The sequence below is a fragment of the Cupressus sempervirens genome, chromosome 9, assembly GCF_028749045.1.
Source record: "Cupressus sempervirens isolate cs-2001-9-10 chromosome 9, ASM2874904v1, whole genome shotgun sequence".
NCBI classification, from domain to species: Eukaryota; Viridiplantae; Streptophyta; class Pinopsida; order Cupressales; family Cupressaceae; genus Cupressus; species Cupressus sempervirens.
Genome location: NC_143126.1, coordinates 193,983,104 through 194,055,192, shown reverse-complemented (window position 1 = coordinate 194,055,192; position 72,089 = coordinate 193,983,104). Strand labels below are relative to the sequence as shown.

At 36.6% G+C, this 72,089-nt stretch overlaps 1 protein-coding gene across 6 annotated transcripts; it reads left to right on the top strand.

The window, feature by feature from the left end:
* Positions 1-35,160: 35,160 nt before the first annotated feature.
* Positions 35,161-62,878, top strand: LOC149538138 (Peptidyl-tRNA hydrolase II (PTH2) family protein). Of its 6 annotated transcripts, none has more exons than XM_089799522.1 (3): positions 35,165-35,574; positions 61,981-62,041; positions 62,304-62,878. In XM_089799522.1, exons 1-3 carry the CDS (start codon positions 35,218-35,220, stop codon positions 62,393-62,395), a joined length of 510 nt encoding a protein of 169 aa, XP_089655648.1. In that variant the 5' UTR covers positions 35,165-35,217; the 3' UTR covers positions 62,396-62,878. The 6 variants fall into 6 exon arrangements, with proteins under 6 accessions (XP_089655649.1, XP_089655648.1, XP_089655644.1 ...); XM_089799518.1 differs by having other exon boundaries at positions 35,166-35,574; positions 61,981-62,155; XM_089799524.1 differs by having other exon boundaries at positions 35,167-35,574; positions 62,358-62,878.
* The last annotated feature ends 9,211 nt before the right edge of the window (positions 62,879-72,089 follow it).

Genomic DNA, 72,089 nt, shown 5'->3' with positions numbered 1-72,089 from the left:
CCCAAGGGCCCTACTAATAGCAATGCTAGTCATGTCATCAGTAGGATTAAGAATCCTATTCCAACACTCAAGTTTTATAGAACCCTTGAATGCCATAGTATTAGCCTTAGTCATGTGAAATAGAGAAATGACAAACTCCATATTGCCAACTGAGAACCCAACAAATGAAAATGATAGATGAGTGAACAAGGATCCTTAAATAGACCAATGAAAAACTCATCGTGTGACAAGGGCAAAGATTATTCTATTAAGAGATCATGAGTACACCTTGTTCCTATAACCATAATATTTCATGATGACACTATAGTAAGGACAAAAGGTTTTAAATTTTTTTTTAAAAGACTCATCTTTATACACTAAAATCTTAATTCAAAATATAATATTGGAGGGGACACAAAGAATAACAAATATAAAAGGGAACATAGCGAGAATTTGGATTACTAAGATTAATTTGGAGTGAAGAAACTAAGTGTTAGAAGCCAAAATAGTTACATCTTCACCATCCGTACACCTGTTAGCTAAGTGGTCTTCTATTTTGTTTCCTTCTTGATAAATATGAAGAAATATTTAAAATATTTAAAACTTATCTATAATATTTAAAACTATCTCTAATTTAGAGTTAATGATAAAATTCAGTATCAACCTTTTTATAAGTGCATTAATTATAATTTGAGAGTCCCCTTCTATGATTAGTTTCCTAATTCCTAATTTTAGACTTTGAAGGAGTCCTTCCTAAAGCGCATCTAATTTTGTTATATTATTTGTTTGCTTTCCCTATTGGTTTAGGTCTCTTAAGTATCCAATCTCTTGTCTCTGAGTTTATGATACATTATATCCCTACTACTCCTAGATTTCCTCTTGATGCTCCATTAAAGTTTAATTTTTTCCATCCAATTGGTGGCAGAACCCATCTACAGTCATTTCTAGCTTGTCTATTTTTCTTGGGATAAATTTTTAAGTGGGTTGATTAAATTTTTCCAATTCTTTTTCATTTCAGCGTCCCATTTTGAAAAATATCCTTCTTCTTTTACAACTTTTCTTAGATGGCTATTCATAGCCTCTATTATGAAAGTTTCTATTTTATTGAGAAGGGAGTGGATGTTGAGTTCCTAATTTACAAAAATATGTCTATTTCGTTCTTTCCAAATTTCCCAGAAGAGGATAGAAGGAGAGATGTGTTTCTGAGTTTTCTTTACATAGTAGACATTTAGATGGTCCCTCAAAGACCATCTTCCTAAACTTGTCCGATGTAAGTATCCTCTTTTGAGATGTTGACCAAACGAATAATCCTTCTTTTAATAAAAATGATGAATCCCAACATAGCTTAAGGGGGATGCATACTTTCTCTCATCTTTGTGATGAGGTTATAATTTCATATCCTCTCTTTACCCTATACTTCCCATCTTTAGATGTACCCCATATTAGCCTATCCTCTCTATTTATGTGATTGCTTTGTCTTTGATTGAAGGTCTCTTCAAATATTATTTTTTCTTCATTTGTTCCATCTATTTGTTCCAATTTTCTTCATTTCACAAATCCTCCTCATTTACCCTTTCTTGAATCTGGTTGGCTAGTTGCTTATCCCATAGGTTTATTAGAGATTTTTTGATATTAATAGGGAGGTTGAGAGAGTCTAGGGGTTTCCTATATCCCAGGTTAAGAATAATTCAGATCTTTTGGGTGGATTATGAACTCTAAATAAAGATGTAAGATCAATACAATTTAAGTATTTATGATACAAGATCATAGCCCATTTATTGTTTCTTTCATGGTACATTTGCCAAATTAATTTTGCACCTAATGCTTGATTCTGCCAATTAATGTTCTTGATTCCCAACCCTACCACATCTTTGGGTTTACATATATTATCCCACTTTATGAGTACAAATTTATTTTTCTCTTCCAATCCTTTCCAAAAGAAATTTTTAATTTTTCCTTGAAAAAAAATTTCACACCCTTGGGTAAGGGTAGACATGACATTCAATATGTAGGAATGCCAGAAAGAACGACTTTGATTTTTAGAGTTCTTCCTGCCTTGGTTAGCCATCTCCCTTTCCAATTTTCTATTTTCTTATCTTTTTTTTCTAATATGTTATTCCATGTTTTTGTACTTTTTGTATATCTTTCTAAATATATCCCTAGATACTTACATGGCAATACACCTTTTTTGAATCTCATTTCTCTACATATGTCTTCCTCCATTTCCTGTTCTGTATCAATGAAAAAAAATCTATTTTTTTGCATTTACCTTTTGCCCAGATGCTTCTGTGTATTTTAGAATAATTTTTTTGAATTTCTATGCTTCTATTAATGTACTTTATCTTGATATAATAGTGTCATCTATGAATTGTTGATGTGAGACATTCAGGGTATTTTTTGCTACTACCACTCCTTGAATTTTCCCTTCTGTTTGTACTTTATTTATTGATCTACCAAATGCTTCTACCATAATGATAAACATGAAGGGTTAAATAGGATCACCTTGCCTAATACCTCTTGAAATGTTAAATAAACCTTTTGGAGAACCATTAATCAACAATGAGATCTTTGGAGTTGATATACATTTTAAAATGATATTTGTCCATTGTCTTGAGAACCCAAAGGCTTCTAATTTTTTACAAAGAAACCACCAATCTACCATGTCATACGATTTTTATATGTCTAGTTACATGAGTATACATATTTTTTTGTTAAGTTTTGTTGAGTGTATAGTTTCCTAAATGATTGTAATTTCATCTAGAATAGATCTACCTGGTACAAATCTAGTTTTTTCTTCTGAAATGAGCTTAGGTAGGATACTCTATAGTCTAAGAGCTAGTTTTTTGGATAATATTTTATATATTGTATTACATAATGCTATCGATCTGAAATCTCTGAGTCCTTTAGGATACATTTTCTTAGGAATAAGTGCTAAGAAGGTATGATTAATCTCTGACAGTATTGACCCAAAATTCCTTATTGCTTGAACTACTTTCAGAAGATCTACTCCTATGATATCCCAACATTTTTTAAAGAAAAATGCTTGAAATTAATTAGGTTGTGGTGATTTTTCTAGATTCATACTAAATAAATATCATTTTATTTCCGCTTATGTATAAGGTTTGTTTAAAAATTGGCCAGTTGGGGGATATTTTCCAACATAGCTTCTTGAACTTTCAGATTAGAGAAATTGAAGTTGTTAAGAATAGACTTATAGTTTCTACAAAAATCTCGGCTATCTTAGTGGGCTCCTCTTTTTCAATTCCATCATTATTTTTTATTTTTTGGATTCTATTTATTGATATGTTATTAATGGTGCTATTGTGAAAAAAAAAAAAAATTTGGTCCCCTACTTATAGCCAATTTTCTCTTGATTTTTGTTTCCAATATATTTCCTCTTTTGCTAATATATACTCTTGTTTTGTTAATAATTCTTTTTCTTTATAATATTTCTCATTATCCATACATCTTTTGATGATCTCCTCATTTAGTTTTTTAATCTCCTCTTCATTTTCTAGTTTTTCTTTGAAAATATTATTTAAATGGGTCTTGTTCCATTTTAGAATTTGTTCTTTAATAATTTAAGTTTAGAAGAAAAGCAAAACATTTTTGATCCTTTAAAGTTTCCTTCTTGCCACCATCTTTTGATGTTATCCATGAAGTTGTCATCCATAAACAATATTTTTCACATTTAAATGGGTTCCTTGTTGGTTTAACATGCTCTAAAACTTCAATACTGGTTGCAAGGGTAGAATGCAGGCTTGTAATGTCACTTCCAAGTCATTGAGATCTCCTTTGATAAAAAATAACCTGTCTAAGCTTTCTACTATATAAAAAAACCCTTTTCTTCTATTGTTCAACGTGTACACCCCAACAATGGTGGATATATCCAATAAATTGTTGTTCTGTACTCATTCTCTAAAATATGTCATTACCTAATTTAGTGTTTATATTCCACCAAATTTTTCTTGTAGTTTTAGGATAGCATTGACATTTCCATCAATAATAACACACTCATTACTGATATCTTCCATAAAATGACTAATATCATTCCATAACTCTTTTTTCTCTATTTTTTGGGTTGGCCCATTAACATTATTGAGAGTAAATTGTATATTATGTATGAAATTTTAATTCTTCTCCCCATCCAATTTTTTTTAGTGGTTATCTTGGTATATGCTACTTTCTGAGGGTTTGAGATTATTCCTATGCCTCCTAAAGTTCCATTGGATTCTATTAGGTCCATATTCCAATTGCCTAGTTTCTTTTCTAATTTATTGTCTTCTTCTTTGTTTAGTTTAGTTTCCTAAATTAGAATTATATTTGATTCAAATAAAATAAAATTCCACTTTAGCAAGTGTTTCTTGGTAGAGGCATTTAGTCCTCTAGCATTCCATGTTGTTATCCTCATTGGTATGTGGCAAGGTCCCTCCCCTTCCCTACTTTCATGATTTCACTTATCTTTTTCTGATCCTAAGCTTGTCTTGTTGCAAATCTTAGCTCCTGAAGGTATTTTCTCCCCCTCCTCTTTCTTCTTATTGAGACCAACAAAATCTACTTAGTAGCATTAACTAGTAGCATTAACTTCTTTTGAATCTTTTTATTCTTCTTCTATTTCCTTCCAAATCCTTTCTTCTATCTCAATTTCAACCAAGTCTTGGTCCCTATCTCTTTCTTGTCCTTTCTCTGTGTTTAATTCTGGCTTTTCCATACACTAATCTCTTATTGAGACACCAAATTCTTCCCAAGCTTGGTTGTTGATTATTTGTCCGCTCATGTCCATTCTCTGCTCCTCCCCTTCATTCTAGTCTTCTATACTGACAACCTCTATTCTTTCAAGGAAGGTTGCTACTTCAATAGGCATTCAAATATCCTTTTTTTGATTGGTTATTCTTTGGTCTTGTTGTTTTTTGTTTTCTTTGCTTACCTAGGGGTCCTCTCCATTTTCTAGCATTTGCTAGAATTTGTGAGATCTATTCTTTTTCTTCTCTCTAATAGTCGCATTACTCCAATGATTTAAAGAATCTAGTTGAATTGTAACTTCCTTAGAGCATTGTTCTTTATTGTATATTTTCTTTAGAACATCTTCTTTGTTTCTTTTTTCTATGATTTCTATTTACATTGAGTGTTATTTCCCTGCTCTTTGTATGTTGTTAACTTCTATATTATTTGTCTTACTAGTCTTGCTTTTCTCTGCTCTATCTTGCTTCTCTATTAAGGCCAGTTCCTCTATCTCTGGTTAAGAAAAGAGATCCTTTTCCTTTTCTTCTTGAATGGATATTCTAATTTTTTTCTTGTCTTTTGTTATTAGTGCCTGATTAGAGTCCTTATGTTCTAAATGTGTCATCTCACATACTTTTATCTGACCCTTTATATCAATTTCTGTTAGTAATAGGTTGTGTATCAATTTTTTGAATTCTCTTAGACTTGTCTCTATTTTTGCTAATTGTGTTTGACATAATTCACAATCCTGTAAACTTCTCATTTTTTGATAAATCTTAGAGATGTTTGTGGCTAAGATCCATTTTGTTTCATCATCTACATAGTTTCCTATGTTCCCTTTTTCTACTCTGTCTATAAATTCTTCCTCTTCTCTTCCTCTTCTCTTCCTCTTGTTATGGTCTCTCCTCCAATTAGTTCTTCTTTAGATTCCATACTCCCTATTAAATTTCCATCATTTTTCCAGATTTTAAGTTCATTTTAGATTCTCCTATTGATTTTTTGAGTCCATATTATTTATTTTCTTAATTTTACCTTCATATTTTGTAAATGTCAGATTATATATAGATCTATTTGTTATAATCTTTTTGTTTCTTTCCTTAGGTCCCACTTCTAGATTTAGTAAAGCTTTGATGTCACTTGATAGATGATCTCCTACTTCTAATCATGTGATATTTCCCAGATCTCTTCCTATTTTTTCTATAATTTGAGATTGGATTAATTCTGGAGGCATGGATTTGTATCAAAGCCATGTTGGAACTATATTCTGTTTTACTTTTTGTTCACTTAGGTTTGGTTATCATGGAAAGAAAATTAATGCACGTCCTCTAAAGAACCACTGAGAAATGGAAATCATCTTGTTTCTAACATTAATATTTTTACAATGAAAGTAAATCAAATTACTCAAAATGATTGAAATACTTACCTGGTCATTGCACACTCTCTATATCTAGCTTGTTAATTTGTAAATTTTCCTACTTGGGCCACTGCAATATCCATATATCCCAACTCTCTAACATTTATTTCATCTTTGTTTTGAATGTTGGTTAATGATAATTTGGATTTGAGAGCAACCTAAACATGTGCAAGTAGTTTAAATATTTTTGTTTCCTATAAATTTATTGACTCTATTATAAAGGGGTTTTTGAAAAGGTTTAGCCATTTTATCCTCTAATATTTTTTCTCTAAAGGAACCAAATTTAAACTAAGCTGATTTCTAAGATGAGGTTTTCCTATGTGGTGGAATATATGGGCCTAAGTTTAAGGGAGGATTCAAAAGAGGTAAATGAGAGCGAGGTAATTTGGATCCTAAAGGTACCTTATTGGTCATTGATATCTTGGACAACTTTGGAATAGTGATGTATGTGTGATGTTAAGCTTTGCCCTAGCTAAGCTTTGAGATCCTATTGTAGTTGTTGTGATCTTCTTGGCTGCTTAGTCTGCATATTTTGTTTTTGCAAAGAAAGCATTTTTTTTATCTATCCTTGTTTTTACTTCTATGACTCTATTTGTTAGTGGCTCTCTTGCCCTAAGATTGCCTCCTCCCATATTTCTGACTTATGAAAGTTTTCATTTTCTAATTTTTCTATGGTTTTTGATCATTTTCCACCCATTGTCCTTAGCCATTCCATTTGGATCTATTTTTTCTATGAATAATGTTTTTGTAATCCTTTGATTGGAGGTCTTTGGGATCAAATATTGATTTTTTATTTTTGCATTGTGTTCTTCATGGAGTTTAATTAAGGCTTCGAAACTATTTTTACATATCACTCTATCATAATGCGATAATTTCAAATTCCTATCTTTGAATGAGATGCTTTTATTATTTATACAACATATTTTTTTGTATGTCTAACTACTTTTTTGCATGTGAAGGTGCTTTTTGCTATTTCATTTTTTTTAATATATTAATTTAATTAATTTGAACTGCTTTTACTTATTTATTCATTTTTATTAAATATTTAATTTGAATTTAAAATCTTAAATATGATGATCATAAAATAATAATATTGAAAAATATATTATACAAAAAATTTGAGCAAAACATTAAGATTTAGACAAAGCAAGAAAAGTTTAAAAACTTCCATTATATGTAGCTAGACATTTCTATCATTAGTGTGTTCTAGATGCTATTTTAGATTGGTTGTGGCTATCCAACAATGAAATTGGTTTCCTTCATATAAATTTTTATTATAACTTACAAGAAAAAAAACTTTAGTGTTTCCCCTTCGTTTCATAAGCGTAAAGTTTCTACCCACAAAATCTGTTTCCTTTATATAACTTTTTTTTAATGAATAGACCTTCCCATTAATTAAAATTTAAAGATACATATTCACAAGAAAGGGGTCAAGGGATACAAGATCACCCCATGAGTTTATATGGCCTAAGGTCAGATTAACAACTATTCATCAAAAAAACATAGCAAAAAGCAGAAAGCCCTCAAGCTCCAAGAGTAGTGCCAACCAAGGGTGGGTCTTTATCATCAAAACCCTAGAAGTCCTTGGGGTTGGTGGTTGGCTTAGGGGGATCCCAACCATCATCAGTAGTAGCATCAACATTTTTATCTCCCTCATGTCTGGGCAGAGAAATGGCTAAGTCCACCTAAGGGAAAGCCCATTTGGGGTCATGTTGTGCAAACAACCAATCCACATTAGGGGTAGCAAGAGGAACCACCGGAGACCAACCCGAGCCCAACCTCCATGGAGGCTAGGTCAAGCGGTGACGACTACCAAAACTACCACTAAGAGAGCAATAATGAGGCTGAGACTAGTGAGTGTGTGAGTGACATGTAGATCTTCTCTGGCCTCGCTAGCAACCACAAGGAGTGTAGTCATTAGATAAAGCATCTGGAGGCATGCATGCAACCATACAGGGTGCATTTCCCTAATGAGCTAATAACTCCTGTAGGTGAGCCACCTCCAGTGTGAATTTATCAAATTGTACTTAAATCTGCATGATGACATTATTACAAATACGTGCTTTAGAGTACATAGAAATATTTATATCAAAAAAGTTGTGAGAGAATAAAACAACATTGTGGTCCTTCCAAACAATAAACAAAATCTCCATTCTAAAAGCATGTCAAATCTAGGCATATCTAAAAGGAAGCCTAGGTAGATCTCCTAGCACAACCATATGCCAAGTGAAATCTTCAGATGAAAAGGCTTGAAAAATTCATGGATCCAAAGCCAATACTTTTGGGCTCTTTTGTAGAACCAAAAAATGTGTAGGGGGCTAGCCACAAAAAGGGCATCTAGGATCTAAGACTCCCAAATGTCAGAGTCAAGGGCCCAAAGGCAAGCTCTAGAAGAGGAGGCACTAGGTAAAGTGATTAATATTTGACTTTGTAATGTAATGTCAGACAGTGGTAAATCTATTACTCCAAGTCTTATAGGAAGAACACAAATGCCTTGACTGATTGAGAGTATCAACCATCAGAAGATGGGGCACTAGCCACTGATACCCTAGCTTGGACTTGTAACTAGTCATAGGAGTGGTGGGATACCACTTCCAATCTTTCTTCCATGGGTGAGATGAGTAAATACCAAGCTTGTGTAGCAAATTGGGAGGCACCACAAAAACTAAAAGATTAATTGTCTGCCAATCTGCATGGATAAGCTTGAATTGCACCTGTAGGTCCTCCAATGAGTAAAGGCTCATAGTAACCTAGGAAAATAAATCCTTGGGAGTTTTGATGTCCGTTCAAAACAAGCGTAGAGCATTGGCTCCTTGTATCTTAGTTAAAGGAACACCTTGAGCAGGAAATAAGGGATACCACCAAAAGTTTTGCTAGTTCATTGAGAGGCCATCTTTGAACCCATTACTTACCCAATGAAGCCAAGGTTTGAGGGCTTCCTAGGCCTTCCAAATGCTCTTAACAACAAAAGTTCCCTAAATCTGAACAGGTTTAGGCATCACAAGAAAGGTTTGAAAGCCAATCCCCTTCTAGGCAGGGCGATTAACCAAAAAGTCTAAAGAAATGCAATGTCATAATAAAAATTTTTAGGCCTCATCTCTTGTGAGGGCCCAAATGATCCATTTTTCAAAAAGGGAAATCCCTTTCTTATGAGTGGAAAGCAACCCAAGCCCACCATAATCTTTGGGCAAGCAACAATAATCCCAAGCCACTCTATGAAAGTGGTGATGTACAATATTAGAGGCCCAGAGAAAGTCTTGAAGGAGACACTTGAGCTTGAGGTATGAAGCTTTGGAAGGGACCTAATAGGAAGAGTAATAGACATGTGTAGTAGCAAGTACTATAGAACAGATTTGAAAATTTCCCATAAGGGAGAGTGGCTTAGTGATCCAATATTCCATCCTCTTCTTAATCCATGCAAGAACAATATTCCACAACTCCACGAGGGAGGCTTGAAAAGTAAAGGGAATGTTGAAATACTTTTAAAAAATTCCATGTTGAACCCATTTCCACCCATACTATTGCAAAAATGGAGGGCCTGGCAAGAAAGATTGTCTATAACATAGGGTTTTTTGCCATTGAATGGTAGACCTAGAGGCAAGGAAAAAAGTATCCAAGCATTGCAAGGTGTTGGCAATATTGACTTCATCTTCCACCAAAGTAAGGAAGGAATCATCTACAAAATGGCCATTAACAAGTTGTCTGGAGGACTTTGGAAGAGAGGTGTCATACACCAAACCTTGAGAAATGGCATTGGCAAGAAGATAGCCAAAACCTTTAGCCCCCAACACATAGAGTGAATGTGTAAGAGGGAAACCTTGATGAATAGATCTAAAAAGCCCAAAAGCTTTAGATTGTCTCCCATTAATGGTGATGGAATTAGAGGCATCACCAAAAAGAATCTGCATAGACTGCAAAAAGACTTGACCAAATCCTAGAGCTTGAAGCATGGTCTAGATGAAAGGTCACTCAATCAAGTCATAAGCTTTGGCAAAATCAATCTTGAAAAGTAAAGATTGTTTCTTGGATTGTCAGACTCATTTTGTACCTTCCCAAACAACAATTATAGCCATGTCAAGTCTCTTTAAGACTCTATCAGACCCAACTCAAAAATTGGACCATGTATGTTGAAGCCCATCTGGGCAACGACGACTAGCATTGGGATAAAAAAGACCTAGCTTGTTTTGCATGTAAAACTAGGCCTCTCTTTCACCAGTTGCCCATCAAAAAGGAAAAAGACCTTCCTTGTCAATGGCTAGCTCAACCATGTTGAAGTCCCTACAAAAAAACTAGGTCCTAGGTGGAAAATGATCTACCAACCAATACCACGGGTGTGATCACTCAACAACATCATTAGGGGCATAAATGTTAACAATACCAAAAGAATGATTCTGAAAAGATAGCAAAATCAAAACCACCCTATGTAGAGGGTCAGATCCATGCAAAATAACAAAAGAAAGTAAATGAGGGGAGAGAAGTGTAACAACTCCACCTTAGCCAGTTGAGAAGTGAATATGGCATTGTTTGGCCAAATAACCTTACAAGCTGAGGTGAGGAGGAACCCATCAACTTTAACTTCTTGGAGACAAAGCACATCAAGATTACTAAGTTGAGGCTTGGTGTCATGAACAAAATATTTTCTAGAGAAGTTCGTCAACCCTTGCACATTCCATGAGAGACAATTCATGGTAAACCAGCTTGTGTGTCATCCTCATCTCCAAGAGAGGAGAAATTGTTGTGCAAAATTGTGTGAGCATCAAACAAGAAGTCATCTAGAGAGATGTGTTGACATTAAGGTCAAGTTTTTTTGTTATTAACTTACACTTAGTCAATTGGTTAAGCTGCTACCAAGCTTATCTTTTAGTTTGCAGTGTTAACTGAGTGCTACAGGTACTGCCAAGTAATATAGTAGTTACCAAGTTCTACAATTGCTATTGAGTTTTAGAATCTATATTTAGTTCACACCAAGTAGTATCTATTGAGTTGATTAGTGGCAGTGCTAACCAAGCTTCATAGTATTAACCAAGTTGCATAGTGTCAATTGTGTTCTCTAGTGTCTACCGAGCTCACAATGTCAATGATGTGAATCTAGTGTTGACTGAGCCAAGGCGTGTTAACCAAGTGATTTAGTTTATATCGAGCTCATAGTGTTAGTCTTGACCGACCCATGAAGTGTCAACCAAGTGATTTAGTTTATATGCTAAGTTACATAGTGTTCACTAAGTCACAAAAGTGTTGACCGAGTTCAAACTACTCAAAGGTGATTAGTATGAACCAAGCTTCTACATCTACCGAGTGCATGATGATGTCGAGTGTTGATAATAGTTGTTGAGTATCAGAACCACATAGAGTTTATCTTCTAAACCCAAGCACTAGTAGTTGGGCCAACTTTGTCTTCTTAATGGAAATCTATGTTGTAGCTGACTTTGATGAATTGTAATTTGGATTGGTATATATGTAATGAATTGTATCATATCCAAGTAAGTAAGCATGTACGTATGAAACGAATATCATGAGTAGAAGTGCAAATTGAGAAGGATATAAGCAATATAAGGGACAACAAAGATTTATCTATTGCAACAAGGTGATCTTCATATTTAAAAGGAATCTCAACCAGGAAATCAGAGTTGTAGATCAGAGATCAACCACTAGTTCATCCTAACAAGTGTATCAACTAAATCCTTTAACAGGGTAGACTTAACAGTCTGTAGACACTTAAAATCATCCCTAAAGACTATATTAATTTATTAATATTGCCTGTGACATTGTAATTAATTATTGATTAATTAATTACATTGCTCACATTCTTCTACTTATTTAATTTAATTAATTAATTAAATGAGTTCATTCTCTTAAGTATTTAAATCTAATTTAAATACTCCTAGTCTTAATGTGTTAAATTAATTTAACACATGATCCTCCATGTTTCCCCCTTTTTAAATAAATTTTGTTTATTTAATCCTCACATCCCATTAATTCCTCTAAACTCATGATTAAATTAAATCTCATTTAATTTAATCTTAAGCCGAGCCTAGAGCCTAGCCTATAACCATCATTTTCATCCTCTTAAGCCTACTTCTTCTCTAATCCCACTTAATCATTCCTAATCATCTCCCTAATCCCCCTCATTAGCCTAAGAGTGTGCTCACACATGTGTGAGATAGCATGCCCACACACTCTTATCTCCCACTCTTCTTCTCAAGTTTGCTCACACATGTGTGAGAAAACTTTGAATTCTTGACCATTTTCATGGCTTGCATGTCACCTTATGTGGCACCTACTTGGATGCCACCTCACCAAGCCCTCCCTCAAGCTTATAAATAGAGGGCTTGTCTCAAGCATTTGCATATCATTTTTCATTGCATTTTTATCATGTTGGTTTGAGATTTGAGTTTTCATTCATAGTTTGAGCTTTCATGGTAGTTTGAGCTTGCATTAGTAGAGTTCTCATAGTGATTTTGTAGGTTCATGCTAATCTTTTGGTAGCTGATTTAGTTTGCATCTTACAAGGTTCATTTAGTTTTCTTCATGCATTTGCATTTCCATTCCATAGCTTACATTCTTAGTTAGTTTCCTTTATTGCATATCATCTTCATTCTTGAATGCTTTTAAGAATGGCTTTCTCCATAGCCATTTCTTGAAGTGTTCTTCATTCCACATAGCTTAGGATCTTAGTGCATTTTCATTCACATTTGCATTGACACTTGCACTCACACACTCAAGAGATTCGTTTATTGTTGTGCTTGGGAGGGCACACCAAACATACCCCCATCTTAACACACCAACAAGGCCTCTTATGGGTGCCTTTGTTGAGTTGTAGAGGTGGCTGGAAGGTTGGATTTGTTGGTTGCTTAGGGTTGCAAAACCCAAGAAAGCATTAGTTGATATTTATTCCTTGCATTTTGATGAATGCTTGATGCATTTTGAAAGTTTTTAAACTAGTGTTTGTTTGTTAACCCATGCTTCTTGTAGGTCACATTTTCTAGCACACACACAGTCTTTGTAAAATCTCTTTACTGAGTGCACCCTTCATTATATGTTTTGTAAATCATTTAACAAGGTGGACCTAGTAGTCCTTATTGCTCCTAAAAGGACAAATCATCAAAAGTGATCAATTGTAAGCCTTAACCAACCAACTTTATACTGAAGTAGTAAAGTTTGTGGGTATCATCCCCACCCAAGTTTTGCTTTCTAATTGGAAGGTTTCTAGGACACCATATCTTGTGTCAAATTTCTATGAATGTTTATTTTCTTTAATTCTTATGCATGCAATTAGATCATAATATTAATGAAGCACTAGGGGAAAGTTTTATTGGTTCTTGATTCACCCCTCCCCTCTCAGTAACCTTGCCTATCTAATATTTCCAACAATTGATATCACATCTTTGTGGTTCTCAAAGAAGAAGTTTAATAATTTGAGCAAAGATCAGAGGTAATGGAGGCTAGATAAGGCTATTGACAATAAAAATTGGATTTGGAACTAGCCATTGGTCAACTAAAGAAAGAAAGGGAGAAACTCTCCCAATCATTGAAAAGAAGGAAAGATCTTGCAGTACAAATGAATGACAATATCTACACTGAAGAAATAATAGAAGATATATGTTCTAGAAGAAATTTAGAAGAAGCTAATGAAGCAATGAAAGACCTATTAGAAAATAATTACAATCTATCCCTTCAGTAGGAAGACTTCATTAATTAGCTTACTAATGCAAATGAAGAAATCATGAATCTAAAATCAGAGAATGAAAGATTGCAAAGTGATCTAAACACTGAAAAGAAAACCAATGATAGAATGTTGAAATATCAAGAAAGTTTGAATCAGTTGAATGAGCAAAGTCAGTATGGACACAAAGGAAAAGAAGGAATAGGATACACAAAATAAGGTGAATCATCTAAGCAAGGTGCTCAAAAGAATCAAAGGCCTACTTGAAATCATTGTGGTAAGTTAGGTCATACATCAAAAAAATGTTGGAGCAATAGTAAAGAAAAATTTAATGGAAAGAGCTACAATTGCAATAAGTATGGTCATAGAGCAAGTGAATGTAAGAAGAAACCTAAGTTTGAAGGAAAATGTCATAATTGCAAGAAACAAGGACACAAATCTTCTGAATGTAAAACTAAGATATTAAATCTAGCAAAAAAAATTGTAAAAGCTATATTTGGATGGGACTACAACACATGGTGTAGATGCCACTACTATGGAGAATTTGGCCCCATTGTAGCAAATTGTGTGAAACATCACATGAGGAAAAGAGGCACCACTAGGATATGTTTTATTTGTACATAACTTGGACATCTTTCCAAGAACTATATGAACACTGGAAGAATTGAAGATGAAAATAAATCTAGAGCTAACAATATCAAAAAACAAATGAAGCAACAATGGGTGCCAAAATCTTCTCAGAATGCAAGTATGAGTCATGAAGCACATTCACTCAAGAGTTGGGTGACTCAAGCATCTCAACTTGAATTCCTATGGAATAACTAGAACTAAGACTTTGGAGTAGACATCTCACATCAGTTCCAGCCAACAAGAAGAAGAGATCCATATCAACATTCAAGATGCAAAGGGATTACTGAGTGATTGCAAAAATTCAAGACCTTACCAAGCTAGGTCAAGTTGCAAGACCCTGTCGAGCAAGGTCAGGATTCATTGAAACATTGTGTGGACACTGAGTAATGATGAGTTCACCAAGCTATGAATTACTCTACTGAGCATTAAGGTTGAACTAAGTGAAAGACAGTCTATCACTAAACGTACCAAGTATTTATGGCATTTAAAAAATGAAAATTTGTTAAAAGGAAGGAAATCAAATTCATTTTTCACCTTGAATTTTCAAGAGCTATTTGCAAAGAGCAATTTATGTGCTTCCAAGTGATCTCTATGTTTTTTGTTGAAGATTTTTGTGTTTTCATAAACCCTACCAAGCATGGCATCTTCCAATAGCAAAACTAGGAAAGGATCTGAGATGTTGGTTCGAGGAATCAAATGCAAGGCATCATACTTCAACTTGAGCCTGAAAATTGTAGAAGTGCTTGACCCAGCTGGAGCTCAATCTCAAATTTTTCCCAAGGCATTACTCATTAATGATATTTTTTCATGTTTTCACTATTTGATACAAGAACTTGGAACCTTGGAGATGGATGAGACTCTGGAAAAGTTATGTGTGAATAGTGTGTTGAAACCCAAGCATCAATATTTGGAGACCAAGGGTTTAACTCACATTCTGCATATGCCCTGAGATTTTCAAATAAAATGGATAAGATTTATCCTTAGTCATGTACACAATGGGTAGTTATGGTTGGAGCAGCCTATTCAAATCACAAAGAAAATGATTCATAGAATTATTGGGCTCCTAATGTTGAATAGAGCCAAGACTACCAAAACCCTAAGTCAAGTAGAACTAGAAAATAAGACTCTTGCCGAGTGGGATGGAAGAGGAATGAAGATCAATAGTGTTAAAGACATGGAACTAAAATTTGGAATTCATGTGATCACTAATAAGATCTATAGCTCTAGTCATCTCTATAGTGTGTTGTGTGAGGCAGTTGATTTGGCTCTCAAGGTAGTGAAGAACAACATGTCCTTTGACCTTGTTGAATTAATGTTGAATCAGTTCAACAAGAACATGGAGAGCATTATAACTTCCAAAAACAATCTATGTAAGTTTAGTTCACTCTTAACTTGTTTATTCTTTTATGTGTGAAAATTCTTCCCTTCTAAAGGCTCAGTCGAATGGAGAAAAGATGTACCAGTCTTATATTAGATTAATAAATATATAGCAGAGATGCATACTATTTTGATTCATTCAAGGAAAATATGAATAAAAAATATAGAATAGCAAAGAAACTTGTAGAAGACTACAAGGATGATATTTATTTCATGGTAGACTATGACAAAGTGTACATACAAGTAGTCAGACCTAGAGTAGTGTGGGTTAAACCTCTAAGCTACGAGGTTAACATTGATGACACCAAGAACATCATTGAGGTACTGTTGAATGAACATGTGGATCCCAAGGCACCATATTTTGATTCTTATGAAGAAGCTAGGAAAGAATTGAACTTAAAATTAAGCTTCCTCAAGTAGTTAACAAAGGAAAGAAGAGGATAACAAAACTAAGGCAAGAAAGTTCTACTCTCCTATTGACTGAAGGAAAGGGAGATAATGTGGAAGAAGATGAATTAGAGGATGAAGTAGAAGAAACAAAGTTTGAGGAAGAAGAGCCTATAAGGAAGAAAGGTAAGGTTATCATAACCAAACCTACTAAGTCATCCACGACAGTATTCACAAGAAGGACATCAAGATCAGGAAAGAAATTGAAGTTAGGTGAGGAAGATGCCAAGGAAATTATTTCTCCACCTACATTTTTTTAGGATTTAGCCACAAACAGAAATAACAATTACATGCAAATATAAACAATATCAAAAAATAATAGATCACACAAAAGAGAATACAAGACACCAAGGTTTAATGTGGTTCCTAACCCTTGGGCTACGCCCACTAAACAACAAGTTTGATATTATTATGGTCTAGTGATTACAACCTAATTATAATTTGTAATCCCTTATAGCTCAATATCACTGTAAGAAGCAATTTTTGCATCACACCTTATGAAATAATCCCTAACCCTAAGCCCTTTTATACAAGTATTTTTGTCACTTTAGGGTTATAATTAGTTCCAACATGTTGGCCATAAATTGGCGAATAAATAATAGCCAATTGGTGAATAGTAACCAATTGGTGAATAGTAGCCAATTGGTGAATAATAGTCCAAATTTTTTAACCCCAAAGAATTTATGAAGTATGTACAATACTTCCCTGATTAGTCACAACAAATTAACACATTTCAAGAAAATTTAAAAGAAATAGAAGGAGGAGTTGGAATGGCAAACTTCAAATCCATCAAATATAAAACTAGGAACGCAAATGAGAAAAAAGAAAGTTGAAGACATGATGATGACAAAATTAGGTAAATGGAAATACTCTCTTGATCAACTTGTACAACAAATTCTCAATGAGCTTATGCAAGTAATCAAGCCTACATGGGAGCATGCTAAGAAAATTGCAAAATATATACTTGAACAAACTCTGAGGCAACTCAAGCCAAGTTTAAGTGACAAAGAGGTGAAAGAATCCATGAAGAATTCAACACATGCATGATATTGATAAATGACATTAAACATGTGGTGAAAACAACTAAAACTAAATGGAGAAATATTTACAAACTTCATCAACTGAGTGATCATGTTGTTCATGTTAGTGACATAGATGATGAAAATGACAAGGAAGATGATGACAATGAAAATGAAGAAGATGTGGAAGAAAAAGATTATTTGAATCTGGATGATGAGGAGGAAGAAGTAGAAGCTACAGAGGAGAATCTCCTTGAGATTCAGAGTATTGAGAAAACTGACCTAGAAAAGATTGCAGCAGCAGTGATGGCCCCATTTCCTCATTCTCCGAGAAAAGCTTTAATGCCATCAAGCTTTGAGAAAGCTTATGCTGAGTTGGTTGTGGCAACCACTGGAACACCAAGCACCCAACCAATCTTTTCACCTATTCAGCTGATTACCATATTGACTGAAGTGATCAGCACTTCATCTACCAAGCAACAAGTGCCTCCATCATCAAATTTGGCTATAGACCAACAAGGTATTTCTACTATCAGTGAAATATCTACTTTTGTTGCTAGCCCCTCTATTTCTACAATTGTTACAGTTCCAAATGTGTTAGTAGAAAGTACAATGACAGTTTAGAATAAGTCTCAACCAAGTACTAAAGTTTCCAATAAGGTTAAAGTAAAGAAGAAGATATTGATCTAGGTAGGATATAGTTATCTCGAATTGGGATATCTCTACTTTTAATCCTAATCAAATGAACATCATGGGAGAATTATTGCAAAAGAGAGCTAAGCAACAAAAGCTTAGAGAAGAGAAAAGCAGGGAGAAGAAAGTGCTTGAAGATGTAAAGAACATATTTGTAGATGCACTAAGTATTGAGGTTGATATTTCACAACCTATTTTGACTCAATTACCAAAAGTTGTCCAGAAATTCAATGAAGGTTTGAATGGAAAAGATAAGTTTCTACTAAGAGTAGAAAAGAAATTTGAGAATAGCATATTGGAACAAGTAGCACAGAAAATTGTAATACATCAAGTAGAATTGTCTACTATTCTTCGCTCATTGGAGACATCTGCAAATAATGTAACTTAATTATTTAGTAAGTTGTGTGATACATCTATCTTCAGCCAAGGAATCAAAGAAACATTATCTAAGATATATAAAGACTTGAAGGCAAGTGCACACTAGTTTTCACTTGACCCAAACTATAGTTCTACTCACTATTCAAAGATCAGATATTTGACAAATTTGCAAGCATAATTATTAATAGAAGAAGCCAAGATCACGGCCACACTTATAGACATCCAAGGCATGATTCTTCCAAACATGGATGCATTGTAGAAACACATTGCATATGACAAGACACTCATCCATGACAATAACTTCTCCGTTGTTGATCACATGATGGAGTTATCAGCAAAAGTATAGATTACACTACATGCAAGCAAGGTGTTACAAGAAAATTGGGATAAGAAAATGGTATTGATTTTGAAGGTACATTCTTATTTCTTGTCACATTTGTGTATTACCATGTAGTACACACCTTTGGCATCTATGTCAAAAAGGGGGAGAACTATAAATATAAGATGAATGTATATATGAAGAATACTGGGGAGAAGTATAATATGAGGTATATATGTGATATATGTATAATATGAGGTATATATGTGATATATGTATGGGGGAGAAACATAGTATTATACAAATACATGTACAGATAATTAGAAAACATCTTTTACAAAAGAAATTTTGAAAAATCTCAAAAATAGGGTATGTTACCGAGTTGTAGACATAGAAAGGAGATAAAAGAATTTATTAGACTTGAAATTATGAGTATTCAATTTTGGATAGATAAGTTTTTTTGTCACTAATGCCAAAGGGGGAGATTACTGACATTAAGGTCAAGTTTTTTTATTAGTGACTCACAATTAGTCAATTGGTTAAGTTGCTACTGAGCTTATCTTTTAGTTTGTAGTGTTAATCAAGTGCTACAGGTACTACCAAGTAATATAGTAGTTACCAAGTTCTATAGTTGTTATTAAGTTTCAATTTCTACATTCAGTTCATGCCGAGTAGTATCTATTGAGTTTTAGTGATAGTGCTAACCGAACTTCATAGTATTAATTGAGTTGCAAAGTGTCAACCGTGTTCTCCAATGTCTACCAAGCTCACAGTGTCAGTGATGTGAATCTAGTGTTGATCAAGCCAAGGAGAGTCAACCAAGTGACTCAGTTTATACTAAGCTCGCAGTGTTAGTGTTGATCGAGCCATGAAGTGTCAACCAAGTGATTTAGTTTATATATCGAGCTTCATAGTGTTCATCGAGTCACACAAGTGTTGACTGAGTTCAAGCTACTCAAAAGTGATTAGTATAAACCAAACTTATACATCTACTGAGTGCATGACAATGTCTAGTATTGACAATAGTTGTCAAGTATCAAAACCTCACAGAGCTTGTCTTCCAAACCTGAATGCCAGCAATTGGGTCGACTTTGTGATATTAATAGAAATCTATGTTGTAGCCTACTTTGATGAATTGTATCATATCTAAGTAAGTATGTATGTATGTACAAAACAAATAAAATGAGCAAAAGTGCGGATTGAGAAGGCTATAACCAGTATAAGGGATGATAAAGATTTATCTATCACAACAAGGTGACCTTCACATTTAAAAGGAATCTCAACCAACAAATTAGAGTTTCAAATCAGAGATCAGCCACTAGTTCATCCTAACAGGTTTATCAGCTAAATCCTTTAACAAGGTAGACTTAACAGCCTTTGTAAAATATCTTTACCGAGTGCATACTTCATTATATATTTTGTAAATCCTTTAACAAGGTGGCCCTAATAGTCCTTATTGCTCCTAACAGGGTAGATCATCAGAAGTGATCAATCGTAAGACTTAACTGACCAACTTTATACTACAATACTAAAGCTTGTGGTTATTATCCCCACCCAAGTTTTACTTTCTATTTTTCTAGGTCACCATATCTTGTGTCAAATTTCTATGAATATTTATTTGCTTTTATTCTTTCATGCATGCAATTAGATCAAAATATTAATGAAGCACTAAGTGAAAGTTTTATTGCTTCCTGATTCACCCTTCCCCTCTTAGTAATCTTGCCTATCTAATATTTCCAACAAGATGACCCTCTAAATCTTCTCCCCATTATCAAGATACTCATCACAACCATCTAGGCTATGAGACTGATGTAAGGTTTGCCAAGCAATCATCGATGCTTCTTGCGGCACTCAAATCCATAAAGGACAAGGATCAGGAGTATGAACACCCATTGTCCCCTGCACTCTAGAGTTTGAAATAGGAGGCAGAGGAAGCAAAGGGATGGAAGGCTCTGGTTGAACCAGGCTTGAGATAGGTCTACCATTATCCACAAGAAAAGAGCTCATCTTAGCCACAACTAAATCCTTTCCTTGTTTCACCACCATAGTCCATTCATCTTTATTAGTGGTCGTAGCTGGCTTGGCTTTGGAAATAGGTGGATGGTTGTGGTCCAACAAAGGATAATTCCTAATCTTGTGCCTAGAAGGGTGGCACCAATATCAATTATTCAAAAGGTTTAGGTAAAGCACCTTCTGAGTGAAGGTGGTACCACCAATCTGGATATCCATGAAGTCTTTGAGGTCCCTAGATAGGTCAACCTCAACACAAACCCTACATTGGGGTTGATCATTAAAAAAATTGTTTGGTTCAAGGCAAACAACCTTGTTGATGGTTTGTGTAATGGCTAGCAAAAATGACCAACATGGGATAGGCAGTCTAGGGAACTCCATTGAAATAGGGACCTTAAGCTTTCTATCATCAAAAATAACAAAATTACGCAACCAGTGTTGAAAAACCAAGAGGGAGGACCTAACAGTCTAGGGACCATGAACAAACACATGTTTAGCTTGGCCCAAGTTGCGAAAGCAAAAAAGGAAAAAGCCTATAGTAAGGCCTTGAACGCCTCCAAGGTGAACACCCAGAGGTTTCCAAACCTTGGAAACCCATTACCGCAACATGCTTTCAAAAGGAGTGCAACCCACAAAATACACAATGAGGATTTTTTGTTCTAACCAAGTGCATGCACTATCAAACTCCTTGACATTCAAAACAATATCAGGAGAGGAATTACCTCATGAAACACCTTGGGGACAAACTTGTGCATTGTTTTTTCGGTGGCGCCATTCTCTCCAATAGTAATAACTCTAGCTCTAGCATCAACTGTTGAGATGGAGAAGGTTGAGGCCATTATAAATGAAAATTATTTCCATAGTAAATGCGGTATGATAGGTGGAATACCAACGAGGGCTTAGACGAAGGCCATACAAACCCTACCATAGCCGCTACCATTCCAGATCCATTGGGGTTTTCCTTTGGTCTAATTGATTGATTAGATTTAATCAAGAGAAGTTTAAAAAATTGTCCATCTTAGGTTATGAATTTAGACCAAGAAAGAAAAGATTTAAAAACTTGCCATTATATGTGGCCACACATTTCCATAATTAGTGTGCCCTAAATGCTATTTTAGATCAGATCCATTCAAGTTTTCTTCTATTTTGATTAACTGATTAGGTTTAATTTGGAAGCTCTCCAATACACACATTCTCTTTAGATCCTGACTATTGTATTCCTTCAAGAAATCCCCAAATTTCTGCCCTTTATATAGGGCAAGATGCTCCTCATCTACCATGGATTCAACTGGAGCAACAGAGAAATTCATTGAAGGTGCAAAGAATGTAATTATTAAAATGCATACACATAACATGTTGGTTACAACCTTGTACTCTATGCTTTTGAACCTCCCATTGCTAATGACCTAAATAGGATGCACAAAGAATAAATTCCCAAATCCATCTAAGCCTCCTATTCGATTTCAACTACAGATTTAAAAAATAAATTAAAATATGGTTTGAGTCAGTATTCTGTTTACTCCAAGACCTGAATATGATCTATCAAATCTACAACAAAGGAATTGGGTATGGATTCTATTGCAAACCATTTACCATCCACAAGCATTTCCAGGCCGCTTACGTCTCCTTACATTAGAATAGTGATTAGACTTGAATCTGGATTAGGGCATGGAGGGTAATAATTTATTTGCAACACCTGACCTTGATTCCCAAATCTTGTATTTAAATAATCAACATCCAGCCCTAGAGCTTAAGAAATTGAAGCTACAAGTCTCAAATAAAGTTATCTCATCTATTTAGCATACTCCACTACAAGCTCTCTATAAAAATGGAGAAAAGAGTTATATAAGCTCTCCTTTTAACTGGTAGTGAATTTTTTAGTCAAGGTTTGCATTTTAATTTTGTCCCTACTTTTAGTGGATGATTAAAAAAAATCACAAAATCAAATTTAAAAGTATTCAGAACCATAGAGTATAGTTCTATTTCAAATCCTACAATCAAAGTCATAAGCATCTGAAGATAATAGAATATAGTTTGAAATGTTGCACACTCAAATATTTCAGAATTATGAAACATGACTTAAAATTCTTGGCAAGAACTTCTGTTACCAATCAAATTAAAGAAGTTCTTGTTGATGGATACTTTGATGATCTAAAATTCTAATTAAAAAATTACAATCTGATTCATAAACATTTAAGATTTCCAAAAGTTTTTGTTAATAATTATTAGGAATTGTGGAAATCTGTTCTCGTTGATAATCTAAAATTTTAATAAAAGAATCACAATCAAATTCATAAACATTTTAGATTTCTATAAAGAACATTAGGTTAGATTCCCTACAATAATACATCATTAGATCTCATAACCAAAATTGGACAACATTTACACTCAAACATGTAAAAGATCATCTAGATTTCAAATAGGGTTATTCGTTCTGAAATCTCCTGCTATTATTAGATTATATGACTTATATTACCTATAGCCTGAAGGTTTTTCTGACCAAGAGTCAATGACCTCCTCCAAAGGATGGCATGGATGTATGAAACTGTCCTTCCAATTTAGGACAATTTCTTTTGTGATATTGAAGCTTGTATAAAGCTTGACATCTTGACTTAAATTTTTTGTCTTCCACTGACATTTTGAAAAAAAACTTTGGCAGTATCCATCATGCCTTTCATCACAACTTCTTCTACTCCATGCTTCACAATCTGAATTTTTAGTCATATCATTGATCTCAAACAAAACCTAAATAGGCTTTTGAATGAAAATTATCCACAAATGTAAATTTACCTGGAAAAAATCATAGCCCTCACACACATTCCTGATCTCCTTAAGTACCTTGTTCTTGTCAGGGCCATCTAAATCCCCAAGGTCTATCACTAGAATTGAAAAGGAATGAGAAACTTCAGATAGGCAGGGACACTCATGGAGAGGAAAGATATATTCTTCCTTAACCTCAAGATGGTTGAGTCCATTAGACATGAGCTTTTAACAGTGCTAAGCAGGGTTTCATGAACATGGTCTGTAGATGACATCTTTGTAAGAGAAGACAAAAGAAGCTTTCAATTAGCTTTTGTTTGAAATAATTCAGCTTGTTTGTGATGGTGAAGGTTAGGTTAACTCAAGAGAATAAATAAAGCATTCATAGTTCTGGCCCTAAAAATTAAGGACCTGGGGGCTCTTTAAGACTTCAAACCCATCAACCTTTGTAACACTACCTATAAGATCTTCTCTAAGATAATGGTGAACCGCCTAAAGCGTCTCCTTCACAAATTCATTGGGAAAACTCAAAACGGGTTTGTCCTCGATTGCCAAATCCTTGATGTTGCTATCACCACTCATGGGGTGCTACACTTGATGAATAAGAGTGGTAATTTGGGTATGGCTTTAAAGTTAGATATTTCCAAAGCTTATGATAGGATTAGTTGGCCTTTCCTGTATGAAGTCATGGAGAAAATTGGTTTAGTTAGAAGTTATTAAAATTATTAGATTGATGGTTGAGACTGTCAACTACTCGGTGGTGGTGAATGGTTTGACCTAGGGAAATTTCAATGGGGAGAGGGGCCTAAGGTAGCGGGACCCTATTTTTCCTTACCATTCATCATGATTGTTGAAGTGCGGGGAAGATATTTTTTGAGAAAGGTGGAAGGAAGAGAGATCAAAGGCATTAAATCGGCTACCTCCCTCCTAACAAAGGTCATACGACAGTTTGTGGATGATACCTTCCTTAGTTGGGACTCTTTGGTATCAGAAACTAGAGCCTGGAAACATGTCTTGGAGATATATGCAGTTAATGCGGGCCAGAAAACTAGTTTGGATAAATGAAAGGTGTTCTTCTTCAACACTAAGATAGATACCCAGAGAAGGGAGTTAAAATATTTTGGTTTGCAATACTACCTCCCTCCCTAGTATGTATTTGGGGCTCCCATTGATTGTTAAAGAGGTAAGTAATCACTTTTGGAATATTATTTTGGAAAATATGCAAAAGAAGATTATTGGGTGGAAAGGTAAAACTTTGAGTATTGTTGGTAAGCTCCAACTCCTAACTTCTTCCCTCCAAGGTATCCCTATTTGCTTCCTTTCCCTATTCAAAATCTCTTAGGATGTGGTAGAGAAACTAGATAAAACCCAAATAAACTTTCTTTAGTCAGGGGGGGAGGAGAAGAACCGACTAAATCTGGTGAGTTGGGATATTGTGTGTAGACCAAAAAATAAAAGGGGTTTAGGTATCATTAAGATTACATACTTGAATAATGCTCTCCTCACTAAGATAGGTTGGAAACTGGTGAAGGATGAGGCTAGCTTGTGTAAGAACCTCAAAGCTAAGCATCCAGGGAAATCAAAATATATTTATTGCATCTAGAGGAATGACCTTCCTGTGGGGTCCAGGATATGGGGTAACATCATAAAAAATAGAAGTCTGCTTAGGGAAGGAGTGAGGTGCTCAGGGAAGAAGTGAGGTGGTTGGTGAGTGAGGATAACCAAGTTAGTTTCTGGGAGGATACTTGGTTAACTAGCAAACCTTTGGTCAGTACAAAGTTTGGTATTCTCAAAGAGTATCTCCAGCTGCAAGTGGGAAGTAAGGTGATGGATTTCATTAGGTCAAGTAGGAGGTGGAATAAGTTACAATTGCACCAGGGTTATTTAGATGGGGGAAGTCTAGTGGAGGACCTGGAAGAACTTCTTAAAGGTTACAAAATTTGGGGGTGGCTTAAGAAGACACCTTCATTTGGAAGGCAACCTTGTCTAGGAATTTTTCAGTCAATTCTTCTTATTAGGATGATTTTTGAGAAATACATGGAGCCTAATTGATGGCAAAAAATTTGGTTCAGTCAATTGATTCTGAAGGTTAATATTTGATGGCATGTCACTATGCATGGGAAGATCCTAGGCACAAATAACTTAAGAAAAAGGGGGTTCCAATTACCCAACAGATGCTACCTTTGTAAAGGAGAGGAAGAAAGTATCACCCATCTATTTTTGGAGTGTAGTTTTGCTATTAACATCTTGGGAAGGTTGATTCCGAAGTTGGAGATGGTTTGGGTGCTCCATAAGAGGTTAGATCAATTTGTTGAGAATTGGCAATGCTCGTTTCTCCACCCTCTCCTTATCCAAATATGGAAAGTGATCCCCCCTCCGCCCCCCATATTTGCTGGGGTATTTGGAGGGAGAGAAATAATAGGGTTTTCATAAATGAAGAAAGAATTGAGGATATTGTTATAGGATTGATCTTCAAGCTGATTATGGAGAATATGTAGAATTGCAAGTGGCAAAAACTATCGATTCCTCCCACTATGACTAAACAAAGGATTTCCAAGTATTGGAATTTGGATGAAGGATTCGTGGAGGTTGAAAACTCCAAAAAACTTGCAAGAATAAGGACAAGGTGGATTCCCCCTAAGGAGAGTTGGGTTAAACTTAATTTAGATGGAGCAACAAGAAGGGATGGTTCGACAGGAGGGGATATGATTAGAGATAGTACTGGTAGAATGTTGTTGGCCTATGTTGGTAATCTAGGGAAAGTATCAAATAATATTATGGAGGCTATGGCTCTTCATTGGGGCTTGAAACTAGTTATTGGTGTGAGATAGGAGAATGTGAATATTGAAGGAGACTCGAACATAGTAGTAAAAAATGTGAAAGGCAACATGAAAAATGGTTGGGCAATCAAAAGGGTGATTGAAGAAATTTGGCAACTATTAACTATCCTAAAAAGCTATGACCTACAACATATTTACCAGGAGGGCAATGTAGTGACAGACACAATGACGATGCTAGGTCTAAGTGTGCATGGTTTATGTTGTTAGAGAGAAATTGGAGTGTTACCAAATTTGGTAAGACTTTTGGTGAATAAAGACAATTTCTCATGATTAGGTCTACTTGGAAAAATTTTATGGTTCTTAATGACAACACAGTACTGAGTCGACTAATGGGGTCAGTTCTCTATGGATAGACGATAGGAAATGATGGTGAGGGTACTTCTAATAATAAATTTTCATAGTTCAAAGGAGAAAGTAAGTTGAAGTATGATTTGAGTGTATATTTTTTGATTTACTTTATCATTATTTCATAATTGACCTCCAATAATAATTCAAATTTCAAAAGGCTTCGACTTCTTAAAGATGATGATATTGAGTGGCATAGGGGAAATTATAGTTGACATGTGATAACTAATCCAAGAAGTGACACAAGTATTCATAATAGTAAAGGATTTTTTGAGTATTTTGTGCAACTTATTTTTTCACATAAGTGTGATTGTGTTTTTAAAATTTGCCTCTAGTCTAGAGCTTTAAAAGGTGTGAGAATTGTGAAGGATTTTGCAATGTGGGAAGATTTGTTACCGATTGAGCCTTTGATGATTGAGGATAATGCATGTAAATTCCTAACCTAGTATGTGCTTAAGGAGGGGGGATTGGTCCCATTCATGGAGGCACTTAATGGTTTTGATGAGAGTTATTCTCAGTAATTTGTGAATTCCTAGGATGATAGAAAGGTGACGATTAATGGTATTACGTTTCAGGTGTTGAAGGAAATTATTTCTTTGGCAAAAAGTCTTGTGATGAAAGGGAGAAAATGGAAGAAGGTGCCTAGGGTTGCAGATGAAGTTAGTCTAAATCACTTCTTTCAGGAGAATGAAGAACCCATTCACCATCGTGGTGGGTTTTTGTGCGAAAAGCTTCTGGAGCTATGGAATGAAGTTTGTTCGATGCTGATGAAATATCTCACCCTAGAAGGGAGGTATGATGTGTGATACTATTACCATTTTACCCTCCTAAATCATTTCCACCATCATGATTATATTTCTATTCCTTTCTTCATGTTACATGAATTAGTTGATATTGTTGTTGATGTTAATGAAAAGATGAAAAAGGAGGTTATTTTTACAATCCTTCACCAAGGTTTGATGTTCCACCTTTACCAATTCCATTTGGCCCTATTACCCCCTAGAATTGTGGAGGTAGATATCCCAGCTCTTCATAATCCCCACCCCCACCATATCCTTCTAAGAATTACCAAACCTAGAGCCCCTACCCCTTTAGAGGAATGACCTTCCTATGGGGTCCAAGAAATGGGGTAACATCATAAAAAATAGAAGTTTTCTTAGGGAAGGAGTGAGGAGCTCAGGGAAGGAGTAAGGTGGTTGGTGAGTGAGGATAACCAAGTTAGTTTCTGGGAGGATACTTGGTTAACTGGCAAACCTTTGGTCCGTACGAAGTTTGGTATTCTCAAAGAGCATCTCTAGCTGCAGGTGGGAAGTAAGGTGATGGATTTCATTGGGTTAGGTAGGAGGTGGAATAAGTTAAAATTACACAAGGGTTATTTAGATGGGGGAAGTCTAGTGGAGGACCTGGAAGAACTTAAAAAAATTCGGGGGTGGCTCAGGAAGACACCTTCATTTGGAAGGCAACCTTATCTGGGAATTTTTCAGTTAGTTCTGTTTATGAGGATGAATTTTGAGAAATACATGGAGCCTAATTGATATCAAAAAATCTAGTTCAGTTAATTGATTCTGAAGGTTAATATTTTTTGGTAGGTCACTATGCATGGGAAGATCCTAAGCACAAATAACTTAAGAAAAAGGGGATTCCAATTACCCAATAGATGCTACCTTTGTAAAGGAGAGGAAGCAAGTATTCCCCCATCTATTTTTGGAATGTAGTTTTGCTATTAACATATGGGGAAGGTTGATTCAGAAGTTGGAGATGGTTTGGGTGTTCCATAAGAGGTTAGATCAATTTGCTGAGAATTGGCAATGCCTGTTTCTCCACCCTCTCCTTATCTTAATGTGGAAAGTGATCCCCCCCCATGTTCACTAGGTCATTTGGAGGGAGAGAAATAATAGGGTCTTCATAAATGAAGAAAGAAGTGAGGATATTGTTACAGGATTGATCTTCAAGCTGATTGTGGAGAATATGCAGAATTGCAAGTGGCAAAAATTGTTGATTCCTCCCACTATGACTAAACGAAGGATTCCCAGGTGTTGGAATCTGGAGGAAGGATTCATGGAGGTTGAAAAATCCAAACAAAGGATGAGGTGGATTCCCCCTAAGGAGAGTTGGGTTAAACTTATTTTAGATGGAGCGACGAGAAGGGAGGGTTCGACAGGAGGGGGTATGATTAGAGATAGTACTCGTAGAATGTTGTTGGCCTATGCTAGTAATCTAGGGAAAGTCTCGAATAATATTGTAGAGGCTATGGCTCTTCTTTGGGGCTTGAAACTGGTTATTAGTGTGGGATAGGAGAATGTGAATATTGAAGGAGACTCAAAGATAGTAGTAAAAAAAGTGAAAGGCAAAATGAAAGATGGTTGGGCAATCAAAAGGGTGATTAAAGAAATTTGGCAATTACTAACTATCCTAAAAAGCTATGACCTACAACATATTTAGTAGGAGGGCAATGTGATGACACATGCGATGACGACACTAGGTCTGAGTGTGCATGGTTTATGTTGTTGGAGAGAAATTGGAGTGTTACCATATTTGGTAAGACTTTCGGTGAATAAAGACAATTTCCCATGATTGGGTCTACTTGGAAAGATTTTATGGTTCTTAGTGACAACTCAGTACTGAGTCGACTGATGGGGCCGGTTCACTATGGATAGATAACATGAAATGATGGTAAGGGTACTTCTAATAATAAATTTTCATAGTTCAAAAGAGAAAGTAAATTGAAGTATGATTTGAGTGTATATGTTATGATTTACTTTATCATTATTTCGTACTAGATGTTGAGTAATAATTCAAATTTCAAAAGGCTTCGACGTCTTAGAGATGATGATATTGAGTGGTATAAGGGAAATGACAATTGACATGTGATAACTAATCCAAGAAGTGACATAGGTATTCATGATGGTAAATGATTTTTTGAGTATTTTGTGCAACTTATTTTTTCACATAAGTGTGACTGTGTTTTTAAAATGTGCCTCAGGTCTAGGGCTCTAGAAGGTGTGAGAATTGTGAAGGATTTTGCAATGGGGGGAGATCTGTTACGGATTGAGCCTTTGATGATTGAGGATAGTGCATGTAAATCCCTAACCTAGTATATGCTTAAGGAGGGACCATTCATGGAGGCACTTAGTGGTTTTGATTAGAGTTGTTCTCAGCAATTTGTGAATTCCTGGGATGATAGAAAGGTGACGCTTAATGGTATTACATTTCAGGTGTTAGAGGAAATTATTTCTTTGGCAACGGGTCTTGTGATGAAAGGGAGAAAATGGAAGTAGGTGACTAGGGTTGTAGATGAAGTCAATCTGAATCACTTCTTTCAAGAGGATGAAGAACCCATTCTCCATCGTGGTGGGTTTCTGTGCAAAAAGCTTCTAGAGCCATGGAATGAAGTTTGTTTAGTGCTGATGAAATATCTCACCCTGGAAGGGAGGTATGATGCGTGCTACTATTACCATTTTACCCTCCTAAATCATTTCCACCATTGTGATTATATTTCTATTCCTTTCTTCCTATTACATGAATTAGTTGATATTGTTGTTGATGTTAAGGAAAAGATGAAAAAGGGGGTTACTTTTACAATACTTCACCAGGGTTTGATGTTCCACCTTTACCAATTCCATTTGGCCATGTTACACACTAGAATTGTGGAGGTAGATATCCCGACTCTTCATAATCCCCACCCCCACCATATCCCTCTAAGAATTACCAGCCCTAGAGCCCCTACCCCTCTAGAGGAATGACCTTCCTATGGGGTCTAGGATATGGGGTAACATCATAAAAAATAGAAGTCTACTTAGGGAAGGAGTGACGTGCTCAGAGGAGTGAGGTGGTTGGTGAGTGAGGATAACCAAGTTAGTTTCTGGGAGGATACTTGGTTAACTGGCAAACCTTTAGTCTGTATGACGTTTGGTATTCTCAAAGAGCATCTCCAGCTATAGGTGGGAAGTAAGGTGATGGATTTCATTGGGTCAGGTAGGAGGTAGAATAAGTTACAACTACACCAGGGTTATTTAGATGGGGGAAGTCTAGTTGAGGACCTAGAAGAACTTCTTAAAGGTTACACAATTTCGGGGGTGGCTTAGGAAGACACCTTCATTTGGAAGGCAACCTTGTCTAGGAATTTTTTAGTCAGTTCTGCTTATTAAGATGATTTTTGAGAAATACATGGAGCCTAATTGATGGTAGAAAATCTGGTTCAGTCAATTGATTTTGAAGGTTAATATTTTCTGGCATGTCACTATGCATGGGAAGATCCTAAGCACAAATAACTTAAGAAAAAGGGGATTCCAATTACCCAATAGATGCTACCTTTGGAAAGGAGAGGAAGAAAGTATCCCCCATTTGTTTTTGGAACATAGTTTTGCTAGTAACATCTGGGGAAGGTTGATTCAGAAGTTGGAGATGGTTTAGGTGTTCCATAAGGGGTTAGATCAATTTGCTGAGAATTGGCAATGCCTGTTTCTCCACCCTCTCCTTATCCAAATGTGGAAGGTGACCCCCCCCCCCATGTTTGCTAGAGTATTTGGAGGGAGAGAAATAATAGGGTCTTCATAAATGAAGAAAGAAGTGAGGATATTGTTACATGATTGATCTTCAAGCTGATTGTGGAGAATATGCAAAATTGCAAGTGGCAAAAACTGTCGATTCCTCCCACTATGACTAAATGAAGGATTTCCAGGTGTTGGAATCTAGATGAAGGATTCATGGAGGTTGAAAACTCCAAAAAACTTGCAAGAATAAGGACGAGGTGGAGTCCCCCTAAGGAGAGTTGGGTTAAACTACATTTAGATGGAGCGGTAAGAAGGGAGGGTTCAATAGGAGGGGGTATGATTAGAGATAGTACTGGTAGAATGTTGTTGGCCTATGCTGGTAATCCAGGGAAAGTCTTGAATAATATTGTGGAGGTTATGGCTCTTCTTTGGGGCTTGAAACCGGTTATTGGTGTGGGATAGGAGAATGTGAATATTAAAGGAGACTCGAAGATAGTAGTAAAAAAAGTGAAAGGCAACATGAAAGATGGTTGTGCAATCAAAAGGGTGATTGAAGAAATTTGGCAATTATTAATTATCCTAAAAAGCTACGACCTACAACATATTTACCAGGAGGGCAATGTGGTGACAAACGCAATGATGACGCTGGGTCTGAGTGTGCATGGTTTACATTGTTCGAGAGAAATTGGAGTGTTACCAAATTTGGTAAGACTTTTGGTGAATAAAGACAATTTCCCATGATTGGGTCTACTTGGAAAATTTTTATGGTTCTTAGTGACAACTTAGTACTGAGTTGACTAATGGGGTCGGTTCACTATGGATAGATGACAAGAAATGATGGTAAGGGTACTTCTAATAATAAATTTGCATAGTTCAAAAGAGAAAGTAAATTAAATTATGATTCGAGTGTATATTTTATGATTTACTTTATCATTATTTTATACTGGACACCAAGTAATAATTCAAATTTCAAAAGGCTTCAGCTTCTTAGAGATGATGATATTGAGTGGCATAGGGGAAATGACAGTTGACATGTGATAACTAATCCAAGAAGTGACACAGGTATTCATAATAGTAAAGGATTTTTTGAGTATTTTGTGCAACTTATTTTTTCACATAAGTGTGACTGTGTTTTAAAAATTTGCCTCTAGTCCAGAGCTTTAAAAGGTGTGAAAATTGTGAAGGATTTTGCAATGGGGGGAGATTTGTTGCCAATTGAGCCTTTGATGATTGAGGATAGTGCATGTAAATTCCTAACCTAGTATATGCTTAAGGAGGGGGGATTGGTCCCATTCATGGAGGCACTTAATGGTTTTGATGAGAGTTGTTCTCAACAATTTTTGAATTCCTGGGATGATAGAAAGGTGACGGTTAATGGTATTATGTTTCAAGTGTCAAAGGAGATTATTTCTTTGGCAACGGGTCTTGTGATGAAAGGGAGAAAATGGAAGAAGGTGACTAGGGTTGCAATGAAGTCAGTTTGAATCACTTCTTTTAGGAGGATGAAGAACCCATTCGCCATCGTGGTGGATTTCTGTGCAAAAAGCTTCTGGAGCCATGGAATGAAGTTTGTTCAGTGTTGATGAAATATCTCACCTTGTAAGGGAGGTATGATGTGTGCTACTATTACCATTTTACCTTCCTAAATCATTTCCACCATTGTGATTATATTTCTATTCCTTTCTTCCTGTTACATGAATTAGTTGATATTGTTGTTGATGTTAAGGAAAAGATGAAAAAGGGGGTTACTTTTACAATCCTTCACCAAGGTTTGATGTTCCACCTTTACCAATTCTATTTGGCCCTGTTACCCCCTAGAATTGTGGAGGTAAATATCCCGACTCTTCATAATCCCCACCCCCACCATATCCCTCTAAGAATTACCAGCCCTAGAGCCCCTATCCCCCAACCTTCTCCAAGTGCCCCCCCTCGTGAGGAGAGAAAAATTACCCCTCCTAGTAGAAATGTGAAAACAAAGAAAGGGAAGGAGAAGGAGCTGGAGGATTCATAAGAAGAGGTTAGAGGTGGAAGATGAAGATCTAGAAGAATTGCAAAAACAAATGCCAAAAGAAAAATGAGGTCCACTGCTTCACAGGAGGAGGATTTTGATTTTGAAGAGACGATCCACCCCAAACAAAGCGTGAAATAGAAGATGTCGAACTATGGCTTGGGGAATGAGGAGGATAAGGAGGTGGAGATTTTAGACTCTTCTATGTCAGGCTCAGGTGGTCAAAATAAGGTGAGCAAAGAGATGACCCATGTCTCTGCTTCTATTATCATGGGTAGGGTGGACCTCATGCAAGACTAGTTCCTTGAAATGGTGGAAAGAGCCCCCTCCCCTACGATGATGTCCTCTCTGGCTAGGGCAATACCTAAAGAAAAGATTTTTTCTAACCCTCCATTTTGTAGGATGACAACAAGAACATGGTGGAGGGAAATTTGGGCAGTAAGTTGGAGGATAAATAGGAGACCCACAATTTCATGGTTAAAGACCTGAGAGAGAGGATGCAGGCGGTGGAGGAGAGGGTCAGACTTCTGACAAAGTTCACCATCAAGGTGATGCACATGATGACCACTACATTGCACCTGCTAAAGGACAACTAGGAGGACTTGACTCACGAGGACTCCATAATGCTTTTCGATTTCCTGGTAGAAGATTGAGCCAATATGCTCCTCAAAGGGAAGGATGAGAAGAAGCCCAATTAAGGCCTACTCATCTCTGTTTACGTGTTTAATGGTTTGCTAGTTTTTGGACTCTGTCATTTTAACGGTGTTTCTACCTTTGTTTAAAAACTCCTTTATGTTAAGTAGTATTGTTTCAGGTCGTCTTAGTAGGATGCTTGATAGTTTTTATTTTTATGCTCCTTCAAATGATGTTTTTGGTTTCATGAGCAGTAATAGGGGGTAATCTTATGTTTGGTTAGTAATCAACTGGTTGTAGGCTGGTTTGTCTTATGTAAGGGCCAACCCCCTTGTTTTGGCTACTTTTTTATTCAAAAACATAGGAAGTGTATAAATCAAACTCTTTTTCACTTGAGCTCACCCAACTCATAAAGTATTCCCAATGCGACCTTGGGTAAACTTGATGTCCACAATCAAGTTTTAATTTTACATACCATCACAAAACTAAATTGTTTATTGTTTTGATCTCTCACATGTTGGTAAATAAATGGGTTTAATTCCAATCAAGTTTAAGCCATGATTTAATGATTGCTTATACCAAGACAAGATAATCTTTCCTAAGAGATTTGTCATACAATCCAAATGGTTATTAAGAAACAACTAGGAGTCTTGGAAAAAAGAGGCTAGAAGAAGTTTTCATTAGAATTGACCAAGTTCCAAAAGTGAATTGTTTTAGTAGTTTATATGGAATGAAGAACCAAATGTTTCTAAGGAGTGCCCCATACAAGGCCCTTATATTTCATTTAGTTATAAGACAAATATCTTGAATAAAAGATCACGACCCCTCTCTATCTTGCAATGAATCCACAAATCCACATAAAACTCTTAGTAGCTTTATAAACTAATTATAGTCTTTTTAGCGGAAGCTAATCAAAAGACATGTACAAATGATTAGCAAGAAGAATTTGTTGAAAATTTCTATTCATCTAATCAAAAATCAAAAACACCTAGTCTAATTTTAATAATTAACATTTGATTTTAGATAAGAACCAATTCCATTTCTTTGATAAACAAAAAGATTTTGTTGACAACTTCTATTCATCTAATTAGAAATAAAAAATAATTAGTTTAATTTTAATAATTAACATTTGATTTTAGACCAGAACCAATTCCATTTCTTTGAAAAATTATACCAAATAAAATATCAATATATCTAATTATTATTTTTACATTGTGATGTTTAACTTCATGTCATTTAATATCCAAAATGTTCCTTTCTTTAAAAATAAAAAATAAAAAATAGATTGTATACCCTCCTATTTTTCGAATAAATTTTAATAAAAATGCCTTACTCCTTATAAATCAAATTTGACCCTCCCCAACCCACAAAAAACAACCAAAATTCATAGAGCGCAAAAAATAATAATTAAACAAATCAAAATTTGATGGCTCTTGTAAAATTTGTAAGATTCTTATTCCGGACGCTCCTTTGAAAAATCAAACGGTATGTTCGTTACAATGGCTACGATTGATTACTTCGTGCACTTTTACTCTGCAAAACCCACATTCACTTCATTCTTGCGATCCACCTTGCCAAAACCTCAGCTTTCACATACCACATTAAATACTGCCTCGAGGAAGAGCAATCAAGTCCTAGCGGTCAGAATGGCCTCCGACAAGGGGAATACTGATGATGTGTTAGTCCAATATGTGGTAATGAGGAGAGACCTGATTGACAGCTGGCCAATGGGTAGTGTCATCACTCAGGGTTGCCATGCTTCTGTTGCTGCTGTTTGGATGCACAAGGAGGATCATGATACTATCAAGTACTGCGGCGATGAAAATCTGGATAAAATGCACAAGGTAAAGAATAAAACACCCTTGCAATTGAGCTGTCTTTATATGACATTAAAATCTGTTTGTTCATTGTCTCGTGAAGGGCACACAGTCCAGTTTGACGTTTTGTCAAATGCTTTCATCTGGCTTTGTGGGTGTTTTGTATGTTTACATCTGGCTTTGTGGGTGTTTAAAATGCTTAATTATGACTACACAGAAGGCTCAGAGCCCTGCTGGTTGCCTGACTACACAGAATGCTTAATTTGCCTGCCATTGGCTGTGCAGTGTTTACCCAAATGATTGATTACCATTTATCAAAACTATACGCAAACCTGTTCAGTACCTTAATAACTGCTTGAGTATGGCTCTCCAGGTTTTCGCTAGATGCTTGATTACCGCGTGTCCATTACAATTCTGGATGCATTTTCAAATGCCTGATCACCATTTGTCCAACTACACATACCCACTTGGGTGTCTTCTTAAATGCCTGCAATAGTCTATCTGGGTGTTTCCCAAATGCCCCATTACTTTGTTGGGGTACTTTCTGCTTGCCTATATGTGTGCATAGTATATTGGGTACCCGCTGCTGAGGACACAGAAGCGAAACTTAAGTTTGACGGTTTGTAATATTGGTGCTTTTATCATGTTTAAGAATTTCTCTTGAACTGTAAGCCCCTAACTAGGATTGATTGGCCAAACACGAAGTTAAAAATTGAATGGCTGCGAACAGAATTTTTAGGCCTTTTTTTCCAAAAGTTGATGGGTGTTTTCCCACTTGCGTAGTAAGCCTTCTTAGCTCTCGTAGGTGTTTTTTGTAGCAGACGAAGTCTTGAAGAAAGGTTGTACTACAAGTAGTATTATAGTTTCAGTCCTCTTGCAGGGTTACTGAGTTGAGACTCGGGTTTTTACAGTCTGGCATTCCTACCTCTTGTGGGCTAAGTGATGAATTGACTACCTCAAGAGATGGATCTGGTTCTGGTTGGACATTCCTACCTCTTGTGGGCCAAATAGTGAATCAATTACCCTAAGGGATGGATCTAGTTCTGGTTGGACGTTCCTACCCCTTGTGGGCCAAATGATGAATTGGGCCAAATGATGAATTGATTACCCCAAGGGAAGGATCTAGTCCTAGTTGGATGTTCTTGTCTCTTGTGGGCTAAATGATCAATCGATTACCCCAAGGGATGGATCTAATCTTGGTTCAATGTTCCTACCTCTTGTGGGCCAAATAATGAATTGACTACCCCAATAGATGGATCTCGTTTCCGGTTGGACATTCTTGCCTCTTGTGGGCCAAGTGACAAATAAATTACCCCAAGGGATGGATTTGGTTCTAGTTGGACATTCCCATTTGTTGTGGGCTTGATGAATTGGTTACATCAAGAGTTGGATCTGGTACCGGTTGGATGTTCTTGCCTCTTGTGGGCTAAGTGATGAACTGATTACCCCAAGAGATGGATCTAGTTCTAGTTGGACATTCCAGCCTCTTGTGGGCCAAGTGAACTATGTCTACATATATTCATGTGTATGCTCAATGTTTTGTTCATACCTGATGTATTTTTCGTATGTCCACTTCATGAATATCTATGATTACTTAAACATGTTTCTATTATCATGGGATTTCTATTTTTGGTTGATCTAGAATATGATGTGTGTCATGCTTCTAGGTTTCTAACTCTCTTCTCAACAAATGGGAAGTTCCCTCTTGCCTTGTCTCAAAGTTCAAACAAATATCCATAGGACCAACTAAACATTTATTGCAATTACAATTGATGACAGGAAACTTGTCTTGAGATTGCAAACATGGCAAATTTTCGATCATTGGTCAAGAAAACTAACATGAATTGAAGATTGAGATTTATGTCTCGGGATAATATCAAAGTTGCGTAGGGGATGATATCAAAGCTTTGCAATAGAAGCTAAATAATTCACAATGAGATCTAGGGATTAGGTTAAGATGATCATTGCATGAGGACAAGCAATTTCAGGAAGGACAAACTATCATGCCCTGCCTTGGGTTTAGGTACAAACAATAAAAGATGATCTGTAAATAATAGTTAAAAGATATTAACCATAGTTACACCACCCTGAGGGATGGGGGGACGGGGGGAATGGGGGGACAAGTTTCCGGATGGGGGACAGAGGAGCCTTAATTTGGGGACAGCGGCGGGGGACTAGGGGGGTTGTATATACTATACATATGGTCTTAAAATGCTACCTATGAAAAGATGTATTGCAATATAAGATATAAAGATGCAAAAGAGTAAATACTTGAACATTGCATTGAATTGGGACATCAAACATTGAACATGAATAGTCAAATCAGCAAATAGTTAACACCGGGACATCCCCCCATCCTCGACAAAGGTGGTGGAATTTGGTGGCGCCACTGGGGATGGGGGAATGGAATCCCCAAATACCCGGTGCATGGGGCAAAAAGGGGAGGGGACGCGTCCCCATGTTACTATGGTATTAACAGCTAAGGCCGACCTCCCTAACCTAGGCAAATCAAACAAGGTAAAACAAGATTAATTGTTGGGCCAGCCTCCCCTGGCATTGGCACCTGCTATTTAGGAATTCAAATTAAATAAATAGATTAATTGTTGGCCAACCTGTTTAAGGAGATACAACCAATCAGTGAAAGGGTGTTTGTATTGGTGTAATAAGAGGCCAGTGAAGTTCATTTTTGGCATGCATGAAGGAATTTTTCATTCTCAGCAAAGCAGCTATAGGATTTAAGGCAGCAACAGCAGAGATAAATGATCTGAAATCAGACATTAAAACTAATATGTGCAGAATTTGATTTTATACAAACAACCTTGAATTAGTAAAAGTTATGAGTGGAGATCTAAGAAAGATATCAATCTGTATGGAAGGAAGATACAATACATTCAAACATTGACAGGTTAAACCAAGAAACAGTATTAATAACACCTCTGCGAAATGGTATCAGATGATAATAGTAAACAGTGTGTAATGCCTGCCATGAAGGGATGTCAGAGCCTTAGAAAAATCACAAAGTCTTGAAACAAGACAATTCTTCCTGAAACAACAATCTGGAAACAATATTTAACAGGCAGTGGATGGAATAATGGAAAATAACGATCAGATTTAAGTAGAACAGTGGTAATGCAAAGAATGCACTTACAAATACATTTGCTTTTAACACAGGTTTGCATGTAGATTCTCAACGCGTGTCAACAAAAGTGGGTTTCTCATGTTTACTGCTCACACTGATTCCGCCAGTGACATTGGACCTTCCATTAACGAAGGGTGACTGCAAATTATCCATCCAAATACAAGATAATGAGATGTAACAGTGCTATCCCGTTTCTCATTCTAAACTTTCTTGGTTAGAATATGCATATACGAAAAGGTAAGTGCTTGTCAAATTCATAAGAAATTATAGCAGCTTCCTTCATGCCTTTAGAAGTCTCTATATGAATTCTATTTAAGGTGGTTGAAAGACCATGAAACCTCTTATTCTAGCACCCTGATGGACTCCCAGTGTTTCAAGAAAATACTTAGTTTAGTTTGAGTCAAGCCAACTGTTTTAGATTATGAGTTCTAGGAATTTACTTGTTTCTTAGTGAGGTTCAGAAAACCATCATACCCAGTCATTGAATTTGCACATAGGGATGAGGCTATTGCTGTGGAGTCACATGTTGGGAACAATTCAAGATTCGCTCAAGGTTAAGGAGTATACCTTAAATTCAGTTAAGAGGATAGTGGTATGTATGGCGTCGGGTGAATATCCTATACCAGTGTTTGGCCTATGTTTCAACTCCCAGATATTATGAATCAGATTGGCTAATAAAAGTAGCCAATGATGGCATTACAACAATGACTGCTATGAAGTTTAGGATACCTACCAGGAGCTTACCATGATAGATAACCATGAACATGCTCACCTTTGCAAAAATAAATCATCGAAATGTTTTGTCTGTTCAGTGCATTATTTTTAGAGAAAAGTTTTTAGACATTGGTAGTGTTTTGGTTAATGTTAAAAGGAATGCTAATTAAAAAGAATCACAACATGAGATATGGGAAAAGATAATGCTGTAAGGAGCAAAAGATACTTATTGCATCTCAAAGTACAAAGAAAAAGCAAATTTACAAAACAATTCACTTTGCAAGTTGAGAATATCTTAGCTAAATATCAATATTCACAAATAAAATAGCTTTTATGTGTGCTGTACTTCTATTTGGGGCTTCGGCCATTCTAAGTAGGTGCACAAATGCTAAGCTTAAGCTAGGTACACACCTTACTACATATGTTCTTGATCCCTAAATTTACTAATTGTTTAGATAGAGAAAATTACATTATTGGTTGACTATAGAGTGGTGAATACATATTCTTGATGGTTAGACTAAGACTTATAATGGAGGCTTAATATAAAATCATACCATTATAATAGGGAAGATATTTCATGTTTTGTAATGGGGAGTTGATTAAAACAAAGGTTAAGGTGATTTGGATGAGTATTGTTTGAAACTTGTAAAGTAGTTAGTAAGTTGATAAGTAGGTACGTTGATGAGCATTGGATCAATTGATGAGCTCAAGGGGCTTTCTAATAAATGGTTCATGTTTGTGAGGTTTTCACACCATCGCCCCAAAATTTTGGGGACCCCCTTTTTTCTCAGTTGCCTTATTAAGCTTTTTGGAGTTGTCCAAAAGTTTTCGATTTGAAAATTTTACACTTTGGACGCCTTCAGGGCAAGAGGGATGTGGTTGGATTCACTTTTTCACCTGGTGCGAAACTTGATTTTCCGGAAAATTTAATTTTATCCTAAGGCCAAACAAATTTCAAAACAACATTTTTCGATGGTTAGAACAGTATTCGGCAGGATAAATTTGCAAAATTTTGGACTTAGAGGGATTTTGAAAATTTGATATAATTGTATAGACTTGAACATTTTCAAAACGACATTTTTTTAGATTTAATTGTTTTGGAAAATCTTGAATTTTTCGCTGAAAGGAAATTTTTTTGATAGTGAAATTAAATTTGAAAAATCGATTTTGAATGCTAGAAAAATGATTTATTTTGGTTAAAATTAAAATTGCGATGCAAAATTGAAAGTGGATTAAATTGCAAAACCTCATTAAAATTGGTTGAAATATTGTTTAGGAGATTTTCAAATGTTGAATAAAATTTGGTAAATTAAAATTGAAAATCGATTTTAACTTGCTAAATTCGATTTTAATGATATTTTAATTGCTAAAACGTTTTTAAATGAAAATTTTGACATCTCCTAGGCTTTCCTTGTCTTATTTTGCAATTTTTGATCACAACCGGCAATTAAATGGGCTAATTTCACTTTGAGCTAAGTAATTAAAGCATGGCATTTAAATCTGGGTCATTAATAAAGAGCTAATTTAATTTTTGCTTTCCTCCAAGGCAAGTTGGCCAGCTTGGAGGGACATGGAAATTTTGGTATAAAAGGGGCTCCCCCTCTCTCATTTCTTTATTCCATCTTCCTCCTCCTCATGTATTGAGCGATTTTTCTCTAGAAGGGCAGCTTGCAGATTTAAGTGATTTTTTTGGTCAGATTTTTCCTTGCTTGGTGGCATTTTCTTCTTCCATCTTGGGGCGAATTTCCCCCCTTAGGCCATTTTTTGAGGGCAGATCTGAATTTTTCTTGCTTGGACGATTTTTGTTGAGGTCTGATTTTCTTTCCAAAGAATGCGATTTCAATTTCCAGATTTGGGCAATTTTGTTGGTGAGGAGGCCATGTGATCCAAGGGCTTGATTTTGGCAAATGTGGGCAATTTCAAGGATGTCAAAATTCTGATTTTTGCTAGGGCATTGTTATTTGCAAGGAGGCTTGAAATTTCCGAAATCTGATCCGAATTCAAAGAGGGCTCGATTATTGGTAAAGACTAAATTAAGGTAAAATTTTATTCATTTTAGAAGTGAAGATTGGTTTAAAGGCGGATTCCACTCCTTGTTCTTGCTTGGTTTCGTTTCCCTTATATTCTTCTTGCATTCATCATCCACCACTTCATCATTCCATTGATAGGTTGAAGTTTGGAGAGATAAGTGTAGATTTCATGATAGGACACTTGGCGAGGTAGAAATAAGCTAGACCACCCTAAGTTGAAGTTGGGAGATATAAGTGTAGTCCATCCTAAGGTAACAAAGAAGTAGAAATAAGTGGTAGTCCCATTCCTAGGTTGAAGGTTGGAGATTGATAAGTGTAGAGATAGGACTTGGCAAGGCAAAAAATAAGCTAGATTCTATTGACAGAAAGAAAGTTGGAGATCAATAAATGTAGTCCATATTATTTAGAACAAAGAGGCAGAAATAAGTGTTTAGGATGGTAGATGTTAGTGCAGGCAAGAACCCAAAGGGAACAAATACCAAAAAGACAAGGAAGACATGATGCCTAAGACCACCTTCTTCTCGAAAGTGAGGCGAATAGGTGACACCAATATCGGTACAGTGAACATGATACAGTTAAGGACAGATTGAAGGAAGGGCAATCTCCCATGGCAAAGAAAATTTATAGAAGCGGAATTGTACACACGGTGGCCTTCCCTCCTACCTTGCCTTCTCCAGAATTGGTAATGAAGTGTGCATCCCGGTTTGATATTGTTACCAAATCCATCATTTTTGATGAAAGGAAGAGAGTGTTGGCCAACATCGGCGGACAAGTGGTCGAAGAAGCATTTAATATTCCCCAGTATAAAAGCATGACAGTGGCAATGATGGATCAAGCGGCCAGGTCATTTTAGGATAATCAGGAGGCTTTCTTCATTCACCTAAAGCAAAATTGGTTATACAAAGGCAAGTAGGGAGTCACCAAGTCGTCAAAGCTTGCTAAGTCAGATTTCAAATCAAAGTATGGCGATCTCATTGTGCTTCCTAGCCGGATCATGGGCTTAGCTCAAGGTATGCAAATCAAAAATTGGATGTATTATTTTATTGATGGAATTAAAAATGGAAAGAGAAGATTTTATTGGGCTAGGATCATAAGCGGAAATTTAGAATTGCAACTTAGGACCTTACAAAATCAAAAGCAATTCTACATAGGGTCCTATCTTTTCTATTTGATTGCAAGATTATATGAAAATCCTGAACTTAAGGCCTTAGGAGTAATTGGCAATGGGTTGGGGCAATGTTTGGTGCACAAGTGCTATCCACAGCTTCATTTGCACAACACCAAGGATTATAAGATGTGTTGTGACGCCTTTGCCATGAAGACAATAAGGATATTGCAAGGGACACCTACTAAGAGGCTCTCATCAGAAGCAAAAGCAAAAGTCAAGAAGTATGGGAGTTGGTTCATCCAATTTCTGCAATTCACTTATATTAGAGTAGCAAGAAGCACAGTATGTTGGAAGAGACTTCCAAGGTACCCACGACAAGGTAGTTTTGATGGAGTTGGCTAGGTAACTTGAGCATTATGACAAAATGATGAAACTTAAAGGTGAGACAGGGATTACCTTCTCATTTGGAATTGGCAATGATAGTTGTCCCAATCCTATCACCTTTGCAACTGCGGAGAAAGAATTAGAATGGTATCATCTAGCATGGTATAGAGCAAGGCAAGGATTTGATGAGTTGAATCTAGTGGATTGGGATGACCACCAGGATCCTTCCTTGGAGGCAATTATAAGAGCAGTTGATTTGCACACCGAGTTGTGGTACAATGGGAAGTTGAGGAAATTACAAAGTCAAAGGGTACACCTTACTTATGAAAAGATGAAACCAAAAGAAGGTTCAGCGGAGTCGGTCGAATAGAAGGGTGAAGGAGGTAGCCAGCAACGAGGAACAGTTAGAAGCAAGAAGAGAGGTTTGGAGGTTGAGAAAGGAAAAGAACATCATGAACCTCCAACAAAGAGATAGAATGCAGTGCCATCAAGAGAGAGCATAATTGAGGCTAGAAGCCAAGAAGATAATACAAGTGGACAAGCGGCTGTGGTAGAGGTGAGCTCTGATTTAGAATCAAGTGGTTGCAGCAATAGCACCGAGTACTCTTCTCTCTCGGAGAACCAACATTGAGAAGATGTGACAGTCACTAGTGAAGAAGAGGATCGGCCAATTGATATTGAGGAAATGAGCCAGGCGCTTGAGGTTGTTGGTGATGCTTTGCTAGTCGAACCGAATCCAGATTTGGGGAGATGCACTGCACCACTATGGTTAAAGAAAATGCTTATGCCAAGAGGCGAGGTAGTGACTGTCCAAACAGTTGAAGACATCCAAGGATTAGTAGAAAAGGGTGATAGCGAGAACCAGAGACAAATTGCAAAAATAGTGGCAAAGGTAATTAGGAGTGACAGTGATGGTCACTGAAAGGTTTGGATTGCTATACCAACAATTGGCAAGGCATTGGATGAAATTGTAGCTCAGGAATATGAGATAGTTGAACATAACTTGGGAAGAATCACGGATGACATGGAATGAGAAGAGATTCAGGAAGGCATCGTTTCAATCAGAGAAAGGTTGAGGAAGGCAAACAAAAGGATCATAAAGTTGGAGGCCAAGAACAAGTATTGGAGAGATTGCCAACCTATCCAACAATTGCACCAGGCAACCCTTCCTCAAGACAACGGGAGCAACACAGAAGAGATATTGGCTCAGCTGCGTGAAGTCAAGGATTGGATCCATGATACAATCCGAGATGGGCGAAATTTCTTGCCTTCCTTTGTCTTGACATTCAAGTCATTAGTGGCTATTAGAGATAAATTCAAAATATTTGAGGTTGAATGGAAGGATTCCCTTCCAGTCAAGGACTTAGCCATTCCCAAGCTATAGGCATTCATTGAGCTACTAGAGAAATATTTGGAAAGAGCCAAGTTGGTGGATGGAGGAGGATTGAGTATAGTGGAGTCTTGGTTTGTTGCCTTGACTATTAGATCGAGAATACTTGAAGAGGTACAAAACAAGATTGCACAACACAGTCCAGGTGTTGACACTTCCATTTCAACCATGATGAGCAATGTTGGGGCTGCGCTTGATTTTGAAGATATCAAAGAGGAGAACATCAATGAGACATAATTTGGATTGAGATTGTATGAGTTGGGGAAGGTTTCCATCAAGAAGAAACATTTGGGCACCCTTGCCTCCCTCAATGCCTTTATCGAATATGCGAAAGAATATGAGAAGGATCATGAGAAGACACTGCAAGCAACAAGCAACATGATGAATTCAGCTGAGCTCAAGATGAAACACACACGTTGTCCTCCCATGAAGGAAGTCAATGACAAGCTAGCCAAGTTCATCACTTTGGCTAAAAAGATGAAAGAAAAGGGTAGAACTATATTAGAAGATCATTTGATGTAAGCCCAAGTGGAAAATTCTCCTTTTTCTTGGGTAGGATCGGTGTCTGATTCTAATTGGCTACCATTTTGGTGCCTTCTCATTGGTTGCCACTTTTCATTTTTTTTCATTGGTCCATTGATGAGGTGGCATCTTCTCATTAGCCGATGGGGTGGCAACCCTAATTAGGGTTTCTAGGATACAATCTGGATCGTTGGTTTTGCCTTTTAATTTTTATTGTTGGTTGTAATTTTGGCCTTTATATAAGGCCATTTGCTCTCATTGAAAATTGTTGCTAAGATAATACCAAAATTGCCTTTCTTTATCATTGTTGTGACTTGCATGGTGATTAAGAACATTTGGTGTTATTGCATGGTTTCTCCTTCCAATGGTTAGAATTAGATTTCCTTTGAAGTTGTTAAAGTAGATTTTATTTTGAGAAAGTTGCTAAGAGTAAGAGTAGATGGATAGTTGTATGGTGATATTAGTGGATGTTTGATAGGGATCTATAACCAGGCCACTAGCATCCTAGTGGCTTGTTAGGAAGCCTTGTGTGGTAAACTAGTCATTTTCCCTTGAATCATTGCATCTATGGAGGTAGAGCCGCTGGTTAGCTTTCATCAGATTTGATCCCCGTCCATTTGCTAATCTTTCCATTCATAGGAGTAGGAGTAGAGTAGCAAGTAGTTGATTAGTTGGATTTCATTCTAAGAAAGTTAGGAAGGTAAAAGTCATTAGAAGCATTATTGCCTTCTCCTCGCGCAATCAACATTATCTAGTGCTAAACCCTCCATCACCACCACCATCAACATCATTTGGCACCCATACCGAATCATCACCATCATCCCAAAATCCAAGTCATCCTTGAATGAACAACGTAAGGTTTCCTATGTGATTACCAACAAATCACATCGATATAACTGAGTTAGTATCCACAGGTGTAAGGAATATTGGAGGTTTTTCTCATGTCTTCATGAGTATTAACTTTTCAAGAGAGGAATTGAGTGTTTGATATCCCATATCAAGTGTTCAATTGCTATATGTTATGTAGTGGTACAAAACTAACATCAACAAACACTTGGTGAAGGTTTTGCAAATGGGGTTTAAAGCAAAGTTGGTTTAACCATGGAGGAAACTCCATAGTTAAGCATGCTCGAGCTGGAGTAGTATTGGGATGGGTGACCTCCTAGGAAGTCTTGGTGCTTCACCTCTGTAAGCATCACCTAGATCCAATGACTGCTAAGTGTTCCGTTTATTCTCATGAGAGATGGAATTGTGTGAATTACTACTCATGAAACATGAGTCATTGAGTTTGACTCAAAAAACTACATAGTTAAATCCTGATAGCAATATCACATTTAGTAAGTTTACAATCACAATTCTGTGACAAGTGGTTATGGGTTAATTTATGTCTTAAACTGATTTTCTATTGTATAAAAAATGTATTGAAGAAAATTGAAAAGCCATCCATGGGCAGGCCAACCCCAAGCCTCCTTTTGTACTTTACATTTTGTGAGTCAATTGCTTTATTGTTTGATTGAGAAAACTAATCTTATATTTCTGTAATTTGCAGGATTAGGGCTATTATTATTGTTGCTAATGCAGATTCATGTGATTCCTTTACCCATATAGATTTATTTGATTGTTTAAAATGTCATCAATCAAACTCAAAGCTATATATTCTTCCTATATGTCAATTGGACCATTTATAATATGAGCAGGCCAGATCTAAGACGCCTTATGTATTTTACCTTTCATGAATCTTTTTCTTTATTGTTTGATTGTGAACAGTAATCTTTTATTTCTATAGCTCACAGGAGTAGTGTAATGTCCCCTTTTTAAAATAGTATTCAATAACAAAAATAATATAAAATATAAACAATAAATAATTAAATTATATTGTAATATAATGTCAAGGATAAAGGTATGCCAGCAATCATATATTAAGACATCAAATTATGAATGAGCAGTGGCCACAGATAAATGTAATATGGCCAACTTAATGCTGGATGAATTATTTAACAATATCACCAAATTCTTAATAAGGCAACTCAAGCTTTTGACTTCATTTGTCAGATTACTATGCTGGCCGACATCCAAAATATTAGAAGCAATTCATAGACCAAAAGGCCAAATATAATTATTAACAAGTAAGCAGCGATACGGTCTGATGAAATTAAAAGTGTCATGCATTTAATCCACTGAAGACATTGATCATGCGGCAGATACAGTGACCAATGAAGCCGGACAACCATCTTTCTTAAATAGCAACCACACTAATATGAATTATCAGAAACGTGGCAAAAATAATTAATAACTAATAAATGTGACAGCTATTCATATAAATGTTATGTCTCATAGATCATTAGTTAACTAGACATTGGTTGTCTTAAAGTTTCAGCAGGTGTAAACTGATGATTAAATATTTAAGCAATTCATTAGTTTTATTTCCAGAGAGCACAAACTACTAATAATTCTAGAGTGGGGCGACTCAGTATTTACCTAAGTTGCTGGTTTGGATTCTGATTCAGATGTGGGTTCGACATTCGGGTTCGAAATTTGCTCGGATTTTTTTTGGGCTGGGTTTGGATTCATTTTGGGTTCATCTGTATGGTTTTTTAATAATATTTTAATTTTTAATATAAATGTAAAAATATGCTGTGGCAAATAAGTTCATACTCCACTATGCTAATATTAAAGCAACTTAGCAAAATACACGACCACATATATTAACCTAGCTACTCAATAGAGGCATTCTCCTGAGTATAGCTATCCCTGTTCACTGGCCAGAAAATCGGCACCTATAAACAACAAATATATCCATGAATGCCTAACCAAGAGGAAACTATAAATTATCAAATTGATGTAAACTTTGAATTGTATTAGCTTTTAGACTTGGTGGTCATTGTCTGTCTCACGTAAGGATTATACATTTTAGTGAGGTCATGATGCCAGCAAAGGTTCCCATTCACCTCGTAAAACTACTGTCAATAGAATTATCTTGAATTTATTAGGATAATATTTTAGATCTGGGACATAAGTGACTCCCAGCATGAGCTATTAGTATTAGCAGCAAAGGATGCCACACACACAAAAATGGCTCTGCAACAATGTGCTTCATTATTGGTCATCTACATCCAAGAACGAAGAGATAACCCCAGATCCTTCTACAAAATTGTCTACTTAGACAGATTGAGTGTCTTGATCTACTAAGGCAAAAATTCACCTCCGAAGTCAAGCAGAGGCTGTAGAGCAGATCTTCACCATTGACCACAAACACACTAACCTGTAGTGGTAAAAAGATCAACTAGAGGATAATCACAGCACATTGTGCTGCCAAAACCATTGATCTATCTTGCATTCCATTTTACACTGGCTGTCCCATGCACTGCCACTCCCTGAAGAAGACATCTATGATGTTCATACAGGTGAGTATGAGCTGCTCTAACAACAAGAAGCATCAAATACACCAGCATGGACAGGCCAAAAGATATGCTGCCATTTTGCTATGCATTATAGATGTCCACCTTTCTTTTCCTAATTTACCATTTTGCTCTGCTGACGTTTACCAAATTTGCTCTAAATTCCCCCAAAGTTGCCCAGGGTTCGAAATATTGAATCCGCAGGGAATTTCACAGGAAAAAGATGAATTTGACAAGACTTCGAACCGACTACAAATTTGAGAGAATCGAATGTCGAATTTGAGGTTTTTGGAGCGAATATGGCAACTTAGGTATTTACCAATAATCTTCAAAAGCTGGGATCTAAGCTGTGATTTGAATGAAAGGATGCAAATAAGAATTAGGAATATATGTCTCCTAAATGAAACGCCTATTCAAAAGAGTGTGAATCTTAGATATAAAGGCATATATATAAAGAGGCAAGAGACTATGGCACAATGGTAACTTGTGAGCCTCTCATGTGGGAGGTCTTGAGTTCAAGTCTACTCAAACTTAACACATAATAATAATTAATCTTGGCTTCGGCCCATTTACCTATCAAAAATAAAAAAGGCATATATATAAAGATTGCAAATGAAGTGCGAAAGAAGACAATAAGGTTTGTAATTTATAAATCAGACCATGCCAAAGGAAAATCCTCATGTGTGACTGTGTAAATCCTCATCTTCAAATATGTTAACACCATTCTAAATCCTAGAAGCCAATTTCATGCTTGCACTCAGTGGTCAATTTTCAGATCTTTCCCACAATTTATATTCAAACAATATGCTTCAAAACACTAAAAGCCATGATCTGGAGAATTTGCAAAAGGAAGTTGGTTGATATATACATTTCTTTCAGGACTATACAAGTACATCTGCAATTCATCATGAGGGAAATACATAAGGATCTGTATTCAGAAACATATGAAAGATTCTGTCATCATATTGTATGCTTTAACGTTAGAGATGAAAAACATCAGCAAAGTATGGTCTCACATCCCAAACTACCAGCAAATATGTAATCTGAAGCAGATGAACATTATTGATAATATACTGCATCTAACGAAACATCAGTGTATATATTGAAGATATTTGGAATATATACGTGAGTGATATATGTATGAGGGAATATTTAGTCTGTCTAAATACTTTAACATGAAGCAGCAATATATTCTCTGATCAAGACATGTTCAATATTCAATGTTTATATACAACTAATATACATCAGTTCAGCATTTAGCAGTTCATGGTGATAATATACAAGTAGCTGTCCAGTTGGGTCGACTGATAAAAGTAAGGAGACAACAAATATGCTGGAGCTGTTTTGTTCTAGAATGGTGTATAGTATGTTTTTATTCATCAAAAGAGAATGCAACATAAATGATCCGAGTTAGAGAATGTGACGGGCTTCTAAATTATAAAACATCATGAACAAATATATCATAGAGGAAGTTATCACCTCTACAGTTAATTATAAGTCTACACTGTAACCAATGGAACAAAGAATTTAGATCACTGGTATATCAAGCACATAGTTTTTAAAAATTCATTACGGCATCAACATGTTTTTTTGTATGGTCCATGACAACAGTTGAGGACATCATTTTGGAAAGTATAAATTACTCATGCATCACCATTTGGCTGAACTGACGACGACAGGAATCACATGCACCATGGAAGAAAGAGGAATATGGAACAAAGGAGAACAAAACAGTGAGTCATATCATATATAGACCTATGCATCACAGTTTATAAGGTCTGTGGTCGAAGGCAGTGATAAAGAAGTTTGATAATTCAAACTAAATAATGTATCCAGTATTATCATTATGAAGACATCGCAGAAATAAACCAAGCAAATCGCACAAGGTGAAGTCTTACTTTTTGATGGAGAAAGGAAATGATTCGGTGCTACATTGAATAACATCATAGAAAATGACACATCAAACACATAAAATCGGAATGATATTCTACAAATACAAGGAATGCAGCGATGAGTTTTTTTATTTAGTGGCTGCGAATAAAGTCAAGGAGATCCGGTAGAAGATCAAGACGAAAGCCAAGGGCTCAACAGATGTCAATGAATCTTCCGCTCATCCCATGCCATCAATGCTACCAAAAGAGCCATCCATGTAATAACCATATCCTAACCGAAGCTTAGGCAAAACCTTCCATGGTTTCGTATGTGCATTTCTAAAGTGTAAATAAAAGAAATAACGGTTTGCGATGATATAGTAATATCGCTTGAAAAATACTTATATTCCTACCACCAATTAAAGTAATTGAAAAGACAATATTGGTAACATAAAATCAGAGGCGTGATTATAATTAGAGATGCTATTTTTTTTAAAGAGACAAGATTTTTGAATATATAAAGTCATGTCCCCTCATATTAAAGATATAAATATGGCATGAATAAAAACAAGAGACATTCCCAAAAAGAAGCAATGCATTTTTATAAAAGATATTCAGTTTTGTATGGAGGAAAATGAATTATAAAGTATGACTTTGATGTAAATTTCAAATATTATATTTTAGTAATAAATAAAAATCTCGTTGGTCTTTGTTTATTTAAAAGGCAAAGAGATTACAATTAGAGTGTGGATTCATCCTTTATGATCAATAAAATGATTATTGAATTATTCCAGATGATACTTGTGTGTTAGATTTTGTCACCACATTCTTTGTTCGACAATCAGGGACATTGTGAAATAACTATTTGTTTCCTTGTTTTTGTCTAATTGGACTTCCGCCACAGAAGTTAAAACCCCTTGGACTAACATTGAATTGCATATAGCACTTGTCTTTTGCGGAGCTCAGGAGTGTTTGATGATATCTTGATGAAATATTGTCTCATAGAGTTGTACATAATAATCTTCATTATAGTTGAGTTGCTCAAATAAACTAGGGCAATAGTCTTTTAATCACTAAAGTTAAATAATTGGATTTATAGTCGAAGTCAGCAATCTTTGTATTTCTTTCCTACAAACATCAGCTCAGTCATTACATCATACTGAAGCATTCATATTTTTCAACCTGGAACAAGTTTAAAGATTTTTGCCAACCTAAAGAACTCATATTCATCAAATTCGCTATAGAAAAGCTTCAAACCAGATGATCAAGTTTGGAGTGAAGTTTTACCCGCCTAGGTGTAGTGAAGCCTAAAGTGCAAGTGAATTGAAGTCATTCCTATTTGTTGGCCAAAACTGACTGGGCAATCCTATCAGAGAATTGGCAAAGCTCCTAGATTTCCAATCTGTGGTTTTGGGAACCAACAAGGTGACAGCAAATTAGTTTGCTGCCACTTATCTATAAATCAATAATGATCTGCAGAATCTTATATCTGAATGCTATTAAGAATAAGGGATCAATATAGGGTTCGGTATGTTACTATAGCTTTAATATCAGTTTATAATACTAAAATCATATATATATGTGGGTAGATAGTGTAATGCCCCACCTGAGAACCCATGAGAAAAAAAATCTAACATACATAATATGATAGATAGATGATAGGTAGATAGATAGTTCAATTGCATTTTACTCATTGATATCCATTCATAATCCATTTGGAGACGATGCATTTCCAGCTATTCCTTAATCGTTTGCTATAGCGCCTTAAGATGATAGATTGGTGCTGTATAGGGAGAGGTGGAGTAAATCCTCACAAGGTAGGTGAATCCCAAGATGGGATATGGACGTAGTTTTAGAGCCTTAAGGAAGCCTACTTGTAGAATTGTATGTCAATTGCCCTACGACAAGTAAATCCACATCCTCCTTATGGTTCACATGTTTAAGAGAGAAGTGAGGGATTGGGCTTAAGTATGTTAAATTTCAAATGTATTATGAATACTAATTGTTCTCTAGTTTAATGATCTGACTTTGGCATAACAATATATAATGTGGTGTGTTTATTATTGAGAAATTGGTAGTCTTCTAGTAGGCAACATTACAAGAATAAAGTTAAAATCCATTGCCAAGCACAATCCAAACCCTTATTGGGAATTTTGGGGTAAATCAAGTAGAGTCCCAAATTGGTACAATACAACTAGGGTTATTATTAATGCTAGTGCAGATTTCTATGATTCTGTTAGGATTAAAGTGCCATTTAAATCCTATATATTTAATCATTTCTAATATTGTTTGTAAATCATTCATAAGGGATGATGGATTCACTGTCAATACTAAATACTTTTACCAATAGGGTTTTACCACCTGTAAACCTTATATGGTAATTGAATTTTTATCGAGAGCTAGTAACTATTTTCTTACCAGAAGTGATTTACTATTGGCCGGGAGGGAATCTTGAAGTATAGGCATTCAACTTTCTAAGAGAGTTCTTGTTTAGAAAAAAGAGGGGTAAAAACTTTATTGAACTTTAGAACAACAAATTACAAAATAGCAAAGGGCCAAAGCCTCAGGAACCACCAGAGATCACATAAGAGCAATAGCTAGATCATCCCTCCCTAATTCCACTAACATCCTCAGCAAGAGTCCTCTCCAAGGCCTGACATAATGCATCGGGCATCTGCTCCCACTCATCAATCCTCCTGCCATCTATATTTTCAGATGCCCATTTGGCCAGATTATCAGCTGCCCTATTCCATTCACTTGGAATATGGGCATAAGACACTGAATCCATCAAAGAGCTAACCTATAATATCTGTTGCACTATCGTAGTCAACTACCAACTAATATCTGAGATCTTCCTCTCTAGGAGAAGATTAACTAGAACCTGAGAGTCAGATTCACAAATCACCTTACGCCACCCAAGAGCATAACCCTGCTTCAAAGCATATAAGATAGCCAAACCTTCCATCCTATTCACAGTTTGCACCCCTTTATTGACCAAGAAAATAAAAACCATTGATCTAGAAGAATCCCTTCCAATCCCGCTAATCCCAGTCGGACCTGGATTGCCCCTGGAAGAGCCATCCGTATTAATTTTCAAAAAACCAGCCGGAGGGGGCAGCCATCTCCCCATCCTTTGAACTTTCTGCTTCGCACGTTTGCCTCTCCTAACACAGGTTGATGCTGGGGATATCCCCTGTATTCCCAACCTCAACCATCTCAGGATTACTCTTCTCTAGCGGCAACACAATTTCACTCTTAGCATTGACAGTCTCCTGGATCATTCCCATAATTCTGAGCCAAACCTGTTGAATCCCCAAATTTTCACCCCGAAAGATTCTTCGATTTCTTTCCAACCAAACTTGCCATTGCAAAAAGATAGGTCCAGTGTACCAAACATCCTGCAAGAAGGGAGCGAAGGAGGGGGGCCTCCCCAGACTCATCCAAAACTCCGCCAGGGAAGAGGCATGAATACATGGTCGTTTCCAAACATCCCACCAAAAGTGCCAGAGTTGTAGGGTGAAAGAGCAATGGAAAAACAAATGCATAGAGTCTTCCTCCCCACTACTACAGAGAACACACCTTGAAGGGCCATAAAAACCTCTCTTCCGGATATTGTCCCAAGTCAAGCATCTGTTCCAGACCAAAGTCCAAATAAAGCAGTTACACTTTGGCCAAGAAAACTTATTCCAAACTTTCTTCCACCACTGAACCTCCCCCCCCCCACAAGTTGCTGGGAGAGCAACTTCTGGTACCTAGAAGAAACAGTGTAAGCACCCTTGGGATTAGGGGACTAGGCCAAAACATCATCCTCCATAAGGGTGCTACAGTTTCGGCCAGAAAGAATGTACTGAAGCTCAATGCACTCCATCCAACTCGAAAATCAGCCATTCCTCTGGGTTCTTCCATCTTGCCTCCACCATCTGCCCCTGGAGGGAAAAGGACTTAAAGTCGCTCACCCTTGACCATCGAGCTTCACAAAACCTCTAGGATAATACGTGCAAATGAGGATATTGGACCACCATGGGAGGGTAACCATCCCAAGCATCATGCCAGAAATGTACCTCTGACCCACTCTTGCATATCCAGAAAAGGCCATTTTTAATGAGCGCGGCCCCTTTCTTGAGGGTGTTCCAAATCACTGAACACTACCCAAACAAGCTATACTGAGGGATATCCTTCTAGGGGATCCCTGGAAAGTACTTCTGAGACAAAATTTTGGCCCAGACCAGATCCTGTTCCACACATTATCGCCAATACAATTTGGTAGCCAGAGTAGTACCAGTTAGCATTGATTGCCTTAATCCAAGACCACCAAACTACTTTGGGCTACAAACAACCTCCCATTTAATAAGACTCCACTTAGTTGTAGATAAACTTCCAGCCCATAAAAACTGTCTAGCTAAGGAATCCAAGTCCCTAACAAAGCTCATCGGTGCCACCTGAATCATACACTTGTAGAGAGGAAGAGCTTGAACCACAGATTGGAGCAGCTGGACCCGACTCGCAAAGGATAACCACCTGCGGGTCCAATGAGTGACCTTGACACGAAATTTATCCAGAATGACCTGCTAAGAATCCCTAGACTGTCTGCCCATTGAGATAGGAATCCCAAGTTAGAGCAATGGAAGATTCCCAATTTGGATTCTAAGAATATAAGCAATTCTCCTTTGAATAGATAACAAAGTGTTGAAGAAAAAATGGAAGACTTGTCCTCGTTAATTAACTAGCCTAAGGCAACAATATAGACATCCAACATCTTGCGCATATTAGAAGCTTCCTAAATGGTAGCCATGCCCATCAAAGCTGTATCATCCACAAACTGTAGGTGTGATTGAATCGGAAGGCCCCCTCCCCACTGCTAGCCCTGAATGAAGCCCCCTTCTACATTCCTTTTTATCAACCGTCCCAAACCTTCTACCAGAAGAAGAAACAAGGAGAGAGTGGATCGCCTTGCCGTAGACCCCGAGAGGCACCAAAAGATCAGAATGCTCCCCATTAATCAAAATTGAGAAGGAAGTCAAAGTCACACAACTCATAACCCAAGCGATCCATACCTCCTCAAAACCAAAGGCACCCAAAACCTTTTGGAGGAATGACCAACGAACTCTGTCATAAGCCTTAGCCATGTCCAACTTGATGAACATAGCCTTGCCTTTAGAGTTGGCCATGGAATGAATAGTCTTAGTTGCCACCACCCCCCCATCCAAGATTTGGTATCCCGCCACAAAGCCACTTTGTTCCTCAGAAATAAGCTTTGGAAGCCACTTTTTTAGCCTAGCAGCTATCAACTTAGATATAATTTTATAAATAACATTGCAAAGAGAGATAGGGCGAAAGTGACATAACCGATCAGCCCCTTCCCCTTTGGGACTGAGAGCAAGGAAGGTAGAGTTCAGGGCCTGAAGCATCTGCTTATTCCTCTGGGATTCTTGAACAACTGCCCGTAAATCTATCTTGATAATGTCCCAAAATTCTTGGAAGAATTCAATCGGAAAGCCATCAGGACCAGGAGCTTTTCCTTTTTTCATCTGGAAAACAGTCTTCTCTAGCTCCTCCAAAGAAATGGCACTCATAAGATGCTCCTTCATTTCCAAAGAAACCAAAGAAGGAATACAAGAAAGGACCTGAGCCTCTTCAACCGATTCCCCCTCCGAATCCTCCCTAAATAAAGAAGCAAAATACTACACAGCTTCATTGGAGATATCCTGAGAAGAAGAAAGAACCTCCCCCCTATCATTCACCAAAGTTGATATAGAATTACCATGTCGTTTGGCCTTCACTGAATTGAAGAAGAAGGTAGTATTCTTATCACCCTCCTGTAGCCACTCAATTTGGGCTTTTTGTTTCCAAAAGATTTCCTCCCTCAGCTCCCATTCCTCTAGGGTTTTTAAGGCCCTAGCTTCCTCTCGTAACAAATACTCTGACACCCCATCCTCCCTAATCATCTTGGTAATATCATTCAACTCAGCTTGAGCCATACTTTTCGTATGGAAAATATTGCCAAAGCATTGTTGACTCCACCATTTGAGCTGATATTTAACATATTGGAGGAGTTTAGCAAAAATATACATTGCTGTACCATAGGCTGGTCTACCATCCTTCCACCAATCAGCCACACATCCATAAAGGTCCAGGTCCCTCAACCACATGAGCTGGAATTTGAAAGGTGGCTTCTGAGGCAACTGGGCAGATGAAATAACTAGCTTAATGGGCCAATGATCTGAGCCTCTCCAATCCAATATCTTAGAACTGGAAGACCACAATCCGCCCACCCAAAAACAGGAAACCACGAACCGATCTAGACGTTCAGCAATGCAACTGTCTCCCACCCTTCTATTGTTCCAAGTGAATTGACCATTGCTAGGCTTGACATCCACAAGATTGAGTGCCAAAATATTATCCCGGAAAAACATAGAAGAGGGCTCAAGTCTTGCATTACCCCCCCGTTTTTCAGATAAATCAAGAATAGCATTAAAGTCTCCCACAATAATCCATGGCAAGTAAGGAAATCGGCTATGAACAAAATGAATATTATTCCATACCAGAAGTTTACCTTAGAACTCAATGGGAGCATAGATGTTGGAAAACAAAACAGATTCCCTCGACTCAGGGCACAAAGAGACCATGGATAAGGAGGATCTAAAAGATATCCACCACAATGGTTGAATCTTTCGTGGGTTCCAGAGACATGCCACACCCCCCGAAGATCCTTGAGCTCCAATGCACTGACATTGACCAATCTTCCACAATTTAGGTGCTAGACTCATCATGCACTCAACAGAAACCTTGGTCTCCTGAAGAAAAAGAACATCAGGAGAGTGACTTCTAACCAATTCTTGAACAACTTTTTGTCTACGGCCGCTGTTCAAGCCCCTTACATCCCATGAAATAACGATCATTTTGGGGGAGTCGAAAACTGAGAATCTAGGGTCTTAACAGATCCTGACTCCACCAAAGTCTCCCCTACCATCTTAATCTTCTCCAAGTCCTTACGTCCACTTTTATCGCTTTTCTCTAAAACCCCCTTCTTGCCATCCTTTTGAAGAATACCCAGAGGGGGAAAGGCCTTTCCATGCTTATCCATATTTGAAACAACCGTTCGTGCAGGAAGAGCTATGCCCTCTTCTCCCTGTCCCAAATCAACATTTGACTCTAAAATCATTTGAGCATCTGCCTGCCCATCAGTGACCATAGGCATGGTAGGTTCCACCTGAGGAGTAGGACCAGGAGTGGAAGTGGCAATCACTAGGCTGGAATCCGCCACAAATTGATCTACACTGATAAATCCTGGAATAACTTCTTGCTGACCCAATTCATCCAAGACTTCAAACCTGTTAAAGGTATCCCCCTCTTGTCTTTCCATTAGAGTCCTCTTCTGACCTCTATTCTGATTACGAGTCTTAACCTGAACAAAACCCTCAACATCCATACCATCACCAGAAACAGGCTTCTTCCCTTTATTAGTACCAGGGGTGTTACGAGGAGGATGCAGAGGCTGCTGCTCCCTTGTCTTGGCCTTCGGGCATCTTCGCATCAAGTGGCCATATTCATGACACAGGCGGCATCGAAAAGGGAGGGTTCCATAATCTAGTTGTTGCACCCAAGAATGTGATCCTGCACACATTTCCACCGCATCTGGGAATGGTCTACTCAAATCAAGTTCCACACAAACTCGAGCAAAAGTCATTACTTTCTTACCAAGGGTTTGTGTTGAAGGCCCCACTGGTCTCCCAAGCATCGAAGCAAGCATATAAAGAACATCCTCCCGACAACATTCTATTGGAAATCTGGGTAATCGAACCCACATCGGAACCCAATTTGGAAGCTCCTCAGAGGGATTAAATCCTGCATGCCATGGTTTAACAAATAGCCCAACCTGGTTGTAAAAATAGGGCTCTCCCTCAAAAACTCTATTGCAATCAGCCAGGCATGTGAATGTGACCATGAAAAAGTTATTTGCAAGCAGCGTGACCTCCATTTCGCCGTCTAGTTCCCAAATTCTCCGAGCCCAACTTTCCAGAAATTGCAGAGATACTCTTAATCCCAAAAATTTACAATACAGTGAGTGCGAGTAATATTCTACATCTTCAGCAATCATTTCAGAAGGGATTACTAGTTTGGGTCTTTCTTTACATCGCTCGAGGCAACTGTTACTCTTCGTGATCCGGGATCCACTAGGCGAGCTCGATTTCGTAGCTCTTGAAATTTGAGAAAAGAGGGCATTATCGAACACCCTTGCCCCCTATCCTGACGGACACACTTCCTCCACATCATGCAAAACTAAATCGGGTGTAGCCCTAGAAGGCTCACCCCGAGACATAGCCGTGCACCAACCTGGACCGTCCACAGCAGGGAACCACGTCCAGGCACCTCCACAAACGAGTGATCACACAGTAACCTGCAAAAAGGCGGCCAAAGAAGGATCAGACCTGCGTCTACCAGCGATTGCAGCAGATAATCAACACCCCCACATGACCAGACGCTCCCCCCAACCCACACAAGCACAAAAAGGACAAAAACGAGCTAGGGCACTACTGCCCTAGCTCGGCGTCGAGTTACAGATCTCCGCCATCACCGCACCAGTCATTCTTCTATCTCCCCAATTAATAATTCTCATCCACTTCCTAAGAGAGTTGTTATGAGGTTGTTTTTTTAATTTTTTGGAAGCTATTATTAAAGATAAAACTACTTGTGCATATATTATGAACTATAACCACCAGATTATTTGGTAATTTTAAACAACTGAGTGCCCAAATCAAGTAGGTGAGTAAATTTTTTGTAGCGTACTTTATCCTTTGCTTTAAATACTTGAATTTATCCATGGGATATGTTTGGATTTAGTAATCAACTTGGATGCCCCATTTGGGAGTTGACAATACTATATAAACATGTCTTAAGGTGGTAAGCGAGCATTGTAATTGTTAAGACTCAAGAGTGACAAAACTGTGTTTACAAATTGTTGAGGATTGTAGATTGAAGAGGAGACAGGGACAAGTGTATTTACTCCCTTTTTGGAGATAATACACAACTAGGTCTCTCTTCTTGGTGGTTTTTTCCCTGAAAGGGTTTCTCCGTGTAAAAATGGTGTCCAGTTTTCTGTGGTAATAAGTTTTAATAGTTGATGCTTATTTGAGCTCCATATGTCTAACATATAAACAATATTTCAGATTTACAGAGATTTAAGCTTCCATTATTGCTGTTCACCTGTAGATTTTTAATTGATTCCCTTACCAATCTAGAGCTATTTGCTTGTTAAAAATACCATCAATCAAAGCTATATGTTCTCCATATATGTCAATTGAACCATTGCTAATATATAATATTATAATCCATTGGTTTCATTATGCCCTTGCAACTGGGATTCTGTGTGGTTAAAATAAATATTTTCTACCTGTTTTGATGGTTTACCTTCCAATAAATATTGCTTTGCTCATGCTGAAGTACCAGTAATTGAAGCCGTTGCATGTTTGATGATTTTCTCTATTGAACCAGTGACATTCTTCATAAACTTGCTACCTTTGAGCAATTGTTATTGCGGTAAGTTTACATCAGGTATTTGCCTGTTTGATGATCTTTTGTCAATGAAAATTTGTCTTTACATACACATTCTACCTTTAGTCAATATACCATTCTGAGTTTATGGAAGGTTATACATATTTGTTATAATCAGCATATAGTTCAAAAGGTAACCAGTACTTGCTGAAGGACATTTTTGCCCTAGGATGACGTGTCATATTGGTCTATCAACAATTTTCATTTCACCTCCAATCCAATTCACACCACTATAAATGACAGGAAATGAGATTAATATGTGAAATATCCATGCATAAAAAAGTGTAAACAATCAATTCGTAGATATGTAAATACGGTGCATCTGTATCTGTGATTTGGGTTAGTTACGGCTAAAAGATATTGTACTGTATCATTACATCATGAAAGTAGTCTATAATACCTTTGTTTAGGTTAATGATCCAAAAATTTAAATAAAGTGCCTTAACAATGAGTCAACAGATGCCATTTCCAGTTACAAAGATCGTGTTAGACCTTGGAATGACTATATTGAAGATCAGTTGGGCACAATGCAGAAAATACTGTACTTACGCTAGAGAAATTTGTCACTGCATTGACAAAGCATTGAATGTGAAGGGTTTTTGACATTCAATTTGGTTTCTTGATGTCTGAACTGGCTTTTGATGCCAAGGAAGATGTTGGGACATCATAAAAGAACATCTAAAACACATTTGAGGGCCTGACTCTCTCTGTATCCTTCATTCTAGATTCATTTTGACTGTTTGAAGTTCATCAGGAGAGGTTTTTAAGGTGTCAAGGAATATTACTATTGTTTGGAACTTTGGAGTCCTAGAGGTACTGTAAACACTTGTACTGAACTGGAAGATAACGGCATGAGAGAAAAGGCTCACACTTCTGGAGTTTTCTTCCCTTTAGAGGGTTTCTCTAAATGCAGCCATGGGTTGCAGTCTATCTGTGTGCTGCTTTTGTAGGATTTTTTCTTGATTCATGTTTTATTATGTGTTCTGTAACCGATATGAACATGTTAGACAGTTATAAAATTAAATGGGAGTGGAGAAACAGTAAGTTTGAATGTGTTTGCAGAGTTAAAAGAAAGAATCTATAGTTCATGAATGCTAGGAGAGTTTCACCAGTATTTTAGAGATCAGAAAGGCTGGTTCTGTTCAATTAATCATTGAAGATATTAAATGGTTATAGTTAGGATATTCCAGTATTCTTTATTTCGGGAAAACAGGCTAGTATTTCTATCAGCATGCATTTGTTTTTGCTTCTCAGAAAAGAAGGCTGTAGAGAATTACATCCAAACATTTTGTTGTTTATGCTACAACATGATCTCATTTAAACGTATTTAATACTATACGAAGAATGATCTTAATCATCTGAATAATAAATATGTAATGATTTAATCCCTGGATTGCATGATCATACAAAAAAAGGTAGAATCAGGAATACATTAGGCAAAGTTGTATTTGTAGAGATTTTCAAATCAATCAATTATTTGTGATTGTAAAAGCTTTAAGAATTTTTAAGTTCTCCAATTATTTTATTCCAGCTATAATGATATGTCAAAATAATTGGTGTTTGTCAATATATCTCATGCCATGTGTAGCCCCTTACAATGCTGCAGTATTTCAGATTGACCTCTGCTTGTTTTATGGTTAGTAGTCAGTCGATAGGAGAAGTCACTGCAATGAAATTAAAGTGAATGTGAAGAGAAGTACCCCTTAGAATGCCACAGTATTTCAGATTGACCTCTGCTTGTTTTATGGTTAGTAGTCAGTCGATAGAAGTTGCTGCAATGAAATTAAAGTGAATGTGAAGAGAAGTACCCCTTAGAATGCCACAGTATTTCAGATTGACCTCTGCTTGTTTTATGGTTAGTAGTCAGTTGATAGAAGTCGCTGCAATGAAACTATAAGTGAATGTGAAGAGAAGACTCAGAATTACCACTAAAATTATAAGTAGGTGGTATTTTTTCTTGCAACGTGTCAAATTTCATGATGTTTTATTAGGATTCAACTGTGCAGATTTTAAGTTAAGAGTAGTATTGGAATGGGTGACCACCCTGGAAGTCCTATTGCATCACCATAGGGAGCATCATCTAGAATCTAAATCTTAGATGCTGTAAGCGCTAAGTAAATCAATCATGCTTCTGAGAGATGGGTTACTGTGAACCACTACTCAGAATGTTGGTCAATGAGATTGACTGAAAGATTACACAGTGAAATCCTAATAAACACTAGATACAAAAGTTTCAACATAATTCTTATTTTATCTTTTGAAAGCTTGGGTACTCATTACAGAACCATATGGGGCACCTCATCCTCATTAGTGCTCATCTTGCAGGTCACTCTTGAAGTAAAAGGGGAAGCTCAGCTTGTCAACTTGTCAGAGAAGCTTAAAGGAGGTGAGATTGGTCACAAACTATGGATTGAACAACCAGAAAATATACCTACGTGTTTGGCAACTAAACCTTATCCAAAAACTCTAGTTGCTCCTTTTTTCAGGAAGTTGAAGCTTTGTAAGTAAAATAAACATCCATTTTGTGTATGGTTTGTATGGTTCATTGTAATATTGGCTTTCAATTTATCACTTAAAATTCATTCTTTGTGGTCGATCATTTATACATTTGCATTGTATTTGATGGGGAAAATCTGGCTGCCTTGAAGGTAAACAGTCATTGATAAGGAATTGGGATCTGTTTCTTCTATTTTGGCATGCAGCTTTTCAAGTTCAACAATCAAATCATTCCCATTCTTAGCATGTATAAGAGCTCAAAATTTGATAGCACTACGCTCATTGTATGCACTACCATATTGGCGCTTCCTGTCCAGAAGAACATCTCTGTACATCATGTATTTAAATGAGCATCCAAACATCCCTTGAGCATTTTTGGGGATGGAATGCTTCTATACTTTAGTTGTAAGATACAAGTATGAAAAACCATAGAAGAAAAATGTCCATCGCTGGTTCAAATATGCTAGAAATATGAATATGTTTAGAGGAAAATCAAACCCAACATTTGCAACAAAATTCTAGGATGTAAGACACTGGAAAACATCTAAATGCATGAGCTTAGGACACACAAACGTAAATGCATTGGCAAAGGGCATAGTGCCACGCTACAAGATTTAGTTATTGGCTCCAAAGTTTTTGTCTGCCAAGATATTCAATGGTAAAAAAGAATATCAAGTTGAAAGTAAAGATTTGTTTGATTAAAAGAATATTTTTTTATTTTCTGAAACCACAGTTTTTATAAGATGAAATAAATAAAATGTTGTGCTGATTGATAAATACCCAATTGTGAATTTCTTTAGGAGACATCATTTCATGTAAGACAAAAAAATTCTATACACTAAAGGGCATTGCAAATAAATTATTAATGTGGCCTAAGCTTTGTTTATGCTGAATTTTAGTGTGGGCCAGTTCATAAGGGTAAAAGTTTGTGACAAGGGTTTATTCTATGATATTAAAATTCCTCTTGTTAACTAGATTTTACATTGAAGAAGAAACTATGACATAAAATCTTTGACTATGGAGGAATGAGTCTAAGGACTTTTAGAGGGTCTATTAGAGGGCCTTTAATTTTCAGCACCCCTAACTCTCCCCATCTCTTTTTGAAGTTATAGGGTAGCCCTGTCCATAGTAGGGCATATAGATTAGAGATCTGCCTAGCAAAATCCATTTGTCTTGCATGCTAACATCTACTACCCTCCTACTTGACAAATATATTATACCTCTTAGCCCTTTTAATAATAGTGAATATAGATCTCTTCCTAAAATATAGTAACCTCTAGGCAAATATATTAATATTCTCCAAGTAATGATATATTACTTGCCTTGTAGGCAATAGACATAGGAGCCTTCCTTGCAAGTATTAGATATAACCCTTTTCAAGAATTATAGTTCAAAAATTATAGCCTATAGAATAGTAGGGGCTTTTTCTAGTCAGTTTATGTGTGTGCAGTTGGGCGGGGGGTCAAAGAATGACTACCCTTGGAATTTAAATGCCCGTAACTTTGAGGCCTAATTCTAGCTCAATTCCTTCCCACTCACCTAATGCCACTATTGCTCAATTGGTGGGCTTGGCTATAATCTATACGCTCATCAATTGGTTATTGAGATAGTGGGAGGGATAAGATTTACTTAATCAAGACTCATATGATAGGTAAAGTGACCTACCCTCCACCCCCCACCGCTTTCTTGATCCAAAGTTTGGCTCATATGACAATGAAAGGACCTATAACACATTTGTAATGGATTTTATATTGGGGAGGTTCGGTAGGTTTGAGCTTCATTGAATTTAAACTAAGCATTGATCGAAGACTAGTTTAGATTCAATGTGTTACTAGTTTACTTATTGTTATGGGTTTGGGTTGGTGATTGGTGTGTTCCCTCAAATTAGTAAAGGGTGTGCATCCTTGGGCAAATTCATACTTATATTATTGTTCTATCTTAATTAATCAACTTGCTAGAACAATTGCCTAATTAATAAACTTGTAGATAACACATTGGTTCACTAGTTTGTAGAGATGCAACATCTATGGCTTTCTCCAATTAGGTGTGTTAGTTGAAACTTTGGTTGATTAGCAACATTGAAACATTTGTTTGCAACATCTCCTTGATTTTGTTGGTTGATCCTCAACATTTTACTATTATCCCAGTGTCTTGGCATTAATAGTAGTGGTGGATAAGCTAGATCTCTTGCTTATATAGGGAATTGGAATTGCATCAACTTTCTATATTTGCTTTGCTACTAGATATGATAGTGAAATTGTACTCTCCTCCCAATCTTTAACTATAATTCTGCCTACTTTACATGTAAAAATATATTAATTATAGCTATAATATATTTTGTATTGTTACATTGTATACTTACATTGTTTTGATTCAAGGGCATATATGTTTTAGTAGGTTCCTAAGAGGTGTGGAAATGAGATTGTAAGATCTCATATATGTGTATCTCTTCTATCACTACCTATCTCTCAATCATCTCTCTTTAGTCCCCCTCTTCTTCTCTATATACCTTTCTCCTCCTTGACCTTCATCTCTTCCGATTGCAAACATACGAAGCTTTATTATCTTTATGATTCAAAGGTTTAATTTCAATCATGTTGGGGTCCATAAAAGTGGATTTGCATAATTGATTTGAAGTTCACTTCTTTATTGACACTTTTTTTACACAAACAACATTTGGTAAATGGCCTACCAATTGACCTCAAAAATTGTAAAAATGTATGCAATAAATAAACTTTTTTTTTCTAATTGACCAACTACACCTCTTCAGCTTACCCATTGCACATCAAGGTGTAATTGTTAGTAAATGTCCTGAATAAAATTGTTTATTTCATAATGTTAATCCCTACGTCTTTGCTACATTTGTCATTTGTCCCTGTTGACTCCTCAATTGAGGTTTCAACCACCTCTCCATATCCAACTATATTCTTGCCTTTGTGTGATAGGGTTTCACATGGCAATTTACATTTGCAAGAATGTCAATTTACAAGGATAAACCTGTAGAATTTTTTAATCAAAAGCTACCATGTGTCAATTATCTACTTGTGTAGATCAAGGAGCAATTCAAAGAGAATTTATTTGTCTGATTGTTCTATAAATGACAAAGATCTCACCTTCAATGATTTCATTATTTGCATCCATAGAAAACTCAAAAATCTGGGATTGACCAATATTTTTGAAAGGATTTATTACTTTACTATGGTCCATTTGATTTCCATTTGCTTAAATATTGGAACCTTTTTTTTAGGGCAATTATCCAAGGTCGAAGATAGCCAATATCCTTGAAGGTGCAACACAAGGTTGTACTAGATATAGAAGATCAAAATGGTTTGATTTCATTAGAAGTGAATCTTTCATTGGAGATGGTAGAGCAAATACAGAAGGGCAAAAGTCTAAATACAAAAGTTGTGGAAGAGCAAAAACCTAAAGCTTTTGGGAGTGTATAAGGAATCAAAATGCCTTGTATAAGGTTTGGAAGGAGGACAAGCTCCTCCATGGATTTTTTGTTGTGGCTTTTGACTATGTGCAAGGTAGGAAATGTTGATGGGGGGGGGGAGTTGTGTGTTGGTTGCCCTAGTCAAATCTCAATTTAGGAATCAACCTTGAATTTAAATAACATGAATGTAAAGTAAATGTATGAATTCACCTTACAAAGTTGGATATCATGAATTGAATGTAATGTGCTTAACTTCACCAACAAATTTGAATCAAGAAGATCAAGGTGAATGGATGTAGAAGATGCACCTAAGGATCTTGAATGGATTGGAGAAGATCTTGAATGTAAACTCCTTCAATTGCTTAAACACTTGCATCCTTTTCTACAATGGAGTGCTTGAAGACTTGAATGACAGGACACTTAAAAGCTTGAAGTCGCAGATGCTTGAGCACTTGAGGATGAGATGTCTTGATATGATCTTGTGTTGGATGAAAAGTGGAGCAAATGGAAGGGTTTATATAGAGTTTAGAATTGACTAACTTTTGTAGGCTGACCAACCTAGGAATTAACACTCAAACATCCTAGAACACGAGATCCAAAGAGAGGAGCCAAAATAGGGCCCCATCAAGTGTGAATTTTGCCCTTGATGATCAAGAGCAGAAACCCCCAAGGTTGTGTCAAGGCTCCAAAACAAATCTCAAAATCATGTCCAAATTCTAAGGAAATCCTATTTTGGTGCGAGTAGCACATTCTAAGTGGATGGATGCATGAAAATGAGGGACCTAGGGAAATTATATCTTACCTTGAGTTTAACACAATGAAAACATGAGCTTTAAAGAGGATCTATTAGGTTTTACCCCAATTCCAAGGGGAGGACGAAAAAGGGGAGAAGAGATGAAAGAGAAGAGGAGATTGATGATCTCACATTAAATATGTGCTTCCAATTTAAGATGGTACATTTAACCCCACTTTAGCAAGAGTATGGACTCGATCCAAACTCTTGGTAAAGTAGAGCACGAGGCATAAGATACTCTTATTAAAATCTAGGAGATAGAATTTATCAAGCCTCCCAAGGGATTGAGACTTTGCTAACTACCAAATTATAGTGAGAGAGAGATTGCTGACTAAAAAGAAAAAGGGTGATTTTCTCGCCCAGTAATGTGCCCACCTTACTATGAATTAGTGAAAGACCTACTGCAAAAAGATGACATTGAAATAGTCTAACATGGTGGTAACTTGCTAGTCAACCCAACATAAGACTCACCCATAGATCAATGTTTTCTATATTACCATGGTAAGGTTTAGTAAGGATGTGTTACGCATATATGAGACTTTAGTGAATTGTTATACGTAGCCCAAAAATGTGATTTAGCATATGTGAATATAAAGGAATTAATAGAGACCCAATTGTCAAGGATGCTCACTTCCTAGATTGAATGTGTGCATAAATAATCCATTCTTTAGGATTGTGCATAATCCATAAAGGGATTCACAAGATATGTGCACTGAAAGAAAGGGATGAAGTAGTAATGCATGGATTTGATGCTTAGGAAGCATACTAAGCAACCAAGGCTAAAGTATTCCAAGCTCGACTCAAAATCCATATTCACTGCCCCATTCTTGAAATCTAAAAAAGAGTAGAGCATATGCCCTCACGTTAAAGTCATTACTAACACTTTAAAATGAGCAAGGGCTTCAAAAGAGTACGTACAAGCATTGGAAAAAAAAAACGTCTCCACTATGAGATGTCCCCAGGAGAAGACAAATCAATAGAAAAGAAAACATAACATGCAAGAGCACAAAGTTATTTACTAACTATGGGGTTAGTATGATCATATTAATATGTAAGTATTATATCAGTATGGCATGTCGTCATCACTCAAAAGAAGTAGAACTGCAACACAATGGAAGAAATACACATAAGAGTTACGAAAGAGTCTTTTTGGACCACCTTCACGGAGACCTAAAAGAATTGATGCTACCATGTCACAAGTCCAAGAAGACAACACAAGGACATAAATACGAACAATAGCACATAACATAAACAATAGATAGAAGAAGTAAGATACAAATAGAAGAATGTTACAATGCGGTGATTTCTTTATCACCTTGCACCAATAGAGCAACAAGGGTCGTTTGAAGAAATCTACACATACATTTAGCAAACAAGATATAGAGGAAGCACATAACAATAAGCAAACACACAAAAAGCTACTATGCTAGAGCACTCACTTCAAGCATGTTGCCCTTCTCCCCTATCTTAGTCAATGGTAATAAGAGGTGGATAACTTGCAAGAGGAACTATGTCCAACACAGTAGAAACAATAGCTAACTCCAACAAATGACTCTTGGGAGAGTCAGTAGTCTTAGGTGTAGATCTAAGTGTAAGCTATGTAAAAAGCACGTTAGGTAAATCAACATCAATATCAATAATCTCATGCTCATCATCATCTAAAGTACCTTCCCTATCTAAGTTAATAACAATAGAATCCAAAACAAGAATATGCATATCATTAATGTCCTCAACACACATGGGCTAGTGAGAGGCATTAATATGAGCTTTAGCACAAGCTTGACAGTTCTTTCGATGTTCCTGAGCATGCTGATTATGATTAGTTTTATTAGAAATTTGTTGAGAAAATGAAGGAGGATCAATAATTATAGGTTCCTTACTTTTAGATGACATCAAAGGAGGAACAACAAAATGTTGAGATGTAGGAGGGGGAACGACACTAGGAGGAGCCATATTAGGAGGAGGGTCCATACTAGTAGAAGGAACCACACTAGGGGGATCAAGCAATGCAACAGGTGGTTGACCATTATAAATAGAAGATTCAAAAGAGATAAGTGTTGAAGTTGAAGAGAAAAGACCACGAGACATGCTTAACTAAAAAATCTTTGGCATTTATATTCTTTATACAAACGAAACATAAAATCCTAACGAGTAGGAGTTGAGGAAGAGAAGGCCAAAAAAAAAAACAGAGTTGCAAAATGGCGAGGTCTAGAAGGATGATAAAGACTATGATTGATTGTTTTAATCTCACCATTGTAAGGAAATTTAATACATTTAAGAATAGGAGCAGCAATAGCTTGGATAACAGTCAACCAAGGTAAACCAAGCTTCACTTGAAATTGATCAAAAGTAAAAATAACAACAAAGGTGCTATTCACCACTTTACCACAGAGCTCAACAGGAAAAGAGATGGATCCTTGTGTAGACTACACGAAACCATTACAAGTTTGAATCCAAGTTTAAGTTGAGTCATAGAAGTCACGACTTTTCCTCTTATTATAAAGATGTTCCTCAGTGATGATATTAACCATAGAAGTAGGATCAACTAGACACCCATAACAAGAATATTTAGCAATCCAAGTAGCAATATAAAGAGGACCATCCAGAGCCTTAAACTTATTAGCATCAATAAATGAGATAGTAAGGGCTCTAGTACGCTTACAATTCGATTTAGGTTTAGGATGATCATTAGATGTAAAGGGGATGTCTTTTATAGGTGGAGGTGGAGGTGGAGGTTGCACTACATGTTCCACAACATTAACAATATTATCATTCTCTCATCGTAAATTATTATAAGCAATGTTTACTTCAGGAGGAGTAGAAGAAGAAGGATGTTGAACATTAGTATTAATAATGCCGAGGTAAAGGATTAGTGTAGATTTGAAGATTTTGATTAGGAGGTGCCACATATTTATTCCCAATATCTTAACCCTCAATAGATAAAGCATTAGCATCTTGAATCTTATGTTTCAAAGAATAGTAGGCCTCAGTATCATGTCTAGGTTGGTGATGAAATTGAAAATAAGATTGAGGATTAAAGTGTAGACTTGATGTTGTAGAAGGCAATTGTGATTTAATAGGAGGAAGTGTAATCATATTAGCACTAACCAAGCTAGTCATAAGAGAAAGTAAAGACTCAGAGAGAGGTGTAAACTTATGATTTATCCTATATACAGAGGAACAAATAGTGTCACTCCGAGATGCACCTGCTACTTGATCATTATATTCTCAACTTTAGTGATCTTGATGTAGTTGTTAGGTTTGTGGAATTTGTTAGGATTAGGTGTGACATCACTTGTATCAATAGGTACAAAAGGCATTGGAGTGGTGCTCTCAAACTCACTTGTAATTGATAATGATGAAGCACTGCACAAATTTGTGAAAAAGAGGCTTAATAAGCAAAATCTTATCTCTAATAACTTTTGTTAAATTCACAATAAAAGTATGTTGAATATCAATGTCAGGAACAAGATAAGAAATTTGAGCACACAAATGCTTAAATCTACTAATAAATTTAGTCACCTTCTCTTTAGGACCTAGTGTACAATGCATCAAATCAATCAAAGAAACATAAGGACCAATATAATTATGAAACTCTTGTATGAAAGCATTGGCAAGTTTAGGAAAAGAATTGATAGAATAGGATGGCAAAGAGCAATACTATTGCAAAGCTTTGTCACAGAAAATGGAACACTACGAACCGTAGTAGGAGGGTATGATAAGTGAAAGGAACATTATTATATGAACATTATGAAGTTGGCAATGAAGCAGGTGGAACACTCACAGGCAAAGAGGGAACATGAAGACTACTAAGAGGATTAGGCACCTGAACAGATGTAGTCATAACAAAAGGAACATAAGTGGAAATGCTAGACATAGGTACAACAGGCTAAAGAGTAGAAACAAGAGGAGTCATTCCTGCTTCAAAAGCAAGTTGAGTCAAAGGCTTAATGTGAGTATGGACAAGATGAGTAAGACCACACAATAGATTAACACCATGTTCATCATCACATATCACTTTTTTAAGAGCATCAAAAGCAGCAATAGTCTTAGTATTATGGCTTTCTTGTAAAAGCCAATCATGCATTTTATCTATCTCGGTAGCAAGTTTATCAACTTGTTCAAGAGGAACTTGTAAAGACTCGTCATCATCATGAGATGAATGAGAAGAGTCATGCTCCATAGAAGGATTAGGATCATGAGAGACTATAAGATCACCCCAAGTTTCCAAGGCGAGGAGAAGAGGAATCAGGATTAAAGAGAGCCATGAGTCTATGATTTCTCCTAAGTGGAATGTTATAAGTAGGACTAAAAGTGGTAAAGCCCATACACCAAATAAGGAAAGAAGACACTAAGAGATCTAACCTTATGATATGAACTCAAATCCAATATAATGTAAAGTATAAAGCATGCAAAGATAAATCACAAATCAAAGGTGGAAATGTCGTAAGTTAGGCTCACCAATAAATGGTGAACACAAAACACACCTCAAAATGCAAAGGGGAATCTAACACCGCAAAAGAAAGAGTTGAGAGAGTCGGGTTCACCAATAAATGTAGACTAGGAAATGCAAATCAAGAGTAAAAACCTAAGTTTTTCACATAATCTATGTGTACATATGCATATAGAGGGAGGTGCAATAAGGAAAAAAATCCTTCCACTCCCAATTCTAGAGAACTAGGCCTAGCAATATTAGTGTTGACCATGTGAACAAGAAGCACTAATGCAAACTAGATCTAGGAAAAGTAGGGCAAAAGATATCCAACTCCTTAAGTCTTCTTTGTGTATGTGTGTGGAGAAAAGTAGATCGAAGTAGATGTATTGAAAGGGAAAAGAAGGTAAAGAAACACATCTTTTAAGTCTATTTTTTGCTTTTTGTATTGACCAAAATGAGGGGAAATCTTTATATTCAAGTGTGAAATTGTGTGACGGATGAAATCCAGAAATCTTTTGGCAATCTGTCAGGGGTAAAATAACTCATTGGGGGTGAAATTTGGCCTTGATTGATGGTGTCCAATGGTGATTATGATTTTGCAGTTCTATTAAACAACAAAAAGGGTACTCTAGGCTACAACATATTTGTTAATTTGATATCTGGAACCTGCAATAAAAAAAGGGTTTTTGTTGTTCATGTGGGGGTTGGGGGGTGGGGGGCGCGGTATGTGGGTGGGTGCTTCAATCAAACCCCAATTTAGGAATTAACTTTGAATTGAAATAATTGAAATAGCATGAATATAAAGTAAATGTATGAATTCACCTTACAAAATTGGATCTCTTCAATCGAATGTAATGTGCTTGACTTCACCAATGGATTTGAATCAAGAAGATGAAGATGAATGGATATAGAAGATGCAACAAAAGATCTTGAATCGATTGAAGAAGATCTTAAAGATAAACTCCTTCAATTGCTTGAGCACTTGAGTCCTTGATCTCCAATGGAATGCTTGAATGGATGATGCTAAGGCATTTGAAAGCTTGAACTTGTGGATGCTTGAGCACTTGAGGATGAGATGTCTTGATATGATCTTGTGTTATATGTAAAATAGAGCAAATGGAAGGGTTTATATAGAGCTCAAAATTGACTAACTCCTATAGGTTGATTCCCATAGGTTGCTTTGGCCTCATGGATGTTATTAAAACCATTCACTCATTCCATTATAATTTTGGTTTGATTGTCAACTCAACTGGATTTCTCTGATTTCACTCACA

Excerpts from the sequence above, each read along its gene's own strand:
- LOC149538138 (XM_089799518.1), top strand. The coding sequence starts at position 35,218 with ATGTTCGTTACAATGGCTACGATTGATTACTTCGTGCACTTTTACTCT. Across the intron at positions 35,575-61,980 it reads ATCTGGATAAAATGCACAAG|GTCACTCTTGAAGTAAAAGG; the intron begins GTAAAGAATAAA and ends CTCATCTTGCAG. Across the intron at positions 62,156-62,303 it reads TTTCAGGAAGTTGAAGCTTT|GTAAACAGTCATTGATAAGG; the intron begins GTAAGTAAAATA and ends GCTGCCTTGAAG.